The sequence below is a fragment of the Podarcis cretensis genome, assembly GCF_951804945.1.
Source record: "Podarcis cretensis genome assembly, chromosome: 3".
Lineage (NCBI taxonomy): Eukaryota > Metazoa > Chordata > Lepidosauria > Squamata > Lacertidae > Podarcis > Podarcis cretensis.
The window spans coordinates 50,398,250-50,469,806 of NC_137172.1; the positions used below are offsets into that span (position 1 = coordinate 50,398,250).

Sequence of the window (71,557 nt, forward strand, 5' to 3'; positions counted from 1 at the left end):
GCAACATTATTTGTATAAATATTTCGGTTTCCTGGATAAATATGAAAAACCAGCCACACTTCTGAAAACTAAGAGATGGGAAGATTTGTTTTGTGTTGATTGTTTGCTGTGACTTCCAGTTTCATTGTGGCATATATTAAAAATTCTTAATATAAAACTATCAAAATCATCATTTTAAGATGAGTGCAACCAGAAATAACCTCAGGATTTCACCAGCAGAACACCCACCTCCCGCACATAAATATACCTATAAATTTTACATTATGATTCTGTGTGGTGGGTTGTTTTTTGTTTTTTTTTTAAAAAGGCTTATGTATGGGAGAAGAGGTAAACAATAAATTGTAAATAAAATTATAAAACCCCAAACTCACAACTACAAGGAAACTACAGGGGAAAACACAACCACCCACCCCAGACCACATATTCCTTGATACTGAAGGTCAGGGGAATCACAATTCAAGTAGCACAGACATTTTAGAAATGATATAACTTATATGCTCAACACTTTTCTAATACCAAAACATCATTGAATGTCAAAGGAGGTTGCCATCTGGGCCAGCACTTCCCCTCCTCCTAAAAAAACCTGGAGTAAGCTAAGAAATGTTTGTAAAAAAGGATAGCTGAAATATTCACCCATAGCTTGCCCCTGATATGCTATAAAAGTATGTGGTGCCTTTCTCCCAATGATGCTTGAGAGATTTTCACAGGCGCTTCTCTCTCATGCTAATGAGACTTGGATCTCCATCCATCTTCTGCATGTCAGTAGGAGAACAGACCTAAGGCACTTTCACACAGTCTAGTAATGGGCCAATGTGGGGCCTCCTTGGGGTGAATTCATTAATCCCTTGAGGACTAACATAGTAAGACAGTCAACAGATATGGGCAGACACTCTGCAAGCCAGGAGTGACTGCCCATAACTGTGTCCACCACACTGTTCCTATCTTACTCTGCAGTTACCAAATGAACACCAAACAGAATCGACAGCACTGGGCTGATATTGACAACCTGAAAGGGGGCTTGTGAAGTGGTGGCTGTTTTAAGTGGAAATAAGTCTTCCTAAAATGAAAAAATATATTCCAAGGGCACAGAGAGGGACTAGGTAAAGCAGGTAAAATGCTCCGCCAGAATCACCAACCCATTTAAAGACAATACACCCGGAGGAGGAGGAGGAGGAGGAGGGTAGCAGAAGCTCCCCATTGTCAGAAAGGGTTATGTGGCATTGGAGAAGCAAGTCAACATGGGCAGGAAAGATGGGCACTTAAGCATTGCCAGAAAAGAGGATATGCATTGTCCAAAAAGATAAAAGACACAGGGCTGCATGCAAACTTCAGCTTGCGCAACAGGACTTCCCCCTCCCTCTCCCCATGTATCCTCCAGGCAAATTTAGAAATAATGCCTATCATTTGAACCGAAATATAATGCATCTTCTCAACACAGTGGGGGGAAGACTGTGACCAGGGGCCCCGGATGTTTTCTCAGTCTGCTGTCCTGGTGGTAACTGTGGATGGTCAACTTCAAGGTCCCTGCACTCACTGGTGGTTTGTTTTTTGTTTTTAAATCTGTAAATCACGTTTGAACTGGGCAAACAGAGGACTCCTTCAAATGCAGTTTAATCCTCGGACAGCCCTTCAAGCTGAGGACTGTTCTCTGTAAGGCTAGGGATGTGGATAAGAGGCGAGTGTGCTGTATTTCATAAGAAACGACAGGATAAATACAGGGTAGATATGGCTTGTGGCTAATGTCGGGGGGATGCTTCTTGCCAACATTATGTGCATACTGGAAACAGACTGGATGGGAGCGTGTACACAGCAATCGTTTCCAGAGATTTCCTAAAAATTCTGTGGAGCATTGAAATGCTATTAAAAATGACACTTCTCAGCTGGCTGGCTCATGGTCAGAAGAACTGTGAACACCCCAAACTGGAGAACAACTTCTTGGGGGAATGTTGCTTCATTTGTGATATAACTGAGCATTACCCACTGGATAAGTTTATATTCTGAACAATAAGGTAAAGGTAAAGGACCCCTGGGTGGTTAAGTCCAGTCAAAGGCGACTATGGGGTGTGGCGCTCATCTAGCTTTTAGGCCGAGGAAGCCGGCGTTTGTCCACAGACACCTTTTCAGGTCTTTATTGCTTTATTGATGCCTGGGGCAAAGTTGATGCCCTCATTTTGAACACAGAAGTCAACCCAACTAGCAGCTGATTCTTTATTGGCAACAACACAGCAACCCTCCACTGCACCTCAGCGAGGCACAGGGCAGGCCAAATAGTACACACATCTCAGTTCTCCAGCAGAGGGGAATGGCTGGGAGCACCACTGACCATATCTGCTGCCTGAGGAAGCCCACTTACCCAGCCTAATGATCGGGCCAACCATAAAACCCATCTTATTAGGATCATCCTAACTGCAACGCAGGTGGCGCTGTGGGTTAAAGCCTCAGCGCCTAGGGCTTGCTGATCGAAAGGTTGGCGGTTCGAATCCCCGCGGCGGGGTGCGCTCCCGCTGCTCGGTCCCAGCGCCTGCCAACCTAGCAGTTCGAAAGCACCCCCGGGTGCAAGTAGATAAATAGGGACCACTTACTGGTGGGAAGGTAAACGGCGTTTCCATGTGCTGTGCTGGCTCGCCAGATGCAGCTTTGTCACGCTGGCCACGTGACCCGGAAGTGTCTCCGGACAGCGCTGGCCCCCGGCCTCTTAAGTGAGATGGGCGCACAACCCCAGAGTCTGTCAAGACTGGCCCGTACGGGCAGGGGTACCTTTACCTTTACCTAACTGCAATCCTGCCCATAATTTCCTGACTGTCTGCTTCACTGAACTGTGGTGTTATTTTCTGACTGCATAGGTTCAACTGTGTAGGTAAAACACACTGAGCTTTAACAAGGGATCTTAAGGCAGCTCAAATTCAACCTCGAGTTTTAATCCAAAATGCAAATGAACGGGCAAATAATTGTTACTATTTAAACCCTATCAAAGAATAGGAAAGAAGTATCCAGCCGCTGCTTATTTTTGTCATTTTCTCTCTCTATGATAATCTGTCACAAACTTGAAAGGCTTATTTTTACTTCATTCACTTGCCAGAGCAAGGGGAATCCATTACCGTAATTACCCTGGCGTGTCAGGCTGATGTGGAGGTGCCATTTGGGATGCCCTTCCCTCATTGGTGGGAGTCCACATGGTTGCCATGGTCAATGGAGAGGTGGCTGGTGGCAAAGCTACATCCTGTGTGGGCTATTGTACTGTTGTTTGGTTCTCACCTTGGTGGCTGGGAGACCACAGGATCCCAACTAAGTAAGCCATGCTGACATTAAGCCACTGCAAGCTAGCCATTGCCATAGCAGGCAAATTATATTCCCCTATTTGTCGTTTAAGGGGACGCAGGTGGCGCTGTGGGTTAAAGCCTCAGCGCCTAGGACTTGCCGATCGAAAGGTCGGCGGTTCGAATCCCTGCGGCGGGGTGCGCTCCCGCTGCTCGGTCCCAGCGCCTGCCAACCTAGCAGTTTGAAAGCACCTCCAGGTGCAAGTAGATAAATAGGGACCGCTTACCAGCGGGAAGGTAAACGGCGTTTCCGTGTGTGACTCTGGCTCGCCAGAGCAGCGATGTCACGCTGGCCACGTGACCCGGAAGTGTCTCCGGACAGCGCTGGCCCCCGGCCTCTTAAGTGAGATGGGCGCACAACCCCAGAGTCTGTCAAGACTGGCCCGTACGGGCAGGGGTACCTTTACCTTTACCTTTATTTGTCGTTTGCAATGAATATATACAGTTATCCTGCTTTTCTGATCAAAAGCATTTAACAATCATATTTAAAGTACAAATAACACAATGCACATTGTACAAAGAGTATATTAAAATACAACCTGCCCTAGGCATAGTATTCTTAGGTATATATTTATTAAGATGCTATAACCACTTTGATGTGGTTCTGATTTATTTTTTGTTTCGTCTATGTACATGTATGTGTGCGCACGTATATTTGTGATTTGATCTCAATGCAAATATATTTTAATTATTTTGTTATCTGACTGTGCATTTCTGAATATATTTTCTCCTTTGTGATACAGCTCCCCATCCCTTTTATGTACCTGCCATATCAGCTGACATTGCTGTGATAACCTGTCTATTTTGATTGACTTCTTTTGAACAGTTTGCCCCAAAGGAAAGAATAACACTGAATGCCAGAAACTGTTTGTCTTCTACTAGACGAGGTCCAGGCATTTGTTTTTTTTTTGAGATACCACTGGAGAACTGCTGGTGTAAAACAGAGTACTTTACGTCTGGGCATTGTAAATAGCTGTTCTTAGATACTGCAAACATAACAGAACCAGCTCTGGCCTTGCAGTGCAAAGCGCACATTTTCATTTGCCTTGAAGCCTTTTATAAGCATTGCAGGTGCCTGGAAATAACAGGGGGAAACAGAGTCTCTCCACCCTCACTCCCCCTTTACTGTAGTTGTAGGGCTAAGAGACTGAATGCTTTGTAATGAAGGTATATTGTAACATTTCTCACCAGGTGGCACTTTGTTAGCAACAATTAGATCCTGATTGATCTTTGAAGGGCTAATTCTTACATGTTTTGCAAGGGTCCTAGAAGGAGCAAGTGTTGAGTGGGAGCACTTTAAGAGTATTAGTGGGGTGGGGGGGGGTGGGGAGAATAGAGCCTCAATACATTTGCAATACAATGACCGTGTCTCCTTTGCACCCCCTTAGCAAGCATTAGTTAGCACAGTAATTTGCTCTTACTCCTGTTATTATCCCCTCAGGAACTAATGGTCACTTTATTAATTAGTTGAAAATTGTATTCTAGGTCAAATGGCATCTTTGTTCCTCTATTGTTGCAAATTGCTACTGGTAGGCCCCGATAAGTGGAAGCCTTGCTGCAAAATGGGAATGATCCTTTGCTTTTCAAGATAAAGACCATGGGCCAGCTGCGCTTTCTAGGGCCACAGAAGGGGTTTCAAAATGTCTAAGCACAGTGTTTCCCAAGACTGGCTTTTAAGCAATCACAGTCCCTCTGTACGATTTCTAATCATGGTCTGATCGTGTTATTGTATGTGTTGATTTTTCACAAAGCAAGTGGTCTCCAAATGCATTGCTTCTCTCAGCTCCTAGGTAACTGGGCCTGTGTTTTGAACGACGACAAAAAAAAAATCACACGCTGCCCCAAGGCACTGACTTAAGTTCATGACTGGCGTTTTCACTTTTAAGTGTTCCTTCGTATCAACAATGAAACTAGCACACCTTATTTGACGTCCAAGCTTGTTCTTAATAAATCCCCAAGGTTGAGTAAACTGTGCTATCACAGCTGTTTGGCTTTGTTTGAAAGCGGGCACATAGCAGTCATGCTTTAAGTTGCCCTGTGCTGCTAAGGGAGGAAGGGTGAGGTAAAAATGAATAAATTCCACTTGCAAATGGTGGCGGAACCATAATATCAGTTAAAATATTTAGGCCCACAGTAATGCCCTCTCAAGTAAAGGTAGGTAAAGGACCCCTGGACGGTTAAGTCCAGTCAAAGGCGACTATGGGGTTGCGGTGCTCCTCTTGCTTTCAGGCCGAGGGAGCCAGCATTTGGCCACAGAAAGCTTTCTGGGTCATGTGGCCAGCATGACTAAACTGCTTCTGGCACAACAGAACACCATGGCGGAAACCAGAGCGCACGGAAACACTGTTTACCTTCCCGCCGGAGCGGTACCTATTTATCTACTTGCACTTTTACTTGCTTTTGAACTGCTAGGTTGGCAGGAGCTGGGACAGAGCAATGGGAGCTCACCCCGTCGCACGGATTCAAACCACCAACCTTCTGATCGGCAAGCCCAAGAGGCTCAGTTGTTTAGGCCACAGTGCCACCCGCATCCTCTCAAGTGCAGGTGAACCAGGACCACACTGTTGTTTTTTGTGAACCAGGGAGTTGAACATACAGATCTGAAAGGATTTTCCCAAGTCTTGGGGTACGCTCACATATAATTGGGGAAATCATATCACTATCAGTGCATTTGTATGCTGTTTTCCTGCAAGATTATGTCCAAAGCAATAAACAGAACATTTTTCTTCAAAAACAAAACAATGGCAAAGAGCCACAATGTCAATATGTAAAAACCTAAGTTTGAATTCACTTAATACACCTGATTAGTGGAAGGAAGGACTTCTGCTTGTGCAAGGGAGCTTTCCCTCTCCTTCCCCTGAAAATTGGATCTGTAGGGTCGGAAGAACAACAGAGGATTGTTCTATCTGCAAGCTGAAATGCTTGTGCAAGCTGTGTGGGATATTTAATTGCAGTCAAACCAACAATTTCCGTTTTGCCAGATAGGCACATGAAGGGACCGGGGCTCAAAGAGCTTTCCTGTAAACTCGTTAGAGAGAACTCTGTAAGACCCCTCCTCTCTGTGCCCAGATGGCAAGAAGGCATAGCCATTTATGCTCCTCCTTGCCAGGACACCCTCTCGCTCTGCTCATCTCCACCATGCCTACAATGTGAGATCATTGCAAGTCTGAGCTTCAGTTCAGGCTCCATTTTTAACCTAGACTTAAGTACGTCTTAATAACTCAATTACCATGTTAAGCCTGCCTGAATGAAGCATCTGTGTCTGTTACTCTTCAAGATGTATTCTGAGTAACTGTTATTTTTACCTTTTACAAGACTGTGTGTGATCACAGTGTATTGAATGAAGTTCTATGGTATCTTGGGAACCACTATGAAGTATATCACCCTATAATAATAATAATAAAAAAGTGATTTTGGAGGATAACATAAATTACAATTATGGAAAGAACAACAAGCCTTCAACAGTTATCATTTATTTGCACGCCACCTTTCCATAGTTATAACAGGCTCAAAGCAGCTTACAACATGAAATGAATTACAAAATGCCTCAAAAACTGGTAAACTCCGAGAGCGCATCGGCCAACAATTGACTAAGAGTAAATCACTGTAAAACAATTAAACTTCTCTCATGGAATATAACAGGGTGGATGAACAAGATCCAAGACAGTGATTTCTGTTCCTATCTACAAACACATGACATCATCTTTCTTCAAGAAACCTGAGCAAAAGAGGGCACTATGGTTGAATTACAGGGTTTTACAAGTTACACTCAACCAGCTCTTAAAACTGCAAAGTATGGAAGGCCTAGTGGGGGGCTGGTGGTGCTGGTGTCAACCTCTCTTAATGTATCAATTCAACAGTGTCCCTCGTTGACCACCCCTAATTTTTTAGTGTTGTCCCTTTCTGATAGTCTCCTGAGAAATACTTATTGCATCTGTGTGTATATACCTCCAGTAAAGTCTTGTGGGGAACTGAGATCATATTGGGATGAACTTGACCAACTACTCGAAAGTATAGACTCTCTGTCACCTAAGCCTCGGTTTGTCTTGGGAGGTGACTTCAATGCCCGGATCGGCCTTGTTTCCCCACAAAATACAATATTATCTGGTCTAAACTTGGAGGACGAACCTGAAATCTGTCAGAGGGCAGCAATGGACACCACCTCTAATCGCGCTGGGAAACATCTTTGTGAACTTATAATAAAGCATAACCTTTTGTTATGCAATGGGCACGGTCAAGGGGATCAAGAGGGTTATTTTACTTTTATCTCCCCCAGAGGATTTACTAGCACCATAGATTATATCCTAACATCTAATAATGTGCCAGTTAACCGAGATACCTTCAGGATAATTCCCAGAGCTGAAAGTGACCACTTTCCACTTGAGTTATCTCTGACATCATTCTTTTCTCCTGCCTTTCCTAAATTATTGGATGAAACAGAATATCTGATACTTGGAAATAGAAGGTTAAAATGGAATGCACAGGTCCCAAAAAAAAATGATTCAGATCCTGGATTCCCATGAATTTGCTTTATTAAAGGGGAAAATGTTGTTAGAAACAGGAAACGTAATTGGACTCTATGAGAAAATAATCAACCGAATTACAAAATTACAAAAAAACTAAAACTAAATTTAAGTCATAAACAATAAATGAAAATATCTTAATAAGGATACAATAAACCTGAAAAGTCCCCACATAATTCATAATACATTGTAAGAATAAAGATACAAAAACATAATACCAGCAAAAATTAAGCCTCTCCAAAATTAAACTCATGATCCCAACAAAAGCTTCCCACCTCCTGGTCCCTGGTCCCTCCTGAGCAGCAGGTCTTGTAAAATGGCCTCTGGCTCCTTCTGCAGTAGCAGCAGCTTTTGAAGCAAGAGTCAGTCTGGGCCCCACCCTCCCAAGCCAGGTGGAAATAGGCCAGCAAAGCAGGGAGAGGATATTGTGGGCCTCACAGCAAAGATGGCCCATACGTATATGATGATGTATGGATTCTTTTTTGGGGAAAGGGGGGATTCTCTTGTCCCACTGCAGCCTATCCCCTGCATCATATGCTTTTCTGAGGTTCCTAACTCTCAGCAGGAACCTGTAGAGGATGAAAGGATGGGAGGTGGGGAGTTCTATTTACAGAACAGAAATTAGGGTCCAAGCCACGGTACATTTTGTCAAAAGCAACCTTGAACCCAAAACTGAAAGAAAATTAAGAGGGAAAGAAACAAAAGCCTCAATGATCAACAAAGAAATAGTATATCGATCCTAAAAACTGTGAAGGTTACTTAAAAATAAGAAGAACCAGGAAGTCTAAGAATAATAAGATGCCATTGATACACACAGCAAATAACACAAATTAAACATCATGTACCTGGAAGGCATATACCATGGAAATGCAGGATTAATGCAAGAATGCCACAAATAATAAAACTATAGGTGAGACAGAGAGACGATAAGAAAGGGAATTAGTGAACAATAAAGCCGTAGGATAAGGTAATGGTGAATATCAAATGATATTCAAATCCTCATTTAAGTCCATCCTAGATGAGCAAAATTTTAAGATATAAATGAACATGAAATCTACTTAGAATATAAATACAGCCAGCAGCGACTCTAATCATAAACGTCTTGAGCAAAATGATTTTCTTATCAGATAAGCCAGTGTGCTCCATAATTACCTTGTTTTCAGTCTACAATTTGGTTCAACAGAAGTTTGATTTTTATGTGCACTTTTTTTTAAGAGCCTGCTTTTGCATGAAGGTTGTGTGACAGGGACCATATACAGTGGTACCTCAGGTTACATACGCTTCAGGTTACATACGCTTCAGGTTACAGAATCTGCTAACCCAGAAATAGTGCTTCAGGTTAAGAACTTTGCTTCAGGATGAGAACAGAAATCGTGCTCTGGCGGCGCGGCGGCAGCAGGAGGCCCCATTAGCTAAAGTGGTACTTCAGGTTAAGAACAGTTTCAGGTTAAGTACGGACCTCCGGAACGAATTAAGTACTTAACCCGAGGTACCACTGTATCAAGCTTAAATTCAGGAGAAAGGGTACAATCCACAAGGAAGCGCTACCTGAAGTGGAATTTTGCAAAAGTATAGCCATGATTATGCGAGAAGAAAACTAACAATAGTCACACACTGCATCATTTTGACCACGGGACATGCATTCAAGATGCTTTCTGTGTATGTGAAAGTATGTATATATTGTGTGCCTATTTATAAATGGCTGAGCTATTCCTGAAAGTCCTCGTGAAAAGAAATGGAGATATTACTACTAAAAGATCAATTGTGTATGACTGTTTGTTGGAAGGAAGCATTGATTAGGAAACAGAAGCAGAAGAAAATACCTATTTCAGTTCCCCCAGGGTATCAAAGGACTTATCTTGAACCTTTATATGAGTCACCAGGCACCATGCAAATTTTGGCGTGTCTTCTACAGTTGGGAAGATGAACCAGAGCTAAAAAATTATCTCGCTTTGTATGAACCTTTTATGAGAGCTATTTGAAACGCCACATTTTGAATATATATTTTTAAAAAGAGATCCCTAGTGATGTGATAAACTCTGTTTCATTCATACATTTTCTGCTGGCGAGATGTGCTCCTGTAATGTTAGCTATCACCTTTGTCCTACAAGAAGGGACGCAGGTGGCGCTGTGGGTTAAAGCCTCAGCGCCTAGGACTTGCCGATCGAAAGGTCGGCGGTTCGAATCCCTGCGGCGGGGTGCGCTCCCGCTGCTCGGTCCCAGCGCCTGCCAACCTAGCAGTTCGAAAGCACCTCCGGGTGCAAGTAGATAAATAGGGACCGCTTACCAGCGGGAAGGTAAACGGCGTTTCCGTGTGCGGCTCTGGCTCGCCAGAGCAGCGATGTCACGCTGGCCACATGACCCGGAAGTGTCTCCGGACAGCGCTGGCCCCCGGCCTCTTGAGTGAGATGGGCGCACAACCCCAGAGTCTGTCAAGACTGGCCCGTACGGGCAGGGGTACCTTTACCTTTACCTTTACCTTTGTCCTACAAGGGATTGAATTAGGCGCTCTGTGCTGAAAGAACTTCCTGGATACTCACTGCTGATCTCAGAGGTTTAAAAATGAGATGGCAATCTCTCTGCCTGCTGTAGCAGGGGAGCTGGCCAAAGAGAATGGATCCAAGCAATGAGCATCATCCAAAACTGGTTGGAGTTGAGGGGCCAGCCACTCTCTCACCTTGTTAGCCTGTTAGCTGAATAGTATTCTGTATTATTTTCTCTGCTTTTCACACCTACATATGTATAAGCACAAAACTATGATGATATGGCATTGGGTTAATTTTATTTGGGAAAGCTGCATTACACACCCATCACCACCCTTTTCTTTATTAAATGCAAACATAGTACACTCACCAAAATATAGCAAATATATAATCTTTATCTCTCCTAAAAAAGGTAAATGGACGCCTGACCATTAGGTCCAGTCGTGGCTGACTCTGGGGTTGCGGCGCTCATCTCGCTTTACTGGCTGAGGGAGCCGGCGTACAGCTTCTGGGTCATGTGGCCAGCATGACTAAGCCGCTTCTGGAAAACCAGAGCAACACACGGAAACACTGTTTACCTTCCCGCCGGAGCGGTACCTATTTATCTACTTGCACTTTGATGTGCTTTCGAACTGCTAGGTTGGCAGGAGCTGGGACCGAGCAATGGGAGCTCACCCCGTCACGGGGATTCGAACCACTGACCTTCTGATCAGCAAGTCCTAGGCTCTGTGGTTTAACCCACAGCGCCACCCGCGCCCCTTTATCTCTCCTAGTTTGTCCAGAATTAAATTTCTCCCATAATCAGATTTCAAGTGTGTTTATGTTAGAATATTAAAATACAATTCACTCTGATGCTTCAATTATGTCTTACGTATGCTATGAACTGCTTTGGGAACTCTGCTTGAAAAATAGGATGCAGTTCTTTCAAAGAGATATACCAATATACATTGTGGGTACCAAAAACTGACTGCTAATAAGATCATTATTTTTTATTGGCACAAAAGCACCCATATCAGTAAGAGCTGGAAACCACACCCCATTTTGAAGATTTTCCCTTTCACTATAATAAGTTTTGCTGTGTTTTAAGCATAGCTCTTCAGGTCAAGGCAAGCTACATTACACAGCTCATTTTTTAAAAGCTAGAATGTGCTTAATTGCTCTTCCAGCAATATAAAACAGTCAATTGGTTTTAATGGTTAATAATGATTAATTTTCCATACATTATCAGACCTCCTTTTCCTCTCTCACTCTTCCTCCCTCCAGTTCCACCCAGGAGGAGAATCATCTGGGGCCACCTAAAAACACAAGCAAACAGTCATGGAGCTAAAGTAAGCAACTACTCTATATATTCACAGAAAAAAAGAACATTTGCCATGTTTGTGTGGCAATACAAAATGAAATGAAACTTTTGTTTTAAACAACAGTTTGGAACTACATAAGTAAGCCCCTCCTGATCTTTATAACTCTCTAGCTGATAACAGACAAGTGTAGGTGAATGTTGATTTGCTGTGATAATTATTTTTAATTCTGTCTATGCAACAGTCAATTCTATACCTCAGACAAGGATCTCGGTCCATGCACTACAAGAAGAACAACAAATATGTATGTGCTTTGGTGCTCTCAGCTCTTTAAAATAGACTACACCATGTTACGCAGCAAAAACAACAACAACAACAACCCTAAAAACCTGAGGGGCATTCCCTGCTGGTTATGGACAAATGTTATAAAACTATGATGCTCATGCTGATAGCTTGGTATATAGACCATCTAGATGTAAAGTTGAACTGCCTCTGGGCTGCAATTCTGAAACCATTTATTAAGAGAATAGGAAGGCATTGGGAGGGGATAATGTGCTGTGTATGTATGTATGTTGTGATAACACAGTTTTACATTATTTTAACTTTATTTATTTAACTATTTATTTGGGGGAGGATCAGTGAATTCAGGAGAAACATTAATAAAGAAAACTACGGCAACTGTATCAAGACCTCACCCATTGCCTCCCATGTCAACATCCACACAAGAGAATTTGGTCCTCAAGTTTTGACAGCAGATGTCAATATTCAAGAGGAAGTTGCCTTAAAGATAGTATGGCCAGTACTTTCAAATGTAGGCTATATAGGCCTCATAAACCGAAGTACAAAGGCTCCCCCACTATCTCTTCCCTTGGAATGCCTGGCCTATCGTTGTTGCCACAGGGGACAGAAAGCCAGGTGGTGGAACCCTTGGGGAGTAGATACAGCTCTGGGGCTCAATATTACTTAGTCCTGCCTTTGTCTGACAGCTTTATTGAGGCAAAACTCTCAAACTTGTTTTATACTAGGTACAAATTCAAATGTTTAAAAAAAAGTAAATGGGGGCCAAAAAGAATTTTATTTTATTTTACAAATGCATCTAAAAATCTTTAAAAATAGCTTTTAAAACTTTTAATTAACTCACTTTCTATCTCTTTCCATTACTTACTATTGCAGCTACTTACCTAGAATCTTTGTCCCCTGGGAGGTTGGTGTCTTGGTCCATATCCTCGACCTGGTGGAGGGAAGAAGATTATTTTTAATGTTCAAAGAGCATCCCTGGTAACAGTTCAGAAATTATTTTATTCATTTTAGGATTTATTTGTTCAGTACACTTTTATTCCACCATTCAACTTGCAATCTACAGCTCAGTTGAAAGCTAAACCATCAGACAAACAAAGCAGATAAAAAAATCCCTAGATTCAACCTTAATGCCAAGCATAAAATATCCTTTTAAACTAGCACAACTCATAACAACCTAGCAATATAAACCAATAAGAAAACCCTGAGAAGGCCCAGGCAAATGGGGGAAATATCAACACAGTTGCCACCAGGAACATTTCCTGGAGAGGGCATTTCATGATGAGGGCACTGCTGCAGAGAACACCCTTTCTGTAGTACAGTGGAACCTCAGTTTTTGAACATAATCCATTCTAGAAGACCGTTCGACTTCCCAAACATTTGAAAACCAAAGCATGCATTTCCGGAAGAATTTACGCCTGGAAAACTCAATACGGAAGCAGCGTGGCACATCTGGTTTCCGAAAAGTGTTTGAAAACCGAAGCAGTTACTTCCGGGTTTTCGGCGTTCGAAAGCTGAAACGTTTGACTCCTGAGATGCTTGAAAACTGATGTTTCACTGTATTACCACCCAATATACCTCTTCTAATGGTAGGACTATGAAAAGGGATTCGTCCTCAGATTTAAGAGACCAGACAGGCTTAATTTATATCCCACCCAGGGTGACACAATGTTTTTGAACCTACGGTGGTGCCCCGCAAGACGAATGCCTCGCAAGACAAAAAACCCGCTAGACGAAAGGGTTTTCCATTTTGGAGGCGCTTCGCAAAGCGAATTTCCCTATGGGCTTGCTTCGCAAGACGAAATGCCTTGCGAGTTTTTCCGACTTTTTTCCCCTTCCCCCCCTTTTTCTAAGCCGCTAAGCCGCTTATCTGCTAAGCTGATAAACCGCTAAAAGCCGCTAAAAGCTGCTAAGCCGCTAATAGCGCTAATCCGCTAAGCTGTCAATGGGCTTGCTTCGCAAGACGAATAAACCGCTAGACAAAGAGAATCGCGGAACGGATTATTTTCGTCTTGCGAGGCACCACTGTATATTTCTTATGTTCACACATAATTCTAAGCCAAGATGAGTGGTTTGTGCACACATCTTAAGCATTCCCCTTTTTGCTCCTACTTTCATGCAGCTTGTGAACCACAAGCACCTTGACCCTGTATTCCACTCAGTGGTGTCATGTAGATTTGTAAAGTCACAGGGGACATGACTGAATGCTGCTGGACCACGTAGGATGCAGAATTCAGATTGATGGGGAGAAGAGGCAGAATAAAAAGCTGGAAGAACATGGCTCTTTATTTACGCCCTAATGGAGTTATGAATTATCTATCAACAATGCTGTTTCAGGTAACTTTATGAACATCTGAGACCAACTTGAATGGAAGGATGCTTCAATTCACAGTCCATACTTAGTTTATTGCATGAAACAGTTACTGCCAGCCACGGTATACTAACATAAATTTGAACTCCAATGTGCATTGCTTCAAAACTACCAGTGTATTCATGGAAAGCAGTCAGAGCTATGGAAACTGGATGTGTTCTCTTACTGAGTGTGAGATTAAACATTAGAAAATAGGCCCTGCTAAGGCAGCCCTTGAAGGTGTTTGGTTTGAATGGAGGAACTCACACTCCCCTCTCCTGGTGCCTGCCTTCTATGAAGAAAGAGGTACGGCTTCTACTTTCTCAGAGGATGAAGTCCTATCTCTTTTAATTGAATGCCATGAAGGATTCAAGTCAAGAGGGACAATTCACTGTCCTATTAGGAAATCCAAATCACGCGGGTTCCTTCCTTTCTGGCCAGTGGATGCTGTGAGAAGGGGCACAACCTCTGAATTCTCAACTTAGTTGTTTTTCTCTGTAATTTCTTCTGGGGGTGGGAGAAGAACGAAATACCCACCACAGAACCAGGTCATGGCTGGTGCCCATTGAGACTGCAGGGAGATCACCAGTAGCAGGAGCCAGAGCCAACGACAGACAAAGCCAACTAATTCTAGTTTTGTTCCCATCCTCCTCCCTGCTGAGGTTCTGCAAGAGCAACATTGACACTAGGGAGGAGGAAGCTGATGGGCCATGGATTGGTTGTAGGCTGGGTGATGTTGGTAGAACAGTGGCCATTTGCCCCAATGTACAGAACTCCAGAGAAAGTGCTCAGCCTCCTCTCTGCTCAGGCAAGCTCAGATGATGCAAGAGGATTGGCTATGCAGGCCTTTTTCACCCCAAGCTTTGAGAAGGTTTGGCCTGGTTCCATACTCTGTGCTGTCATAATCCTTCCAAATTACCCCCAAATCAGTCACATACAGAGATATAAGACTTTGTTAGAGAGGCAGTTGTTTAAAGTGGCAAATTAAACTTGCATTGTTTCAGCTGATAAATTAACAGGTGCTCTAAGCTTGATGTTTACAAGAGGACTAATATAGGGCTGCCAAATTGTGGTGGTGAGATGGAGGAAAATTACAGACAATTAAGTGTGATATTTTAATCACACTGAATACATCTCAGGCTTGAAAGAGGAAAACCCTTTATTGCAATTGTAAGCTCACTTTCAAGTATGTCCAAGACCCATTAAATAGAGATTCTGCACAAAAGCTCAATCATACTGAATTGGGTAACAAATTAGAATCTGAAACTGCAAGCGATTGACACAACACACCACTGAAATTCCTTAAGAAACTGGAATAAAACAAACGACATAAAGCTTCTGCTTGAACAGGAAAATTTTGCGTGCATATGTGGGGCAGATTTAGAATAGATGGAGGGAGATGCTTAATTTTGTTGTGATTATTGATGCAATAATCTATTTGTGACCTTATTATAAAATGACACTGATGCATACTTAAGATGAGCTGGTTCCTCACCTATTCCTACATTTCACTGTATAAAGTCAGCTAACAGCTTGTCAGTGGTTAAGTTAAAGTCTTTTAATACAAGCTTTTATATATCAAAATATTGATGCAGTGAAAGATTTTGCAAGTATGTAGTTGAATGCTAATCTATAAGCTGGGTTCTTTTTACCTGGAGGCTGGGATTCAGATGAATGGCCAGGGGGCTGACGGTCTCTCCACCACAGAGAGTCACTGCCCTGATCACGATAAGGACGAGATGGAATTCTGTTTGGATTCCGAAAGTGAGTACCTCTTCCCCTTCCTGGTCTCTCTGGAAAGGAATTTATGACACTTGAAACTGCTAGCGCACTAACAAAATAAAATCCAGAGTTCTCACGTTGAAAGCTAACTAACTGAAAGTTATAGCATATAAATTAATTTAAAGTTTCAGCTGATATAATTATTGATATTCTGCTTTAAGCAAAACTTGAAAATTACTAACTACTGCAATTTGAAAGCACAGAAGCAATGAACATGGTCCTTATTGTGGGCATGCGTAGGACAGCTTCATATTTGGTGAGTTTTCTGTACAGATATGTATAGGAAACCATGCACACCTTGTAGGTATATTGCCATATATGTTTCTTTTCCCACACGAACTGTCCGTTAATGCAAACACACACACCTCAAAGTGGTTTGCAAAAAGAACTCACATGGCACCTACCTGTCACAAAGCTGTCCAGTTGCTGTCTGCTCTGAATTATCCTGCCTCTTGCTGAGCAAGTTTTGCAAATAAGGGACATCAGATCCTGAAACTTGGCAAGCCAAGATTCCTGCAGACAAGGAAATAATGAAAGCAATGGCAAACTCTCCCTCTCGTTTTCAGAGAAGTCACACTGAAATCCCCAGAACATTTATCTAGGCTATACTTTAGGGACGCGGGTGGTGCTGTGGGTTAAACCACAGGGCCTAGGACTTGCTGATCAGAAGGTTGGCGGTTTGAATCCCCGCGACGGGGTGAGCGCCTGTTGCTCGGTTCCTGCTCCTGCCAACCAAGCAGTTTGAAGGCACGTCAAAGTGCAAGTAGATAAATAGGTACCGCTCCGGCGGGAAGGTAAACGGCGTTTCCATGTGCTGTTCTGGTTCGCCAGAAGTGGCTTAGTCATGCCGGCTCCCTTGGCCAATAAAGCAAGATGAGCGCCACAACCCCAGAGTTGGGTCCCTTTACCTTTATTTTATACTTTAGGGACTCAGTGCCAATACATCCTTTCACTTCTAGCTCAGCACTGTGTGCTTCCAGTCAGGTCAGTTATGTTGCAGAGCTGCTAGAGAGACTTGTGCAGTGTGATTTCAGTGAGCTCCTCTAGGTTCACCAAATGTATGACTTAAGGGCCTAATGGATGGGGAATTTCCTCCGGTCTCTGGATAATTGTCATCTGTCTGCAGAAGGATAGGTTTCTCTTTCTCTCCAACCAGCGTAGAAATGCCGTGAACTGCTGGCACAGGGCCCTGATCTGGATTAGAATCCTGACACTGGCTGTAAGGGACTTTGCTCTACTCTTCAGATGAAGAGCAGTATACAAATTTAATGAAATAATAATAATTAACATTACCCACCCTGCCTGGGAATGTGGCTCTCAGAATGGAAAAAGGCAAAGGAACTAGAAACAAGTAAGCTTTAGATTTTCAGCTCAAGACCAAAATAAAAAATGAAGAAGATGGTTGCATTTATATTTTTATTCATTACATCAGCAACAGGAACAATTAGCAAGTGGGATCTCTTTTCAATTTGGCAAGGTGGATTTCCACTGCTGGAAAAGCACAAAAGTTTGCAAAGGTGAAGTACTACCACTGAAAACCTTCTTTTATTTCCCAAAGAAATCAGGGTTAGCTTTCCTAAAATAAAAATTATCCCCAAACTAAGCTTGCTTTTCTTTTAAATAAAACAACCCCACCCCAAGCTTATGTACTTACATTGCCTTCCAAAAGATCATGTAAAGAGCATCCTCTGTGGGCTTGCAGGTATTTCGTGTGAAAGAGTTTTCCATCAAATACACTCCACGCCATTATGTCATCCGCTTTAAAGGGGAGGCCACAGGTATTATTGGCTTTAATCATCAGAGCTAGGCCTCGTATGAAGAGAGAGCCAAGCTGGACACCTCTTGAATCAACCTGAGCAAGCTGTTAAAGCATTTAAAAGGGAAGAGAGAGGAGTTGTTGCCTGTGCTTACCATGATTCCGTTACAATAATATATCAATTAGCTATTGGGCTATGCTCAAGGTGCTTGTTTTGGTGTAGCCCTACACAACTTACACCAGGCATAGGCAAATTCAGCCCTCCAGATGTCTTGGGACTACAACTCCCATCATCCCTAGCTAACAGGACCAGTGGTCAGGGATGATGGGAACTTAGTCCCAAAACAGCTGGAAGGCCGAGTTTGCCTATGCCTGACTTATACCATCTTATCAGGAGGTCTGTTCCATGCAATGTAGGAATTGGGCCTTTAGTGTCATGGCGCATACCCTTTGGAATATCTTCCCTTTAGACAGGTGCCATCCCTTACAGTCTTTTCTATGCCTACTGAAGGCCTCCCTCTTCCAAACAGCCTTTTAAGCCTCGTCTCCATCTTTATTAGAATTGTTTTTAAAATGTTTTAAATAAATATTTTTGCTTTTTTGCTTCCTATTTGCTACCCTTGTCTCCTTTAGGAGGAAGGGCATTACATACATACATACATACATACATACATACAACAGAAGTACATTCCAGAATTTTCCATCCCATGCTTTGCTTGTACCAGGGCCATATTTGTGATGCAAAGGGGGACAAATAAACCAGGAAGCTGCAATTACACTTGACTTCCCACGGCATCTGAACCCAGGATCGTTGTTTGCTTCTCCCCAACAAGGTAGAATTCAGAAGCCAACAACAGACCATAGTTTAGGAGTGTCTTGCAATTCTGATATGTTAGGGGGAAACAAACCATGATCCCAGGTTCAGATGACATGAGAAACCAAGCTTTCCTGGTTTCTTCCAGGGGAGAAATGAAGCATGCCGCTCATTCCCAATGAAAGATGAAAAGCCCCCAGCCTTGGCTTATTGTGACATGCAAACATGGCCGGTATCTCTAATTTTGACAGCAATGTTTAGTGGATAGGGATAAATGAAGTACTGACTGCATATGCCTCAACAGGAGCTGGAAGGAAGAATGGCTCCGAATTGTAGTCATGTGTCTTATTGCCTTCCTCCACCATACAGATGCTGTGGCTACAACCACCCCCCAATACAGGGAAAAATAAGAGACAAACCTATCTAATTCTTAGAAAAGTGAGGGAAAGTATTGTTGGAGTGCATCACACAAAGTTAGAAGGCCGCTGGACACCCCCCCAAAAAAGTGACTGGATTTGAAGTTGCAACAAGTAGTCAGACCTGCTTATAGCTGGATATATTGTAGCTAGACATTTTGTGCTGGATATATTGGAGGGCACAGAGAGGATAAGCAAAACATTCGAATAACAAAATGGCAGATATAACCCTTTTGATATTTTAAACACAGGCAACTGGTTAAATCCACTTACTAGTTATTAATTTTAATGTCCAACTGCTTCCGCACCAAGAACCCAGGAAGAGAAGGAGCCCATTTACTTCTTACTGAGCAACTGGGTGGAATAACGCCTGGGTATTTTCTTTATCTCTCCACAAGCAAAGGCTAGGGGGGTGGGAAGCCTAGAATATCATGGGGGACTCACAGCTGCCTCCACCCCCATGGCTACGGGCCTGCTGTTGGTTTACCATCCCAGCAGTACCAAACATGTGCAACCCTGAGAATGCGCTCAGTGTGGGGCTGCCTGAATGGCAAGGAGGCTGTGCCAGCTGCAGCAGCGTCCCAGGAACGCATAATGAGAAATCAAAGGACTGGGGGGAAGGATGGTGGGGACGGTGGCGCAGGAGGGATCCTACTGCTACCTATACACAAGCTGCTTTTGCCTGAATGCTTTCCAGCAATGCCTAGCTGAGTCAAAACTCTCCTCCTCGCGCCCATGGCACGAGGAGAGCCCGGACACAGCCCCACCTGGCAGCTCTTGCTGTGAGGTGTGTGCATTTTGTCTTTGATGGATGACTTAATTACTGGTGATAGGCAGTCCCATTCATTTTAGGTGCCACTCCAGCAGTGTAGATCCTACCAAAGAGACATTTGTGGTCCCCTTTCTTTTTACAATTGAGAGAACCCAACTGGGGAACTTGCTCCCGCCTCATACTCATAGCTTATTTGAGCTTACCATATGGTACTATCCATGCCTAGGCAAGCTTTCCATCATCGGTTTTTAAAAAAATGTAATAGCATCTTTTTTTCTTCATACACATATACTTGCATAGACCAATGTGGTAACAGAATCCTAGCTTTAAATGCAAACAATCAACCTCTGGGCAAAGACACCAGCTTCTGTTTCTACTATACTTGTGGTGCCCTTCACAGCCACATGGGATTTTCCCACCCAGGGGAAAACATGTTATGGGCCCCATCATTGTCATGCAGCCCCAAGTGCATGGAATGGCTTCACAGCTCCCATGCAGAAGTGGCTGAAGGATGCTTTCCTTGGAAGAGTAAAAAAGATCCATTAACTCCATGGCCCTGGGAAAAGGAAAACAACGGAGGAGGAGGAAGAGGAGGAGGAAGAGAAGAAGAGGAGGAGGAGCACTCATCTTTTCAAACATAGTTGCGTGTCTACAGAGCAGTTTGGTGGAAAATGTAGAAGGTGTTTAAGACTGTTATGCATGAGCTATGTGTAGATTAGGTTATTTTCAATGACTTTAAATGGTAATCTTAAACCTGTTCAACATGTCTTTAAAAGAAAGTGCAGTAGATGCTTTAATTAAATGACTGATAGCTACAGCCAGATGGTTGTATGGATGTTAGTGTTTGTTAAGTAAAAAATTGAAGGGCAACTTGGCTTATTCCCAAATCAAGTATGAACCTCGTTGGTGTGAACAGTGGCACATATCCACCTACCTCTGCCTGCAATGCAGGAAATGTTGACAAGGATTATGCCAATAAAGGCTGAATGAATGCTGACAAGGATAAATGTAAGAGTCAGTAAATATAAGATGTCAGTCAGATAAATCAATCCATGCAAATGAGCAGATCACATGATGGTAGAATGAACATTATAGAAGTGACCCTCCAGATTGAATATCTAAGATTTCAGAACTGTGAGCATTACTAATGTCAGGCTGGTATGGTTGACAGGGTGACTTGGGCTAGTTCACCGTCTCTCAGCTTAACCTATTTTGTACGATTCTCGGGGGGGGGGGGGGGCACATGCCATCTTGTGCACCTTGGAACAAGGATAGGATATACCCAAAAGACTAAAGCTTAAGTTAAGTCCTTCCTGCTTAGTCAAGGCAGCAGCAAACACAATGCAGTTGAAAAGGAGGGTCTTACCAACTAAGATATCTGTTGAAAGGACAAAACAAGAATAACCAGTTCTTAAATGTCCCTGATGCTTCACACAGTAAATATTTAATAGTAAACAGAACAGCAGTTTGGGGTTTATATATGCTCGGAAAAGTTTGTTTACTGTGCTTCATTGGCTGATTTGTGTAAAGTGATACTTTGGTTGAACAAAACTGATATTTACTGTAAGCCAAGGCTCTGGAGTAAAGCTAAACAAAGATTTCAATATCGCTTTACATTTTTGTGTCCCATGAAAAGACCCTGAAAATCAAAAACACAGCAAAAGACTCACAACAAACAGAGCCTTGTTTATTAATCAAAACCCAAATCAGTTAAATTCACTTCTAAAGCTCAAAGGGATTCATTTTGGGGCACCCCCCACAGAGCGGTTTCCTGCACTCCTGTTTTAACACTGAGTAGTAAGTGCACTGCAGAGAACTGCAAGGAAAAAGGATGGATGGATTGTGCCACCTGCCGTGTGGACCAGCTGATGACCAGCACAAGCGGAAAACATCCTTCTCACGTACACTGTGAGAATTAGATATGCAAAACCACAATGGCTATGCTCAGCTGCAGCAGATGGAGGGAGCAATGCTTCCAAATACCAGTTTCTGGAAACTATAGGAGGGGAGAGTGCTCTTCTGCTCATTATCTGCTCCCTGGTTTCCCACAAACATCTGGTTGGCCGTTGTGAAAGCAGGATGCTGGAGTAGATGGGCGACTGGCCTGATCTAGCAGGCTCTTTTCATGCTGTTATGGGCCATTCCCTTATATACACATACCCCACAGGCTAAGAGAGGTTGAGGCTAAGAGGCTGGGCTGTGTGGACAAGAACTCCCCGGTTGAAATCTCACCTCTGCTATGAGCTTTTACTAAGTGGCCTCAAGAAAGCCGCACACCCCTATCTGAAATACGGGACTGAAAATGCTGACCTGGCTTTTTGCAGCGCATACTGAAACGAAATGCTCTGAAAATGTCTAGAGTGCTAGACAGCTGCTATTATTGCTGTTGCAAAGGGTGAAATCCTGCAAAGTCTGATTTTTGTAACTCAAAAACAGCCATCTATTACCAAATTCCACTTCTGAGAAGACACACCTCTCCTACCAAACATGCATGCTGTTTACACTGATTGGATATGTACATAATTTGCATTTGAGTATGCACACTCAAGTACAAACAGGTAGCATGAAAAGTGGTTTTCAGACTATGTGGCCTACATACCTATATCTAACATTACAGTTTTCATACTGTCACAATGAATATACATTGTAAAGTGGTTTTATTATAAACTGAAGGAGGAAGGCAGGTGTTTGCTGGTACAGAGTATGATTGGTTAAAGTTAACGTATTAGTTACAAAATGAACAAAATGATCACCCTGCAAAGAAAAGTACAAGCAGAATCTTTTCCATGTAAAACTTCTCTGGGTCTAAAATGAAAGAGAACACCTATCCACATCACTTTAGATATCTATAAAACACTAATGCAAACTCTCAAAAATACCTTGAGCAAGTTGACCATCTGCTCAGGTGCAACACACCTAGAAGGGTTACCCAATAAAGGAAATAATATTTTACACTTAACAATACCTTGCTCTTGATGGATGTGTACTGAGTTTCCTGACAAACAAAGCATTAAAAAGAACAGGCATATATAATGCAGCATAAATCAAATTAAACAAGATAAGAACTAAGGCTAACAAGAAAGCAAATAATTGCAGTGTTGCAGATCTTGTTCCTAATACACCTTGAACTTTAGCTTTATTTTAGTGGCAGTACCTCTGCAAGGCCCTTTACTTCATACATGTGATTAGTTCCTAATAGCTATCACAATAAAGCTCTTCAGAGTGTCACAGTTTTCTTTTACTTTGTATAGAGTCTATGAATGTACTACAGATGCTTTCTGTGTAAATGTTTTCAAATCAGGCTAGAAGGTATGGGCTATGCAGGAAGTCCTTATACAGTGGTCTCGGCATTAAACCATTCACATGCAGCCATTCATGCAATATGCTTATGGATAGATTTAGGGCCAGTCGACCACCTGGGATATTGGGTGACAGGAAGGCCAGGCGCAGTCTATCTACTCAACAAGTCATTCAGCAGCTGAAACAACTAATACAGAAAATTTATATGGCATGAACAAATACAGTTTTACAGGTTCTAGCTTGCATTTTCATTGACTTATACGATGTAGATAGTGGATCCGAGTTGTGAAATGGGCTAGAAACACAATAAGAAATAAGGTATTTAAATGGAGGGGGAAATCTGGGTGTGCTCCTTGCCTGGGGCACAATTTGTTTTGAGACCAGTCTTGTCCATAGCACCTTAATTGAATGTCTGTTTGGGCCTGCTTTATGTTGTTGGCAAGTTTGTGCGGCGCGATAGCAACCTGAACCATAACTTTCAAAGTGTCCACACGGGTCTCTCCTTCACTTTTGTTAATTTCACAAAGCTAAAATTAGAACTAAAAAGATACAATCTGCAAGTATGTGAGAAGGGGGAGTTTGTGAGCAATATCTTATCTTCACTGCAATATACTCTGCATTGGTGACCCTTTAAGTCACCGCACTCTAGTAAGTGAATCATGCTGTACTGGGGGACACTAAAATGTATTGCCATTTGCTGGGGGTTGAGAAGCCACAGTTAAATAATTTTCTCAAATTAATTGTAGCAGACAGAGAGACAGAAACAAGCCACAAAATATGTGAGCTCCCACTGCTCTGCTCTTCAGCACTAAAAATAAGAGCTTCTGCTGGTAATATACAGTCAAGGCAGATGAGTGGAGGTTAAAGTCACCAGGTTAAAGTCACCACAGAGATTCCTAAAGCCAAAGCTTGACTTACTGGGACCACATGACTGTGTGGACTTCCAGGGAAGAGCTTTTGGCAGCTTTACTCCTCTCTGGTCCTTTTTGCTGCCAGGCTGAGCCAGGCCAAGGTGACTGTCCAAAATGGGGACTTGTGGCTATGCTCCCTTGTCCCTAATCATGAGCTTGCACAGTCTCCCTAAGCAAAGGTTTGGCTTAACGTGTCATGCAAAGCAGGCCTGTGTGACATTTTTGTAGGGCTGCAAGCTTTAATTGGTTTAACCAATAGATCAATGAACTAAATCTGGAACTGAACAAAATTAATCAGTGAAGGGAAATTTTAATCGCTTGTGGTGGGAGTTAAGTGCGCACTAGTTTACTTTTGTGAAACAGTTTGGTTCTGGGATATTACAGCAACAGGGAATAAAGGTTAATATTTTAAAGATGGGATTTATTTTTAAAAGGGGACTAGATTTTGTTTATGAAACTGTAATATGTTATTTTAAAAGCAGAAAGAACTCAAAATTCTTGAATCAGTTCTCAACACTGCTTTTTCTTCTTTTTGGCACAGGGACTAGCTATCTGAATTCTCTGACACATCACAGACAAGTGTCTAGCTCAAGCTAAGCATGTCCTGGAAAAAGTATGATGCACCTCTGCAGTGCATCTCAGATCACTACAACTTGGTGGGTTCTTCATGTTAGTCAATATCTCAGCAAGTCACTGGGAGCATGAAATTTAGCTTTCATATGAAGAAGAAGAGTTTGGATTTGATATCCCGCTTTATCACTACCCTATGGAGTCTCAAAGCGGCTAACATTCTCCTTTCCTTTCCTCCCCCACAACAAACACTCTGTGAGGTGAGTGAGGATGAGAGACTTCAGAGAAGTGTGACTAGCCCAAGGTCACCCAGCAGCTGCATGTGGAGGAGCGGGGAAGCGAACCCGGTTCACCAGATTATGAGACTACTGCTCTTAACCACTACACCACACTGGTTTTCATAGTCCTCTAATGGAATTGGGACATGGGTGGCGCTGTGGTCTAAACCACAGAGCCTAGGGCTTGCTGATCAGAAGGTCGGCGGTTCGAATCCCCGCGACGGGGTGAGTTCCCGTTGCTTGGTCCCTGCTCCTGCCAACCTAGCAGTTTGAAAGCAAGTCAAAGTGCAAGTAGATAAATAGGTACTGCTCTGGCAGGAAGGTAAACGGCAGTTCTGTTCGCTGCTCTGGTTTGCCAGAAGCGGCTTAGTCATGCTAGCCACATGACCTGGAAGCTGTACACCAGCTTCCTCGGCCAGTAAAGCAAGATGAGCGCTGCAACCCCAGAGTCGTCCATGACTAGACCTATTCATAATGGAAAGGCTTATTGTCCCCACTCATATATGTCTCATCCTAGAATAGTGCTGAAGATCCAGCTTGCATCCTTGAACTACTTGCACACAACAAAAAGTAAGTATGGAACTTCATAGATCAATTCCATTTTTGTCCCCAAACACAGAAATAGAGTCTACAGTGCCCCCTTTGTCAAAGTTAGGCAGAATGCTTTGAAAACACAATCACCAAAGGGCTATGGGATAGCTTTACAGCTTTCAGTACCATCAGGGATTATCTCACTATACACTTCAGTATGGAAACTGTAGCACACATAGCACAAATGCTGACTTGCTAGTATGGATGCGGTGCACAAATAATTTCTACACTGCTTTCTTGTAAATAATATTTGAGTGAGCATGCTCTGTGTTCGTAGTGTGGTCCTTAGTACTAGCAAAGTGACCTTTCTACAGATCAGCCATGAGCTTCAAATTCAGCTCTTTCCACAAAACATAACAGCCTCTTCAAGCCTTCAGCACCTTTGCCTCACCCTCAGATGCCTGCCTGTCCAATGAGATCATCATCTAAGGCCCTCTTCCAGGTATCATCAGAAGCAAGGTGGATGACAACTGAGGAGTGGGCCTTCCCATTGATGGCACCCCATTTATAAAATCCTCTCCCCAGGAAGGGTCCTATGCCATCCACTTGACTGCCTTTACCGTGCCAGCCAAAAGCCTTTTTATTTTCCCAGACCTTTGTCTGGGAAAATGATTCTATTGTGTTTTTCAATTTCCTTCTTTTATTTGTTGGGTTCTACTGTGAAAGCCACCCAAAGAGTATGTACACTCAGTGCTGGAGGAGAAAAAAAAATTAAATGGATTGTGCCCCATATATTGTTCATTCTTTTTCAAGTTTACTACTGGCCTTCCACCTGAACCCCTAGGCAGATGAACATGCATTCCATCAGTAACAAAGTATGGACAAGCAGGTGCAGACAGGAGTGGGGGAGCGACCAGAGCAGTTGAGAAGCAGGTGCCAGTGCCATAGCATCCTTACTGCAGGCTCCTTTCCCCCACCCCACCCCCACCTGCTGCCATCCTACACCCAAGCCTAGGCAGCACCTGCCACTTAAGAGTGCAGGTCACCTCTTAAACAGGACATGGCTTAGCTCTGTTAACCAGGTAAACACATCTTCCCTCTTCATATGATCTTTTTAAGATTAACCTGAAGAAAGAATGCTTTTCAGAATTTCTTCAACCTAGCCATTACATACCAATCACACCAGAAGTTAGGATAATATTTAACAGGGAATGTTAACTCTCCTGCAGTTGCTTGTTTCCTCCATCGGGTCTTTGTAGGGCAGCCTTCTGAAGCTCTCATTCCCCCTATTTTCACCACTGGATTTGGCAAGGAGTAAACCTGAAACGGGCTCCACTCATTTGAATCACTGTGCAATCCAACAGGTAATTGTTCCAAGTCCCACTGAGCCAAATGGGACTCATTCTCGGAGTTTACACTCACTCATCTGGAAGTGAGCTATGCTGAACTCAATGGGACTTGTTTATCAATGGAAGTGCAGAGGACTGCACAGTAAATTGCCTACAGTTACACACCCAACTTACCTTCCTAATCATAATGACTACAGTTGTAATTTGCTAATAATTTGTTCAGAATGATCCCTCCTCCTTTTTAAGGCAAAACAAATAAAACATAGGCTAGAACCTGAAAGGGATTCTTTCAGTGTGCTTATGTTTAATACATATAGTCTGGTTTATTTAAAACAGCAATTCTTGCGTCACACCTGCTTCTGAAGCTTCTCTGGATTTTGAAAGTGTTTTGTTATACAGCAAGCAAGGAATTGGAAGGGAGGGTGCTGTTTGAAAAAAACTGCTAGTGTGCTCTTTCCTATGGTGGCTAACCAGATGCTATGGGAAGCCCATAAACAGACAAGAAGGCAAGTGCCATCTTTCACAGTTGTTCCCAGTGACAGGTGAGGTTGTCTCTGATTCTGGATGTAGCATTCAAGCTACATCCATGACTAGTAGCCACTGATAACCTTATCCTCTATGAATTTGTCTAATTTCCTTTTGAAGCCACCTAAGTTGGTGATGATTATTTTATGGAAGCAAATGTCAGTTAGCTAATCACTGTGTGAAGAACTGCTTCTTTTTGTCTATCCTGAATCTCCCACCGTTCAGTTTCATTCTCTGGTTTCAGAATCGTGAGGAAGAAAATATTACCTCCATGCACTTGTTACACCACTCTTTAGATCAAGAGCATGATATTTAAAAATACTGCTGCTGTATTTGATTCTGTATTCACAGGGTTATTTTTGACAACTAGGACTATTCTGAATAGTGCCTTATTAAAGCACGCCTAAACCTTAGTAAAATCAAGAAGGAATTGTGCACAGAGAACTGCTTCAGTCTCATAAATTTCCAAGGGATTTAAGAGTGTCAACTATTTTTTATGGTTTAGGTTCACACTGCAAAACTTATTTAAAACCCCGAAGAGTTCCATTTGAAGCTAGTGATCATTTTATGAGATACATTTATGAGTTTACTGCTTTGCTTTTCCTGAACCCATTTCGACTTCCTTTTTTTATTTTTATTTTTACAAACGTGATAAAGCTTGCGTGTATTTTCATGGGGAGAACAAGCATTTTGACATTTACTATCAATAACGCAGCAGATTCAACAGCTTGGAATTGCTCAAATCAAAGGCACCACATTGACCAAGGTTGATGGGTGTCATTTGATTCATTTGCAGCAACAATTCTGTACATGCCTGTTTAGTAAAGGAACAATTGATTAGATTTATGTGTTCCGTGGCAGGTTTGTGGCATGACATAGGGAGACATTTCTTCTTGGGGATATTTATGCCCCCTTTTTAATGTTTGCACTTACCATCATAACAATAGACAGTGATTTTTTCCAGGGGTACTCAAGCGCACGCAGTACTGGCACCTCTTATTGTTTAAAAGTGAGACACTTACTATAACAACTTCATGGTGAGTACTGGGGCCTATTTTTCGGTGGGTGGGGGGAAAGCACTGACAACAGATTATATCCATCAAAACCCATTGTAAAGTTACAAACCGCATTAAGGCTGATTCATGAATGACTCTGTACAATCCAGTAGCACATGAGGAAGATATTGCCAATTTTCCGAGTGAGATGGTGACCATTTTGAAATAGCCCACCATCACCAACCCACAGCTTTTGTGGGTGTGACAACATGTCGATTCTGAACCACAGGAGAAACATCTTGCAAGAATAACCATACCCCAACACTGTACCACAAATTTCTCACCAAAAAATGCTCCCCTACTATCAGAAGTAAGTCCTGTTGATTGCAACCTAAGACAGAACAAAAGATTAACTGAGTTCTGGTACATCTAGACCTGGCTATTCTCTTTCTTTCTTTTTCTAGCTTACTAGCAAGACAAAAGCAGAGCTAAAATAAATCCTATGGTCTGCAATACATTCTGACTTTTCTTTTTATTTGTAATAAAAACTTGAAAAGAGAGAAGGGGAGAACAAATAAATTTATCATAAACAGAAAAAGATTGTGAATACTTTTATGTTATTTTAATACAAGTTAGTAATTTATATGGAATTTATTGAGCTACTTGCTACATAAATATTCATTTCTCTTCTATTATTATTTATTAAATTTGAATACTTATCCATAAATACATTATGCAATAAAAATAGACAATATCTTGTTTAGTTCCTTGCATTGAAAAAATAAAATTTTTAAATCGTATTTCCAGCAGGGATATGATAAGCCTTGCACATGGACATCTTTGGGGGCCATCAGAACATTGAGACAAACGTACAAGAATATCCTAAAATTGGTATTTTTTTGGCCTAGAAGTTCCCACAGAAACATGTGTGTGCACACACACAAACAAACAAAATAGTAAGCACCAAAGTGAGATTGTTCACATAATATTCTGCTCTAAGTGAGACAAGACATCAAACACTCATACAGCTAGAGAAAGTCATTCAGATAAACGTTGCTTCAGATCCGTCCACAAATCTATTTAAAAGTGCTCATAAACACATCTATAAAATATGTCAGCATTTCATGTTCGTGGTCCATTTGCTTTATGTCTTTTATGACATAAGGCTATGAAGCCAGGCCCTTCAAGATTCTGAAACAGAAAATCCTGTGCTCGTGTGTGATATTTTTCCACAAAGAGAAATATTTTCCCTTAGCTAGCAACTATGCTGGTTTAATTATAGTGTTTGCTTTCTCTCCTACATTATGCAGATGTAATGCAAATTCTGCAGGGCATAAAAATAGTTTGATGAATGCAGAAGACGTAAATGCCAAAAAAACCAAAATTCTGTTTCTTTAGCTGGAGGGAACAAGGCAGGTACCAACAAGACACAGAAGGCAGGCGGAGCATGCATGGAATTCCAGTGTAAATACACCAGCCAACAATGGGAAATGGCACAGACACACGACCTGCATGTGGCTCATTTACCTTTTTATCAAGAGAGGGAGTATTTAAAATAGCCCTGTGTGTCTCTTCAAAGCAAACTTAAATTCCACAAGTTGAGGCTGTTTGGTAAAGAACCCCACCCATGTTTAAAACTTCCTTCCCCTGTATGCAGCATATGCCTGCAGCTGCTAGAGAGGCAGGGATAAAAACCACAGCTTGTTTACCATAAAACAAAGCCACGTGCCCTGGGTAAAATTTTAAATAACTATGGCACAGACTGCTTGAATGACAAGCAACATCATATTCTATGCACATTCCTTGCAGATAAGTTGTTTCGTCGTTTTAACAGGAAGCTGATTTTCCATTTAAGTTTATACAACCAATATATTAAGTATCGCAATGCTGATTCAGGAGTAGTCTATGGTCACTTGACTAGAAGTCTCTTGCTGCTTCCTTTATACACCAAGCTGCTTACTGAAAAAAGGAAGGTCCTGTCATTATTTCCAGAGAGGGGAGTGGCAGGGGGCTTTCCACCTGATTAGTGGAACAGAGAGCAATGTGTAACACTCTGTAGTTGGAAGCAGAATTTCTATTCCTAAACTAAGGAGGGCGAGGGAAGAGCTTGTGACTCTTTTTCAAACTATGTCAATTCACTGAGAACTATAGAGATACATTCCAAAATCCATATTATCTATAACTTTTATTGGGCTAATCAAAACATCACAAAATAGCATGCAAGCTCCTGGAATCTTTCTTACGGGTCAACATGGGTAACTTTTCTTTTTATGGAGATACAGGCTTCGTGGCTAAATTAAGAACTGAGTGTTCAAATCCAAGCCTGTACTCTCTCTACAGGGTTGTCCTTCTTTTCCTCCTTTGAACACTAAAGGCAAAGGCTTCAACGTAATTTCATTATTTATTCTTAATATTTTTATACCCGCTTTCTGTAAAGACCAGGGCAGTGTGCAACAGGTCAAAAACAATAAAAATAGCCTAAGAACATGGAACCAACAATAAAGCTGCCTTTAAAACATTACAAGTAGTTACACTATTAAAAATTAAATTAAAAAGTTGTGCCATTTCAAATTGCAGAGCAGGGAAAGATTCTTGCTCCGAGGGGAATGGAGCCTGAAAAACAATCAGGAACCACTAACCAGTGCTGAACTTTCAGTATCAGAGTACTATGTTCCTGATACTGTGCAGCCTAACCATCTGAAGCTTCTGAACGATCTCCAAGGGCAGCCCTGTATAGAACACACTAAAGTAGTCTAAATGTGATAGGTCTAAGGGATGAATGTAACTGTGCAAATACAACCCAGGAATCCAGGGATAGCACAGGATAAAGAAGCACCCCTGAGCTAGGAAGCTGATCTTTCAGGGCGAGTGCAATCGTTCCCAGAACAAGTTGAATCCCAATTCCAAAGTCAGACTTTCTACTGACCAACGGTATACCCAGCTTGTCTGGATTAAATCTCAGCTTGTTCATTCTCTTCCAGCTCACCAAGAGATCTACGCAGGGCTCAAGGATACCAGCTACTTCTTTGGCCATAGATGGCAAGGAGCTTTGTACTGTTTTATTGTTGTTAGCCGCCCTGAGCCCAGCTTCAGCTGGGGAGGGCGGGATATAAATAAAATTTTTTATTATTATTATTATTATTATTATTATTATTATTATTAAAGTGGAATATCATCAGCGTATTGATGACAAGTTAATCCAAAACTCCCAAGTGGTTTTGTATAGGTATTAAATAACACTGGAAGCGAGGCAGAACCCTGAGAGAAACTGCATGCCAAGGCCTGCAGTCCCATAACAGAACTATTTTATTACAGGTCCCAAGGCCCAATCCAGCTAGGAGATCCAGAAATTTACCATGGTGGATGGCATCAAAAGCCACCAAGAGGTCCAGGACAACTAAGAGGGATGCACTCCCTCCCATCCAATTCCCATTTTAGGTTATCAGCCAAGGTGACCAAAGCAGTCTCAATCCCATGTTCCAGTGATATGGTCTAGATAATCAGCATCATTTAGATCACTATACCATCGTTAAGAGGCTTATGAGGAGCTAGGCAAGCCAGGAAAATGAAGGGATCTGAATATTCCATGGCATCTCTAATTTGACTGCAAGCAGAAGGAGGCAGCGTCAAGCTGATGGGGGGGGGGGAAGCGCTTGAATGAGATCAAGGCTGAGCAGACGAAAGGCAATTATTTTGGGGTGGCAATAAAGAGAAAAACTGAAGGTTTAAATGTGGCAGGTCACATCGAATCTTTGGAATAGGGGCTTGGGCTTGAATCCTTGTCTATGTAACGAAAGAGTGCAAATAAACTAAGATAACTGAATGGCACCCTGCCCCTTAAATCTAATCTAGTCCATACCATTGAGTGAGAGTAAAGGTCAAAGAGAAAGCAATGTGCTGCTCATCTAGGGGTTACCACTGGTATTGCATTAGTAAATGAGTCATGTCTGTACCTGCAAGTTTGCAAGCTGAGCAGCCGACTTCCCCTCGAGGCAGAGAGTTTGAGCTAGAAATGTGTTCAAGTCTTCCAAGGAGAGGCTGTCAACCTAGGGGGAAAATCTTAGCTCAGAGCTATGTAAAAAGTACATACTTTCCCCCATTACCTAAATTCCTTGCTACAGGAATGCCAGTCTTGCACCATGGCCTTATTCAGCTGTAGTTCTTTGAATCACCATTTGCAATTTGCTTTCGCAACTTCAGCTCCTCTGCCCTACTTCCAGCAACTTCACCACCATGTGCTCAAGGATCAGTTTAAAGGTTCCCTCTCTCCCATCTTCTTTGATGATTTTATAATGAACCACAGAGACATTCACACTTCCCATTGGCCTTCCGTAATGCTGAGCCTTTTCTCCTATTCCTACATTTGAGAAAAGACAGGATTTGCACTTACGTTGGGAAAACTTCCTTGGGTGCAATTAACAAACCACTTGCTGTGTCTTTACCAATGATAAAGCATGGAATCATAGAAGCATTGAACTGTAGAGTTGGAAAGGGTCCATAGGGTCATCTAGTCCAACCCCCTGCAAAGCAGGAATCACAGCTAAATCACCTCTTACAGGCTTTAAGGGGGTTTCTGAGTTGGATTTGAAGCTTTTTTTGTGGCTTCTGGGAATTCGCAGACAGATGGCATGCTTATGCTATAATAATTTGCTTCAAGCATTTTAGGTGCAATCCATCAAATATTACTTTTGAACAACTGTACAACTACTATACAAAGGACTGCTTCTTTGCTCTGTTAATCAGTACAGTTATTTCATGCAATGCCGCACTGAAGCTTGAGGGGAAAGGGGTTTACCTTTTTCTTAATAACTTCCTTAATGTTTTGATTAAATTAATAGAAACATGGATAGAAAGCCGATGAAATTTAAGCAATCGGATCTGAATGAGAGGGACAAAGGAAGGAACAAAAGCTCATGTGACAGCAATTTCCTTTAGTTGCCTCTTCGCTGCAGGCTACGGGGATTTATACCGTTGGGAAACTGCTTTGATGGATATCTGTGTCTATTTTAAAGTTAGTTTTGAATTATTACTATAAAAACGACTTCTAAAGGCGAGTCAGGCCTTGTATGTAAGGACCCACCCTGAAAGATGGGAAGAATCAAGTGCCTCTGAGCATGTAAAGGGTACATTCTTTCCCCATTGAGTTATTACACACAGAGAGCCATCAGTGATTAAAGAAAAGGATTTCCAGATAACAAAGTGTGCCTCCATTCGGAGAGCTCCTCGCATCTCTTTTCCTAGGAATTAAGTAGTGTTGTGCTGGACTTTCCCAGGAAAAATGGCCGAGAGCTTAAAAGCTCTTTTCGCACCATGTCCACTTGGGGTTTCAAGCTTCATCCCACCTCTGAGCTTTCCCCTCCCCAGCCCGCATTCAACCACATATGGTTGAAATTGCGTAGGTTAAATGTCCATCACGAGGATACCGTGTTGGCTACCCCTTCACTAATCTGTATAGATCTACTGCAAGGAAAGTCACAAAAGTAGGATTTTCTTTACTTGTAAGAAGAGGTACAGTAACAAGCAGCAGACAACAGCAACAGAAGCTTCCAGAGCCTGGATCTCCTCTGCTATTTCTTGCAGTTGAAAGCATGCCAGAAATGTCCAATGGCGTAGCTTTTCAGTCTCGGGTCCACTGCTCAGCCACAGGGATCTCAAACTAGGAGTGCCACCTAGAAAAGAAAGCCACTATTTTAAACACTGTAGAAGAAAGCTGTAACTAAGTTTTAACAGGAATTACTCACCTTCTCGAGATTATTAATATAATTAGTTAAATGCCTTTATCCAAAGAGTATAGCCTGGTTTACAATATAAAAACACAAAAATACGCACCATAAATAACAAACAAAAACAATGCCCCCCTCAGCTATAATGCAAATATTAATGACTTATACCTAGAATCAAGATTTACAACAAAGATAAAAGATATTGCCACTCTGACCCCGACAGCTGCCCTGGATCTCTATAAGATTTCATAGAGGGGGAAATTGCATCTTACAGTTGTACAGGATGACAGGGCTGAAAAATCTGTGCTATTTATACAATGGATTTGTTTGCACACATGAAAAACTTCGCTCAGCTGCAAGTTTAACAAAGATGTATGTTTAGCAATGATGATATGATCCTTTCACTTCCCTTTTCTTGAAAATGTTAGGCTCCTACAACCCAAGAACCAAACAGTGCGCAAGCACTCCCAAAAGGACCCATTTAAATGTCTCCCCTCCCAGCATGTCACCTCTGTGTTTGGTGTGCTGCTGTAATTCCGACCATGCTGCAACCTGGAAGGCCTGTCTCTTGAAATGAAAACTCGTTGTGCCTCATGTTAACAGTGAAGGACAGCAGGGTTTATTATTTTATTCCCTGGCAAGAATGAAAGCATGCAAAGTCATAATGCATCCATGAACATATGCATTGCTTCTAGATTCCTTTTTACGCCACTTGTCTTATATCTTATTGCCAGTGACCAAAAACTTGATTGCTATTGCATTACTTTTCCTCAACTATCAAAGTGAGTTATATAAAGTATGAAATACAAATACATTGTTTAGAAAGCTGTATTTAGATAAATTCCTGCCATAAAACTATTTGCCCGGCCTTTCAGATAGACAAAGATGTCAGTTTTAAGATGAGTTAAGATGGTAACACATCTGCTTTTCCTTTTTATTTACAAACAGGAGTTGCATTCCTTTGGGTGAACCACTTGGCCACTATAAATGACTATAGTGTTGAGGTGTCAAACAGGGCGTGAAATAAATGTTTGTTTATATCACCAACAAAACTCTCTAACCAAATGGTGCTTTTGCCCAGGGAGACAAAACAGAAAATAAATATTTTGTCCATCACCCTCATGTTGGTTTTCTTTCATATATTCTCAGTGTGAAATTTCTGAAGAATGGCTTCTCAAATTTGGAGAAAATTGGTGCTTGGACAATAGCACTGAATGCAATTTTCTAGAAGCGTTTCAATTGCCCACAAATTGAGTAGTATGCTAGTTCAATGTCCCACTTTATTTATATATATATATATATATATACACACACACACACTGCCATATTTTCAGGATACCCCAAAAATTGATGAGCTTTTTTTATGAAACCCCCAAGATTGTTGAGCTTTATTAGGAAATCCTGTAAGCTGTTGACCTTATTTTAGACACACACACCCTTAGACTTGTATGAGAAAAATAATGAAAGTTCAATGAGTTCAATGGGTGTATTCTGCATAGCTTATCTGGATATTACTCAGACCAGGGAAAAACTGAAAAGAGCGCCATAAAGACTCAGTGTGATAAACTTCCACTGAAATGAGTAAAGCCGGCAATCATTTAATGTTTTATAATACAATCCTAAGCATGTTTACTCCAAACTCTTAATAAGCTCGGTGGAGCTTACTTCCTAGTGAATATGGTAAGAACTTACTTCCAAGAAAACATGCAAAGGATTGCCCTAAATATAAACAAAAGTTGATGTAAATATGCCTGTTCCCAGTAAAGCCCTAATACATCGTTTACAGTTCTGCAACAGTGATGTTCTCTAAACCTGCAATCTGTTTCTCTTTATATGTGTGCAGAGAGCAGAATTCTTATGGGAGTCAAACACAGCTCTTCCCCTTCAGCCCACTGTGCCTGAAGCGTGACTACCATGGTTTGGAGCTCTAGATGAGTGGACTTCCGGTCCTCTATTGTGAAGATCTACAAATGGTTCTTTACCAAGGAGAATGAATTGCAAGATATCTCAGAGCACACACATAATGTGCTTTCCCAACATGGCAACAGCACGAAGGGAGACGGTGCTCCAAAACATGTGTTTTATTCTCATGCGCAGGCAATGAGAAAGAGGTGGGGTGGGGACAGCCTATAGACCACCACCCTGTCAACACAACTAATCCGTTTGAAGGTAGTCTAAGCACTCCTGCATCTCTCAAAAATACTATTCTTCAATCGTTCTTGACTAGGTTTTAACCTTCAAGTATAAGTTACCAACACCTACACAGATCCAAATGAAAACATACTTGAAACTTTTTGGAGAAAATTCACACATTTATAAAAGAAAGATCTGAAAAGGTAAACAGAGTAAAAACTGTGACACTATTGAATTATTCATTTCAATCATGCAAGATTTCATACCTATCTTTATTTTCCTTAAAAAAGAAATGTAGATGAAATACATAGGTGCACATTTATATGTGTTCCAAAGATACTCTTTAAACAAGTAAACAGAATGTGACATTTGGTTTTACTAGCCTGACTTTGCATTTCAGTCAATAACCTCCTACCAAAGCATTTTTAGATTTGAAAGTGACACACTGCCAACCTCCTTATTTGGTGAGCTACAGATTGATGCTGCAGATAAAACTGTCATGAAAGAATTTAAGGCATACAAATACGGACAGCTGATTTTTTTTAGAAAAAATATTTGTTTTGGAACAGACCACTGAAAATAAACTTTGTAAGTTCTCCTTCCTTACTAGTCTGCACTGAAATAAAACAGCTTTTCATTACTGAATTGCTAGCAAATATGGTGCTATTTCAAAGCCTTGCTTCCAGGACATTTTTGGCTGAAATTTCTCATACTTAAGCTCAGCCCAAATAATCCTTTTTACAAGCGAGTTTAGAGAGATGGATTGATGTCACTGCCTCTGCCCAAGATGGAAACTCCTCCATCTTATGAGATGCAAAATTCTGTCTCCCAACTCTACGTCTGTACTGTTGGCAAGCGAGAAAAATGAGATGGAACCACTCTACACTTTCACCACGCCTGACCCCACTCAAAATTCAGTAGAGATACTTGATGACTGCACAGCTAACAGTACACAACTGCAGATCAGATGACACACAGGTTCTTCAGCATTTGTACCTATCTAACATGTAACTAACCCAACAACATACTAGTACAGTGCAGAAACAGGCACAGTTCTTCTGTCTCAGCCACATTATTCAGCTAGAGCAGAATTTGGCACTGGAGTGCATTCACATCCTGAGTATATTATTTTCCTAGTGGTTATTTTGCTTCTTTCTCATCTGCACAATGTAATCGCTCCTCATATTTCCCTTCCCACCACTTTGCAGGAATGCAATCAATGAATGAAGTATGAAGCTCACTCACTCTTGTTAAGAAAGTGCCTATGCTGTCTTTTTCTATATTCCTTAACATAACATAGGAGGCTGTCTTATACCAAATCAATCATTCATTCGTTTTATTTGTATGCTGCTTTTCCACACACAAAAATCATGCTCAAAATGGGATGCAGCAAAGGAAAAATGATGCATTTCAACCATACACCACAAAAGCAATAGCATATATAATAACATACTCCAAAACCACATTCCAATACTATAAATTTAATAATTTAAGAAGGCAACTTAACAACCTGCAGCATCCAACAGCAAAACTAACCATTGATCCATCTAGCTCAGTATTATCAATGCTGGCCGGTACTAGTTTTCCAGGGCCTTTCCCAGCCTGGAGATGTCAGGGATTGAACTTCCTGCAGACAAAGCATCTGCTCTACATTACAGTCCTTTCCCAATAACTTGGGGTGGTATTAAACAAAGTGTTACTCACAGTGGATTCTGTCTGGGTCTTTTTTCACATTTTCTCTGGAAATTGTGTTGGCTGCCACTTTTTAATTTTATTGCAGTGCTGTATTTCTGTATTTTAACCCGCTGAATTTTCATGGTTGATGTTTGTTGTTTTTAGATGTCGAAAGCCTCCCTGAGGACCTATCAAACCATTCTGGCAAGCTACTTGTTTCTGAAATAAATGCATTTACGTAGGGTGGCTTTATCAAAGCTGTCTGGCTCTCTGAAACAAAATCCTCTTAAATATCATTTAAATCCACACTGCATATACAGTGGTACCTTGGGTTAAGTACTTAATTCGTTCCGGAGGTCCGTTCTTAACCTGAAACTGTTCTTAACCTGAAGCACCACTTTAGCTAATGGGGCCTCCTGCTGCCGCTGCTGTGCGATTTCTGTTCTCATCCTGAAGCAAAGTTCTTAACCCAAGGTACTATTTCTGGGTTAGCAGAGTCTGTAACCTGAAGCATCTGTAACCTGAAGTGTATGTAACCCGGGGTACCACTTTATTTGAAAGCAAAGTACCGTATTTTTCACCCTATAGGACGCACTTTTTCCCCTCCAAAAATGAATGGGAAATGTGTGTGTGTCCTATGGGGCGAATGCAGGCTTTCACTGAAGCCTGGAGAGCGAGAGGGGTCAGTGCGCACTGACCCCTCTCGCTCTCCAGGCTTCAGGAAGCTATCCACAAGCCTTGCGAGCCCGGCAGGAGTTGCCGCCGGGCTCGCAAGGCTTGCGGGTGGCAGCCTGCAGCCCGAAGCACGGGGCAGGCTCCAGAGCACACCCCGGGGTTCGGGCAGATATCGGGCAGCCCCACAAGCTCAGGGGACAGTGGGGAGGTGAAGCGCCGCCATCTCGCTATACCACGACCTGGTTTGGAGGCTGGCAGTGGGGAGAAGCAAGCTTCTCCCCACCGCCAGCCGCACAAGCTTGGGGGACAACGGGGCAAGCCGCTGCCCCATGGAGGCTAGGGAGGCTGTCCCTGAAGGCAGAAGAGGGAGACGGAGCACTCTTCTAGCTTGGGGATGGCTACGCGGGGGGGGGGGGGGAATAAAATTTTTTCCCTTGTTTTCCCCCCAAAAAAACTAGGTGCGCCCTATGGGCCAGTGCGCCCTATGGGGCAAAAAATACGGTATTGTGTATTTAGTTATCAATTTTCAATACAAAATGAAATTTCATTTTACCTGGGAGTTCCTTGGGTTGTACCAAGTCTGGTTGTTTCAGAGAATTCCCAGCGTACACAAACCACTCCTTTACTACGGGGTAGGTCCCATTGACATCTAAGGAAAAGAGAATTGGATCAATGAACCAATAAGAGAACTGACATTTTCCAATTGGAAGCATTTACTCTTTAAAGACACAAAAATACAGTGGTACCTTGTGTTAAGTACTTACCGTATTTTTCGCTCTATAGGACGCACTTTTTCCCCTTCAAAAATGAAGGGGAAATGTGTGTGCGTCCTATGGAGCGAAGACGCCATAGCCCCGCGACCCTCTCCCGGCTGCAGAGGTGACGCGCGGCTATGGCTGGAGCCTCTTTAGCTGCGCGTCACCTCTCCAGCCGGAAGAGCTCGCGCGGGACTAAAGAAGCACCCTTCAACCCTCTCCTGGCTGGAGAGGTGACGCGCGGCTATGGCAGGAGCCTCTATAGTCGCGCGTCACCTCTCCAGCTGGGAGAGCGCGCGCGGGGCTAAAGCAGCGCCCCCCCCCCCGCGACCCTCTCCTGGCTATGGCAGGAGCCTCTTTAGCCGCGCGCCACCTCTCTAGCCGGGAGAGCCGCATGGGGCTAAAGAAGCCCCACTTACTCTCTCCCAGCTGGAGAAGTGACGTGCAACTATGGCAGCAGCCTCTCCGCTGCGCCTTTCCGCTGCTCCCTGACCTGCTCTTTGGGGCTGGTGGTGGGCTTCCCCCGTCAGCCCCAAAGAGCAGATCGAAAGGAACCTGAAGCCTGGAGAGTGAGAGGGGTCGTTGCGCACCGACCCCTCTCGCTCTCCAGGCTTCCAAGGTAGCCGCCTGAACGCACCTTAAACGGCACCTTTTAGAGCGGGAAAACAAGAGGGGGAAAATTCTCCCCCTCTCTGCGCAGCACCTCCTGCCGCTTCGCTGAAGGGGCGCTGGGCAGAGAGGGGGAGATTTTTTTTCTTGTTCTCCCTCCTCTAAAACAAGGTGCATCCTATTGTCCGGTGCGTCCTATGGTGCGAAAAATACGGTAATTCGTTCCGGAGGTCCGTTCTTAACCTGAAACTGTTCTTAACCTGAGAGTACCACTTTAGCTAATGGGGCCTCCCGCTGCCGCCGTGCGATTTCTGTTCTCATCCTGAAGCAAAGTTCTTAACCCAAGGTACTATTTCTGGGTTAGCGGAGCCTGTAACCTGAAGCATATGTAACCTGAAGCGTATGTAACCCGAGGTACCACTGTATACATAAAGGCTGCAATCCCATATCCAAGGAACCACTGTATTTAATACCGTAATTCTATACGTCCCATAGATGTGATACGACAAGACAGACAGCAGTAGGCACTGACTCACCTACCTCGGCAAGCCATGTAAGCTATCGTGACAGTGTTAAATAGAAGTAGCAATCCCATGCTAGTTTACAACCATGTTTTGGATGTGGATGTTTGAACCAAGTTTCATAGTAGCTTTGAAGCCTTTAGGTTAGCATATCGTTAAATTGCCCCAGTTCTGCTTTCCCTGCTTGCTCCCATATTTTGCATATTTTGTCAATTTGTCCGCAAACAAATGAAGTCTTCAAGACTCTCATATTTCTGCAGCAGACAATTCCTTGAAGGAAGTCCTTCTAATACAGCAAGGGTGGAGAACCTCGGGCCCACAGACCAAATGTGGCCCTCCAGGGCTCTCTATTTGGCCCGCAAGCTCGTTTTCAGGAAGCCACAACCACCTGCCCCACACCCGGCATCGTTATGTCAAGTGATTGACAGGTGGGTGGCCCTGCTCACCTGCCAACTTTGGCTTGGAAGGGGTGGAGAAGATAAAGATCTGGCTCTCTGGCAAGGAAAGGTTCCTCACCCTGAGATACAGAACAACTGTCTAGCCTAGCGGGATCAGGCCAACCACAGTGGTCAGGCAGATACAACAATATACTGTAGAGTCTGTATCTGTACTAGAACTATCCTTCCCTGTTTTTATATTTGGAATTACAGTGGTACCTCGGGTTAAGTACTTAATTCATTCCGGAGGTCTGTTCTTAACCTGAAACTGTTCTTAACCTGAAGCACCACATTAGCTAATGGGGCCTCCTGCTGCTGCCGTAGCACAATTTCTGTTCTCTTCCTGAAGCAAAGTTCTTAACCTGAGGTACTATTTCTGGGTTAGCGGAGTCTGTAACCTGAAGCGTATGTAACCCGAGGTACCACTGTATTTTCAAATGTTTACATTGTTTTACATATGGAATTGTTTAAGCTGATATATATATATATATATATATATATATATATATATTGCAAGTTTTAAGTAAAAATAAATGGTTTGAATATTCTAAATTCTGTTTCTGTGTTGACTGGCCAATGACCTTACAGTTCAGCCTAAATAATTGGTTTTTATTTTTTTTTAAAGGAGGTAACACTTTGGGATCAATCCTCCAACCTAACTCACAATAGTTATTTCAACCCCTGAAGAAAACATCACATTTTTTTCCAAACAACACAAACTTTCTGTGGTGTTTTTTTAAAGAACCTACAAAGCTAGTCTAAACATAACCGTTTTGCTCTGCTTTCTGATCATTAATAGCTTTCATGACTGTTTTATTACCACACTAGTGGGGGGAACTAATCACCTTAAAAGGTTCAAAAATGCACCAACATGTAAGTACACCCTGTTCTTATTCTTATTATTTCTAATGGCCTTCTCCTTACTAATTGCATGTAGAATGCCTACAGCATCAAGGCCTAAATTTCATACAGATGTGAGCCTCTCAAAAATGGATGTGGAGATTTCACATTTCAACAAAATATTTTGAGAAGCCTGTGAATAAAAATGTGACCCAGCTCACAATCTGGTGCCCTTCATATGTTTTGGACCAGAACGCCTTTCAGCCCTATCCAGTAGGACCAGTTACGTTGCACTGAAATTCCAGCACAGCGTTTACCTTTTGCAGACTCCAGCAGAAGAGAATAGATATGCTGACGGGCAGGGAGAAAGATAAGTGCCTGTCCAGGAAGCTCTGTATCATCTTCATCTTCCAAAGTGTTGCTGCATTCATCCTCTCCACTGCACATGAAAGCGTACGCACGACTTTCAGCTCTCACAAATTTTTCTTTGGCTATCTGTTCACAAGAGACCCAGATATATTATTTGCTTTCACTGCTGTCACTTGGTATTTGTGATTCTTTTCTGTTTTACAGCAGTAGGATGCCACAAAAGATTTAGCACAAGAGAAGGGCAAATGAGCTCCTCTCCAAAAAACAAGTGTCTTGAGGTAATAAAGCAAATGATAATAATACAATATGCATGTATCACACACGTGTGCATAAGTCCAAGGTACAACAGGGCATTCATAACTATACAAAAAGAAACTTCAAGAGCTTAATTACCTGCAGGATCTCCTGATCTAAACACAGGGGCACTTCTTGTTTGATTGATGCCACTGAGCAATGTGAGAAGTCACAAGGAAGCCATGGAGACTGCTGCCCAGGCAGGAGATAAGACTCTATCCCACTGCAAAGTAGGGATTTGTCTGATTCCAAAGGCAACGTTTCTGCTAAAGCTATCAAACTACCATATGAACGCGAAATAGATGAAATATAGTTTGCCACAGCTAGAATCATGCTACTCCTTTGATTAGAGCCCTGGCTTTTTGCACAGTATGAAGCAACACATTGATTCCGAAAACGTCCCATAACCTTTTCTGGTACTATGTCTGTGCCAAGGATGCAGGCAAGAAGGGGGAGATCTGTTGGATGGAGGCCCAACCTGCTGCAGAGATTCTGCCTTGAGAACATCACTGTATCTAGCCTGTGCAAGTGGAGCTCTTTGACGGAAAAATAGGGAGCAGTGTCAAAAATCAGATAGTCTGTGTCCTCTGCAAGAATCCCCATGCAGTTGTTATGCAGTGCATAAAACGCCACTTCATAGTCTGCCTCTCGCAGTGAACATATTGTCTCTTGACCAAGGGTCCTCAAGGCGGAGCGTGTAAAAGTAGCCAACCCAGATGGAATAAAGAACATTTCTCTCCCGGGCTGCTGCTTATAGGTCTTGATGAACCGAAAGATTTTGGCTATTTCTTTGCCATTATCCAATCTCCGCCTAACCCATTCACTTCGCTTTTTCGGCTCCACCAAACCATCAAAGTAAAACACAAGTTTGATACCAGCTGCTTTAAAGGTGTTTATGAAATGATCCAATGCAGAAAGATATTCACGCCACTGGCCACCACAAACCCACGATTCTGCTGTGTACCACTTTCGAATACAACACATGGCATCTACCACAAGGACAGGAGTAGACCCAGGATACTTGCTGCGGTGCTCTTCTGCCACTACTTTCAGGTTTACCGCTGTACATGCACCCGGACAGTCATTGGTTACAAATGAATGCAAGCCTTTAACGCCCATATTGCAGCGATACGTAAAATTCAGTTTCTTCAAGAACCTAAAGAAACGAAACACATAAACAGTAAGACAAATCATTCTGGGGACAATTTCAATAAGGAAAGCTACCGTAAGAGGGGTGCAAGAAACGCCACACAAATCCACAGAACTGTAAAAGAGATCCATCGGCAAAAGGGCTGCTCTTCCATGGCACGCAGTGGATGCAACGCATCTAGATTCCTGAGAGAAGGGACTGAAACAAACTTTCATCAATAACAGTTGGGGTCCAAAGAACCATCCAACTTTTTCCACATATCCAAAGAAGGTTAAGACTAGTGTTTCCCAAATGGCATCCTTAACTTTTGAAAGTGGAAGCTTTTGAAACTGGTCAGACTTTTGAAAGCAATTTGGTGATTTGGCATGGAGGATTTGCATGCCAAAAGTAGCACTCTGGATCTTGGCCCATGTCTTTATCGTATCTCTGTCTCGGTTTCTTTCTCCCCATTGTACCCTTGCCACCAGCTGAAGGTAGAAAACCATCCTTCAGCTATAAGACCTAGCTTCCCACCCCACCTTTTAACGTTTGACATGTAAGCTAAATCTGGTGCACACACAGCCTTTTTCGTCGGTGCAGCCAGGATTTATGTTGGGGGCATGCTTTATCATAGGGTGACAGAACCTTTGTTAGTTACATTCTTTTGGTTTACTTGATTTGGCGGGGGGGGGGGTAGCTGCCCATGGTCTTTTTGGGTTGCACCCCATGATGGCATTAAGCAAGCAGTGCTTCCACTCACAAAAAACTGGACAACTAATTTTCACTGACACTTCCTACATACTGCACCTTTGAAATAGTCAGATAGATGCTTAAATAAATTAAATTACATGATTAAATTCATGGGCTCACAATGAGATGATATACGGTAAGTACTGTACTGTAATTGTATAAATACCAGAGGTACAGTCTCCTATCATTCAGGAGGAAAGAACTGTTTCCAAAATGCAAATGGGAAATCAGAAAAGTGAAATTTGAACTAGCCATGATATAAAAAGAACCTCCCGTAAAAAATGAACTTTTATCTGCAATCCTACCCACACTAAGTAATAAGCCTAATTGAGCTCAATGAGACTTACCTCTAAGATGTGCTTTTCTTCTAAAAAAATGTTTAGGGGTACTCTCATTTTCCTACTCATATTGAAATACTGCCCCTCAATGAGGCCAAACTTAGATTCACAAATGTTTAGGGGTATGCGTACCCCTGCGTACCCCCAGAAAAAAAGCACTGCCTCTGAGTAGTATGTGCAGGATTACACAGTTAATAATGCAAGACTTTAGCTTCCTTTTTTACATTACTGAAAAGAAATCTCCCTTATTTCTAACACAAACAGTGAAGAAATACACTGCAAGTTTTAATTAGGCTGGTGTCTATCTTTCGCACGACTGATTTCTCACATTTTCAATTACAAAGCACCTACGAAGTGTTATATTCAGTACATGCTACTAAAATAAGGTGATTGTGGATTGCTAGTTTTCCATTTTAAAAGCTGATAGTGGGTTTACTTTCTAACTTCATAGTTCAAAAATCCCAGCCCTTCATGTGCAATTTACAAGTTCCTTTTCATTGTAACACCAGAATATATTACTAAAACAGTGCAATGTCTACTCAGAATTAAGTCCCACTGAGTTCAATGGGACTTTCTCCCAGGCAAGAAGGTATAGGATTGCAGCCCAACACAATCTAAAACTAACATGAAATTACTTTTTCAGAGATGCTACTGAATGCCCTTCCTTGGGTGCACAGATTTATCTAACAGCCGCTGTAGCTTCTTTCCCAGTTAAATGAACACTCCCTGACAATTCTAAGATTTGCTATAACAAGCTTAACTGAGGCCTGAAACCTTGTGCATAAAAGGAAATTAAATACGGGCATATTTAAACTCTTCACAGAGCTGTGTCCAATGTTTCAGCTCATCATCACTAAAATGTCTCAAATACCTACAGAAACTACTATCATATAACTCCCGGTGACCTGAAACGGTGAAGGTGTGAGTGTCCTCCTCACCTGCCTCCCTTCCCTCAACCCAAATTTTCTCACACCCTCTCCTTTTTGGAGGATCCCTGGTAGGAAAAAAAATGCAGATTGAGGGAGAAGGCAGTGAGAATGTCCTATGGACAATGGAGAATTAATGGAGGCAACAGGACGCTTACTATCCACACCAGTGCCGGATTTATGTATAAGCTAAACAAGCTATAGCTTAGGGTCCCCTCTCTTGGGGGCCCCCAAAAAATTTAATGAAAAAAAACCTGGATGTAAATTTCCAAAATATAAGATAAAAAAGAAATAGAATAAAACCTACATACAGCAACAGTGTTTTGTGTTGTGTAGGCTCCTATGTAGTAGGCCCCGCCTGCTAGCCTGCTCCCTAAAATAAGGTTACCAGACATCCCTGTTTCCTGGGGACAGTCCCCAGATTTACAAATAAGTCCCCTGACAAAATCCATCTACACTGGTACCTCTAGTTGCAAACACAATCCGTTCCAGGGTGCCATTCGCACCCCAAAAAGTCCGCAACTAGAGTGGCGCTTCTGAGCAAGCGTGGAGCGCGATAGAGCACTTCTGCGCATGTGCGAAGCGCGCAGAACGCTTCTGCACACACACGTGGCGAAACCTGGAAGTATACACTTCCGGGTTTGCCGCATTCGCAAGCCGAAAAGACGCAACATGAACCTAACGCAACACGAGGTATGACTGTATTTAGTAGGAAGTTGAAAAGGGTCCCTGGATTCATTGAAAAACATTTGGTACCCTTACCCTAAAATATCACTGGTTTGCTCATTTCTATATATAGGGTGCCTACATTCTGCATGTGCAAATGGCTTTAGATACCTTTTAGGTCCATAAATTACCATATATTCAACACACAAAAACAGTGACAATTTGTTGTTGACAAAGGACAACCCTAAATCCGGCCCTGATCCACATTAAGCAGTTACGGATGAGCTCTTGATGCTGCTACCTGTGAAAGCAGCCTATATTATGACAAAGTGGCAGATAAGAAGGACTGGCACTGCCAAAGACCCCACTATGAATATCCAGTCCCCTAAATGGAGGTGGCACAACCTCTCAACAGAATTCCTTGTCTGAGAGGCTCACCAGGCCACCTGACTGTGCCCTTTTCTGGGCGCGTACAGGCAACGACCTGCGTTGTGCCTTAAGGAGAGAAGCCACCCGCCCTCGCCCTCGCCCTCGCCCTCGCGCTGACAACGCCACTAACCCGCCTACGCGGCCGCCTCGGCTTCCTTTCGTACACCGACGCCAAGGGGCTACGGGCTGCACGCGTCTCTCGCGAAACTTCCGGTTCCCGGTGGCCTTTCTCAGAAGCCATATGCGGGGAAGAAAGACGTCGGAAATTTACGCAAAGCCTCACAAGGGGTGAGGCTCTCGGTGCTTTAAAATAACTGGACCCTTTACGAGATGGAGGTATAATATACGCTGTGAAATAAAAGGGCGCTGGCGTTTTATTTCAGCCTCGGCGTGAGCGCTCCCCTCTTCTACGCCTCACAGAAATCCCGGAGAGAGAAGTTAATTGTGAGAAAGGTTTTGCCTCCAGGATTTCAAAGTAATGTAACCTATACGCTCCCCTCTGGTTCCAGTGCAGGTCATACCCCGCCCCAAAAACAGAGAAACCAACAACAAGCGATCCAGGGTTAAAATGATATGGGGTGGGACAGGAACCCCATGTTGGCATTCAGAAATGCGGGACAACCACAACAGGTACACGCCCATTCCGCCCCCAGCCATGCAAATTTAGGGGTGGGATAGTATTTCTGCATCTTGTGCAGCCTTGGGAAGGCACACTTTGGACTATTGAATGGGTAGACAAACTAAGGCTCAGGGGTCGGATCAGGCCCAATCGCCTTCTCAATCCGGCCCGCGAACAGTCTGGGAATCAGCATGTTTTTACATGTGTAGAATGTGTGCTTTTATCTAAAATGCATCTCTGGGTTATTTGTGGGGCATAGGAATTTGTTCATTATTATTTCTTTTCAAAATATAGTCCGGCCCCCTCCACAAGGTATGCGGAATAGCAGACTGGCCCCTTGCTGAAAAAGTTTGCTGACCCCTGGACTATTGCAATGCCCTCTACGTGGGGTCACATTTGAAGTGACTCAGAAACTACAACTAATCCAGAATGCGGCAAATTGGGAGCGGACGCCAGGACCATACACCAGCCCTAAATGATCTACACTGGCTCCCAGTATGTTTCCAAGCACAATTCAAAGTGTGGATGCTGACCTGTAACAGCCTAAATAGCTTTGGCCCACCAAAACTGTTGAGCTTTTTTTGGGAACAAACCCAAATTGTTGAGCTTCTTGGGGGAAACGTCCACTGCTTTGCGATACAACTGGGTTTGGGTTTTTCCTGGCATTTTGCCCCCCTAATGCCCTTTTTACACCCGAAAACTGGAACATGTCAGGAATTTTCCTGATGTGTGGCAAGCCTAAGCAGACACTGAGGTCCAGCGCCGAGGGCCTTCTGGCGGTCCCCTCACTGCGAGATGTGAGGTTACAGGGAACCAGGCAGAGGGCCATCTCAGTAGTGGCGTCCACCCATCAGATATCTGACTTTTAGAAGACATCTGAAGGCAGTCCTGTCTAGGGAAGTTTTTAAATGTTTGATGTTTTATTGTGGTTTTAATACTCTGTTGAGATCCGCCCAGAGTGGCTGGGGCATCCTAGTCAGATGGGCAGCATATAAATATTATTATTATTATTATTACAAACCTTTCCCTGGTTCAAGCCCAACTCTGGATCTGTAATGCCAACACATTAGGCCAACACATTTCTGGCGATCCCTTTGAACCCGCTGACAGGGCACAGCATCAAACACCCCACTCATGTGTAGTCCAAAGTAAGCACCACAGGGCTTGACAGGGCTGGGCTTACTCCCAGGTAAGCGTGCGGAGGATTACAGCCACACAGCCCAATTCTATGCATATATTTACATGCAAGGAACATCCGTCAAGTTTAATTGAGCTTGTTCCCTGGAAAAGCATGTTTAACAGTCCATGTGAGCCAATTTGGTGTAGCGGTTAGACTGTTAATTAGGCATAGGACCTGGGAGAGCAGCATTCAAATCCCACCTCAGTCATGAAGCATAGCAAGTGACTTTGGACCAGCCACTGCCTCTCGACCTGAACTACCTTGCAAGGATGCTGTGCGGATGAAATGGGGGAGGGGAGAGAGAAGAAGGGAAGGGAAATACAAAATCACGTTTCCCCCCTCCCCCTTCCTTCCCGAGTAGAGTATAATTCCGCCAAAGCACTGGAACGGAAAAGCACCTCTCTCTCTCTCTGCCCCAAAGTTTTACTACAATCCCCGTGTGTTTCCTTTGCTCGGAATACAACGGCGTCTAATGGCAGCCTGAGGTGAGCGCTGCGTGGAGCGCTTTCACTAATGAGCTATCTCTTTGCGAAAACGCCGGCGCCGCTTGGGAAAAGCGTGGTGAGAGAGCTAGAGAGCGCCGCATACACTATCCCCGCTCGCGATTTCTGCCGCGTCCTTTTTTCTTATCTCTATGGTTCTTCCCGGACCGAGAAAGTGCGGGAGTCGTCCACGTGACCTCCCGCGGCCGGAGTCTCTTCCTCGAAGTCGGCGCCGCCCTCGCCGTGAAATAGAGGCGGAGCCGAGGGAGCCGAGGAAGCCTCGAAGCGTAGAATGAATGGCAGAGCTGGAAGGGAGGGGTCCCGTGGGGTCATCTAGTCCAACCCCTTGCAATGCAGGAATCTCAGCTAGATCATAGGATCGTAGATGCAGAAGAGGAGGAGAATGGCAAAGAGAACTTGCGCAGGACAGGATGGTAATACACACAACTTGCGCAAATTTGAAGCCTCCTCCTTTTGCAGGGCCGCTTATTTATCATTTGCTGCCGCAGTAAGAGCACAAGGCCATCTCACGTGAGGCTTTCCGCGTGCGTATTGTTGGTTTCTCGTTTATTTCATGCAATTGACACTGAGGGGTCCTTGCATATGCTCTGCTACAACTTATACCGCCCTATAAATCTTTTTCATCTTCTATATGTTTCATACCCCTCTTAATTTCTCCCTGTGGGTTTTCTCTCCAGTTGAAATGAAAGAGAAATGTTTATATTTCTTCCATCCTTGATTAATCCTTGATTAAAAGCAGTATTGTCTACTGTTGTCATTCCTTAATACCAAGTGTACCCTATAGTTAATGTTCGCAAATAATCACGCTTCATGCTAATTTGCTTCTTTTTCTGTCGAAAGGCAAACTTTTTTATGTCTTCTTTCTGTTTGCTAATTGCTAAGGCAGGGGACGTGGGGCAATACTATTAAAACTATAGGTGTCTCCTTAAATGTTCACTGAAATTGTTTTTAAAGATTTGTTTAAATGTCCCTCCCCCTTTCATCATCATCATCAACAACAATACTACCCTATTTTTGCTTCTGCGGCTTCTTTTTTTATTGGGAATCTTTTCTCTGTGTCTCTTTCTTGGAGTTGGGCTTTAAAAAGATGGTTTCCTAGCAGCAGAATGTAGAAGGCCCATTCATATTACAATGGGCAGAGAGGAAAGAAAGAGGCTGGTTTGTTTAAACTGCTTCTGTCTTCATTCACAGCCTGATATCCATGGGCATTGTGCCGGCTACAATAGAACTAAAGGACGTATTGTGGCCGAAAACAAATCAAAACAGAAGAAGCAATGATCAGAGAAAAGAGTCATGCAACAAAATTGTCCCCAAAAACGAAGTCTTACATCTGAGATTTATGTTACCTTTTTGCTGCTTGGCCTATTGACCAGTGTTTCGAATAACCACTAGAGTTTAATAAACAAAGCCTCACATGGGAACTTTCATGATCATTTGCAAAAGGCAGAAAAGATGCAGCCAGGGTAGTGGGGTTTTTTTTTGTTCCTTTACCATTGTCCTCCTGGCCTTGCAAGAGTTTTGCATGGAAGAAGGGCACCGGTGGCTTTCCTTTACCAGTGAGTCACATATGCTAAGTTTACCAAAAAAAATATTAACTGGTTTGGGGCCTAAAAGATGCCCTCTTTCTCTCTCACGGACACTTATATATGCACCATAAGTCTGGATGATGAGCTCCTCTCTGAAGTTCTCTGGCGATCACATGACCTACTTCAATCCGATAGGCAACAGGTGGAAGCTTGAATAACTTCACATATTTTTTTTCCGGGGGGAGGGGGGAGGGAAGGGGGCTCGATGGGGAGCCAATTGGAGGATTAGATCAGATGTTATTGCCAGTGGAAAAAATTAAACAGAGCAGTGCTCTGGGGAACACAGATTAATATATTTAGTGACTTTGCGTACACAAAGGCTTACCATTGTAACCACGTCTGAATGCCTGTGAATAGGATGGAACATATGCAGCCTGCCACCGCAGGTGCCCACATCTGTTATTCCCCAGGCAGATGCTCACAGGGGGAAAAGGGGGAGCCCAGTTCAAAAGTAGGAGATATGCCTCATCCCCAAACTCTTCTTTCACAACCACTTTCTGGAAAATACTTGCTTTAAGTAAACTGCGTGGGGGGTGGGGAGAGATAAGAAGGAAGCGCTTAATAGGAAATAATATATTTGAAACAGAATAGAGCTGCACAAGAGACAGAAGGAAAAGAGACACGGCAGATAACAAGCAGCAAATACGTGGCTTTTTCTAATACTGCATTCGCTTATTTTGCAAACAGTTCCACTGGGCTCTGCAGGACTTGCTTTCAAGCAAATCTATTTAGGATTGAGGTGTTTTGAACTGCCGATTAAATCCAAGGCCTTAAAAGAGCTGATACAAAATTTGAATGGTGGTTAACCATAGTAATACAGTAAACATACCGTATTTTTCCATGTATAAGACCAGGGGGTTTTTTACCAAAAAATTAGGTTGAAAATTGGGGCTCGTCTTATACACAGGTAGTGCTGAGGGTTGTTTTCTTAATTTGGAGTCCCCCAAAATAGGGGGTGTCTTATACATGGGGGCATCTTATACACTAAAAAATACGGCACTTTGGAATGCAATTGATAATTGCCGTTTCAAGGCAGATGTCTAGCTGGAAATGAGACAGAGACATTTTATTACTTAATAAAATATTCCTAGACATTTTATTTACTAAAAGATTTATGTACTGCTTTTGACATATGTACCAAAGTAGTGTACATAAACTACATTGAAGTGTTTTTTGTCAGCGACAAATGTTAATATTAAATCTTTAGATGGAATTATATGGCAAACAGAGCATGTAACCCCTGTCTCATTCATCCTTATTAGGGTGTCTGGGGTGTATTACTTTATGGTGTCAGGATTCAAGCCCCAACCTGCAACCTCTTACACAGATACAGGGGTAATAGGGGCAGTTACTTTTGAAAGAGAGGAACTCTGCACATGCTTGGAGGAATATTGCAGTGTTCTACGTACCAACAACAGGTCCCAGAGCCAAATTAAGGGACTTGTGCCCACATTATTTTAAAGTAAGCGTCACTGAATTCAAGTGAGGTTCACTTCCAGGTAATCAAGGATAGGAGCCAACTGCATTGTTTGTTTAGTTATTTATTTGAAATATTTAAACCTACCTAGTGACTGAAGTTCTCAAGGCTGTTTACAATGCATTCAAGATACACTGAAACAGGCAGTCAGCATATTAAGAGTTCTGGGCACTGGACTGGCTCGTGCCTTGTTTGCTTTCAGGGAAAAGGCACACGCTGGGCAAAAATATTGCTGCTTAATAGCCTGGTTCTTTCCTTGAAAGTCCTGTTGGACAAATGGCCACTTCTGAGTCAACATGCATAGAGGATGTGGCTGAAGCACATAGTTGAAATGATGGAATTGGCTACTGCAAGTTGTAGTAATGACCTGCGGGGAAAGCACTGTTCCACTCCTTTTTCCCCTCTCCTCCCTCCCAGGCATTGGGCTGGCCACTATGAGAACAGAGTGCTGGACACTTGAACTGCTCCAGCAGGGCTCTTTTGATGTTCTTCTGTTCCACTGGTTATAATGGGACTTGCTTCTAAGCCAGTGGTTAAAATAACAGTCTTCCTTGCAGAGCATCAATTGCATCCCCCACCCCACTGTTCTGAGCCATGAAGGCCGCTGCAAAGAAACCATCTCTGTCCACCCATTAAGAGTCCTAAGCACGCAGCAGGCACTGTGTTCTCATTCCAGCCACCATGTACTGTACTGCTTTTCTGCATGGGTGTAAGGATCAGGCCCAACCTCACGTCACCACTTAACACAGCCCATGACATCACTCCATTCTCTCTAGGCAATGAATGGCTGGTCCTTTTGTTGTTCTAATCCTGTTCTCTTTGCCTTATGCAAAACTGGTTAGTTTTGTTTTGCATCCAGGGTGGAAAAGGGCAGTTCCAATATTGCCTTGCTCTACAGCCACAATAGCCAGCTTCACACCGTTTAAATGTGGCACCAAAGAGGAACGTTTAGTGGGAAACAGAAATATGTCATGACAGCAAAAGGATTTAAGTGTTTGGAAACTTGTGCAGATGCGTTTCAGAGTAAACAAGACTAAAATTATTTGTTTCTGTTGGAGGGAGTTTTGCAAAATGGTTTTTTACTTTTACTTAGACTGATCCTAAGCATCTTGGAAGAGAATTGATCCTTGTTTCAACCACTTACTTTTGGGATTGGGCCTTGTTGTGGGTACATTTTTACATGCCCATACTTAGAATATAATTTGTAATGCATATTCAGTAAGGTGTCTTGAATAGTCTGCCTTGACTGCATCACTGCCTTTTAAAAAAAGGTAACACAAATGTAAAACCAACATGGTCTAGAATGTCTGTTCGTTGACAAACTTTTTTTCTGCCTTTTATCTCACTTTAACAATATTCACATGTGCCTGAGAGTAGCTTCAGGTGGGCTCAAAGGCGCTTTGGTGTCAAGTGTGAAAATTCCTTTGGTATTTTTGCTTGAACAGACTAAAGGCATTTTCACACATGACACCCTAAAAATTGCTCTTGGGATCCTCTCACTATTTGTGCGCATATTGTTAATGCAGGACAGAAAGCAAAAGATGGACCATTTAAATTATATGTTGCCTTGTTGAAAAAACAATCAAAAATATATCTATATATATTTATATAATATGTGTTTGTGTGTGCCTATTTGCGTGTATATCATGTAGCCACTGTTGGTTTAACATTCACATTGCAAAGATGGGAAATGCAAAAAAACCCAAAAAACTTTTGTCCTTTTGTATGACTTGCATGAAAGTTCATGATTGCTTTCCAGGAATTAAACTCAGGATTGAATTTAGTAACATTTCTTAAAAATGGCTTATAAATTTCTTCCTATGTCCTTTGTTTATGTGTATTTCAAAGGGGTGGTAATCAAGACAATTGGCTGTGGATTACTTATCCTTTAATAACAGCCTCTTGTGGTTTTTCCCTTCCGTAAGATGACAAGTATGTGAAAGGGGCCAAGGCTGAATATTTGACCATCCTGATCATGAGTAGGAGAGGAGGTTAAGACAAGATGAACTGGAAGGTAACCAGTCCGCATTCAGTGACATTGAATATGCATCTTGGTTGCTGCATGATAAGAAATCCAGAGTAAACGATACAGTGATACAACACCTGCCTCAAAGCCCCACCTTTTCATTGTGACAGGTCAGAGGAAGGATTATTTATGACTACTTGGTGGTGAACAAAATGCACTCTACACACACTAGGATTACAGTGGTACCTCAGGTTAAGTACTTAATTCGTTCCGGAGGTCCATACTTAACCTGAAACTGTTCTTAACCTGAAGCACCACTTTAGCTAATGGGGCCTCCTGCTGCTGCTGCGCCGCCGGAGCACAATTTCTGTTCTCATTCTGAAGCAAAGTTCATAACCTGAAGCACTATTTCTGGGTTAGCGGAGTCTGTAACCTGAAGCATATGTAACCTGAAGCGTATGTAACCCGAGGTACCACTGTACTTCCTCTCATATCAGAATACTGAGGCCTAACTTGAAGGACGGGTTCCACTAGCTAGAATCCAGGCTTGTGTTCACACATGCTTATTTCTCACTGAAACGTCAGGCCACGATTTGCACGTGGGAAACTCGCACTGCAGAAGTGGTGGACTTGAGAGGACAGATGTTGTGTCTTGTCCCATGTCTTGTCCCAGAGCTGATCGCCTGCTTTTTGTTCTTTTAAAAATACTCCACAAACCCCCTCCACTAACTAAACTCAACCCTCCTTTCTGATGCGATAGCTTACTCAGGAGATACTTTAAGCTCAGGCGAATCCCGAAATAATAATAAAAGAAGCCGGCCCCGCCATCAGTCTGAAATGGTACAGCTCAGAATTCTATCGCTGCCTAACGCGTGGGAGGGCGCCCATCCTGCCCTCCCGGCGCAGTTCTTCGTGAGCCAATGGGCTCAGTTCACGCTTTCCCGGAGCGAAGGTTTCCTCTCCCCGCCCACGCGGGGGAGGGAGAAGGGATGCGCGCGCATCCCGCGGGGATCAGCTCTGAACCTTTGGTCGTGTGGATGCTGTAATTCAAGGACGTCGTCCTAGACACGTGTCTCTCAATTTCTTTTGGCGACCCTGCGGGGAAATCTTACGTTGGGGAGCTATGGGCTCCCTCGTTCTCTCTCTAATCTCCTCGGCCCATCGCGGCTGCCTTTATTTGCACTAAGGCCCCGGCAGATGTTCCCTGGGCAGACATCGGCACGCGACTGACCTCAGCCCCTCGCAAGAATATTCAACCAATAATCCTTTCCAGTTCGAGGAGGGAGGCTAGGGAGAAGGGAGGCAGGGGAGAGGCAGCAAGAGGAGAGCACTGTCCCCTTGTCCCAGCAGATCTCTAGCAGCCAAAACGTCCAAGATACCAAAGGGCGAGGGGGGTTGGCTGGGGGGGGGGGGGAGAGAGAGGCAAAGAAAGAAATAACTCGGGTATAACCAAGCGGTAGAAACTGCCCCCCTTCCCCTCGAGTGAGCGTCCCGGTCGGTCTTGGAGGCCTTTCTCTCCCCCCCCCCACCTCATTTTCAATCAAGTCCAACCCCACATGTTGGGGCCACGATCAGATTTGCCCAGGGAAGGGGCTGGGAAGAGCAGCTGGCTGCAGCAATCTGATCGGAGAGACAAAGGAATGCCCCGTCGGTTCTGGGATCCCAGGTAAACACACACGCTTTGTGATGAAAATGAGAGGCGAGGAGAGGGCCGGAGCAGATGATTTGCGATTTGAAAAAGGAGGGGGGGGGGAGAAGAGCGGAGGGGGAGGGGAGCCCCCGAGCTGCTGCTTATCTATCATCTGGCTTCTCTGTGTGCCAGCTGAGCCACGCGACTGGCCCTTTCTTATTCTAATCAGCACATGCCTTTGCAACTTTCGACAGACCTGCGGGAGAAACTTCTGAAGAATTAAGACTCCTCTCTTTTTAAAAAAGGAGGAGGAAAGGCTGCCTAACGCGTATGTATGTATGTTTGAGCAAAAGTTCGGCTGGAACTGCCAGACTCCTCTTTGGACACCCCCCCCAAGCCCCAAACAAGCCGTCTCTGCTTTCCACCCACTTCATTTTTGTGTTGTGGTGTGTGAAAGGCTGGGGTTGCAATGGCACAAGTCTCAGGAGAGCAGGAGAGGAATCCTTTCCCACATTAATTCTCCGTGGCCTGCTCATGCTAAGCAGAAGGGGGAGAGGTGGGGGGAGCAGGGAGGGGGCACTGGAGCGATGAGTAAAAACTGTTCCACGTTAGAAAAGGAAAAGAGTTTGTCTGGGCGCAAGAAATGACATTATAATGATATAAGAGTGATGTAGCTGCGCAGCTCGATCCAATGGAAGGCCCGCACTGAATGTAATGCCCCCTCCCCGTCAAAATACGTGTAGGATCGCAGCCTGAACTCTGAGCGAGATTCGCTTCCCAGTAGGAATAAGGTCAGGCTGCGCCGCCGCGCGTTTTCTTCGCTTCCAAATGGTGCGCCCTCCATTTTACCAACTGGGGCAGGTGTTTGCACACACACACAAAAACAACCCACAGCGAGAGCCGTACGAGCTTCCGGAGGGGTCGAGTCTCTTCTTCCAAATCACACCCCTGGTCCTACACAGCATTCCTGAAGTTCATTTGCTCCCGGATCAAGCAGGTGAAAAGACGCCAGAGCTGATGGTGTCCAGAATCCGTTTTAGTGACACGTCACTTTAGGTTGATCAAGAGTTCCCCTTTGTCCTGCAAACCTTCATTCAATCCGGATTATTTGGGCTACAATCCTATACACACCCCTGAATTCAAGGGGACTGACTTAACAGGGCCTCTAGGGAAGCCACTGCCACCCTATGATGCAGTTATGTAATGATATGCGCTGGATCTATAGGTTTTCACCTTAAAGAATGTCTATTGCTTTGCTTTTTTCAGAATAGGTAAATTAACCCTGATGAGGGCTGGGGTTCTTCCTGTCCATTGTGCTGTGCCGAGTGATTTCTGTTCCCAGAAATCTGCCTTGACTGCATCACTGAGGTGACCATTCGTTCACCACGGAGAAGTGGGCAGGGGGTTATTCCGCATTTGTGGAGTCGGAATAGGCTCGTGTGATATTTCAGGCGGCTAAAGGTTCTTCCGTGAACTTCTAAGCCAAACTTAAAAGCGCCCGATTTTTAACCAGGTGGAGGGGAAGCCCACCTCTGCGAACATGGGGCATTGTGTGGGACTCTCGGTGGCTCTCGGTGGCTTTTTCTTACCACAAAGCACGAGGCTGCCCCTCTGAATTGGCATCCTAGGCGTCTCCTCACCCCACCTGTGAGACAGGTGAGGTGGGGCGACGTCCCGGGGGCTGACCTAGAGCTTCCTCCACCGCCAGATCGGGTACCCACCATCAGGCACGTCCCGCCCCTCCCAGCCACACCCGAACCCAAGTGCAAAGGCGTGGCAAGACCTCGCCTGCCCATCTAAGGCGCGACTGTGATGCATCTGGTGGCAGCAGCCTGGCATTTCCATCATTCACTCTGCGCACCACTTATATTATTAGCATAGCCTATGGGTTGGTAGGAGGGAAGCAAATGCAGGCATGCAAAGCAAATGCATGCAAAGCAAATAACAGAATCGTAGAGCTGAAAGGGACTCTGAGGATCATCTAGTCCAACCCCCTGCAATGCACGAATCATATACTCAGCTACTGAGCTAAGACCCTTCCCAATAATAGTAATCATAATAATTTTTTTTTTGTACCCCGCCCATCTGGCTGGGCCTCCCCAGCCACTCTGGGCAGCCTCCAACAAAGATTTTAAATACATTAAAATGTCACACATTAAAAACTTCCCAATACGTGCTCTCTCTCTCTCTGGTAAGTTGTTTTGATTTCAGTGAGGTTTTCTTGTCCCCCGCACCACAATTTGAAGATACCAAACAAGGGGAGGGGCTATTTATTAATTGCATTAAATCCTACCATTCCTCCTGTTAGCTTCAACACATATCTTCCGCACCTCAGTCTCATCCTTACAGCAACTTTGTGGGGGATGTCAGGCTGAGAGAGAACAACTAGCTCAGGGTCGCCCAATTAGTTTCACGGAGCAATAGGGATTTGAACCCGCATCTCCCTTGTGCTCACCTGACTAGGCCACCTGACTGTCGCTGCTGCTGCTGCAGAGAATCGACTAGCGTTATAATGAACCCCGATGCTGAGAGGGGAACGGGCAAGGATCCCCCTCACTCAGGTGACGTCGGCCTTTACCCTGAGTTTGCAACCCTGAGATCTGGACCTGTTCTGGTTCCACAAGGTATCCTTTCGGTCTGCATCCCTTCTCCCCCGTCAGGAGGGGGGGCGGGATCCAGAACGGCTCGTTTCGTGCCTTTTTTACTCAAGCGGGACCGAGGGGAGCCTGGCAGGTGACACTGAGCCACGACAGACATCACATCGCGCAGACAAACGTCTCGCTTGACGCGCGTTCCGGTGGAGCCAGACAGTGCAGGCATTCGGCAACCAAATTGCGCACATGTACGAACTGGCCCCCTGACTATCGGATCTCTGGCCGGAGCCAGCCAGCTCGAGGGATTCACTGCCACAAGATGCGAAGGTGGTGGTCTCTAGCACCGACGTCCTGGAAACGGGGCGAGGCATTTGTGGGGGAGGGAAGGGCGCGACGGGGACCCTTGGTCTGCTCCAGCAGCCAGCAGGCCTGGGCTTCCATCGGAAGCCTTTTCTTCCCACCGGAGTCCCCCAAGCAGCTTAGGGTCCTGCCCTGGCGGAAGTTGCAAGGACCCACGGCGCTCTGCCCTCGGATCGCAATCTCTTTCGAGATCCTCCCGAGCCAAAACGAAAGTTTCCCTAAGAAAAGGAAAAGCAGAGAAGCTTCTTGGAGGACAGAGAGCCGCAGCTTCCCACCCACGCATCCCACCCCCCTCCCACACACTTTATAATCCCTTTTTTTTTTTTTTTTTTTTGCAGGGACAAATTCTCCTTGTCTCCCGCTAATGTCTCCTCCGCTGGCTAATGAGCTCGGCGTTGTACAGTAAATTTGCTGAGGAATCAAAAAGTATTTAAAAAGGGGTTGCGGCGCGGCCTTAATGAGGAAGGTAAGGATTTATGGCCTTTTCTGCTGCCGTCTTCCCAAGCGCCGCAAAAAACAACGACGGGGTGGGTGGGTGGGGGGGAATGAAGGATAAAGTCCATTCAACATACTTCTAACTTAAGCTGCCTTTGCTGGGTGGGGGGTGGGAGAGAGAGAAAAATCCTCCTCCGGGACTGGAAGTGTGAGAGAGGGGAGTATAGAGACACGCAGGAACTGGGAGTGAAAAAACGCCATTTGGTTCGGAGCAGATGGCTGGCTAGGGGGTTGATCGCGTCTAAAGGCGTGTCATCCTCCTTCAGCTCGAATCCCTGAGGGCTCCCCTTGTCTTCAAAATCAATGAAAATTAAAGCGCAGAGAAAGGATGAATGGTTAGACCTCGAGTCCCTCCTTTGTTCGGCCCAGCTACTGGTGGGCAGGAGTTAAACTACAACAGCCTCCTATAGAAACACTTAAGTTAAACAGTCTCCCCGTTAGCACAGCAGCATCTGAAAGAGAAGGGGGGGGGGAGAGGACACACAAGCAAGGAATCGGGGCGGGGGGGGGGGGGAGAGAGAGAGAGAAGGAGGAGGAGGAGGAGGGGAGAGTCAAGAAAAGGAACTTTCTGCTTGATTTCCCCGATACAGAATCGCGTGGCATAAATTAAGTTGGAAGAGAATAAGCGCTTTGGGCAGGATTCTGACGGATTTTACGACGCCTTTCAGTTCCGCTTTGCGGGCCTAATCGAGAAATCTGCGCCGCGTCAGTTTAACAAATCCTTGAGAGCGAAGGGAGGGTGGTTAAAAAGATTCGGAGAGACTTTGGGGGTTCTTTGGGGAAGGGTGGGGGAATCCAGGGGAAAGGGAAGGGTTTCAGCCCCTGCGCGTGTTTAACTTTTGATTCCCACTCCTTCCAAAACAGGAATGTAAATGAGCGAAATCCCCCCCTCCCCACTCGCCTTTCCAAGCTGAATCTACAGTGGATCCTAAATCTGCAAATCCAGCAAAGGGAGAATTCCATCACCCGCTCCTTCTCTCCCTCCACCCTCCCTCACAATGTTGGCAAATGCCTTAGAAAAAACTATGGGGAGCTTCTCTTGCGCAAGACATGAATGGGAATGAGGCTTGAGAAGTCTTTTAAAAAAATAGATTGCACTCCAGCCTGACTGATAGTTGGCAAGAGAATGCATTGGTTACACAGCTCAAGCTGGTGGGGTTATATACACATACACATTGTACTTCATCTCATTTGTGGTTCCCAAAGAAAGTGCAGTAGAGAGGAATGGGGGAAGGCAGGGCATTATGGAACAGCATCGTACTGTCCTCTTGTCCACACCTGTCCATTCCTCTTGGTTGCTGTCCCAAGAGATAGCTGCTGCAATGACTTCTGGAAATCTATAAGCTTCCTGGAAGCAAAAAGCTACAGCATCATTACTGCAATTTTCTTCCAGTTTGTGGGACTGGGCCGAAGGAGAGAGGAGCTCTCGCATGTGCAAACCAACCAGATCCAGAATAAACAGTATAAAACCATAATGTGTGTGATGAATATACATCTGGAGAAAGATGCATCTAAACGTCACTCTGGATTTAGATGGGAGCATGCAGGTTTTTCAACCAATTGTTTCAAAATGATATGTCGTCATCATCTCCCTCCTCCCCTTAAACTGCCCAGGTGTGCCAGTTCTAAACAGGTCATGGTGAAACAAAATCCACTGCAGTCAGTGAGATTGTTTCCACTAGTGTATTTAAGAATACATACACTGCAAAAAGAAAAGAAAAGGCCTTGTGTGTCTCCGTAGCTGAGGATTTGCTGCCTGTGTCTGTGAAAACTCGCACACACCTTGTGTGACTCGTTCAATTATTTACTGCATTCAGGTTTCGTGCTCCAGCAGCTGTGCTTATGCTTCACACTAGTATTCCCTTTCATGTTAGCTCTCCGTTGGTTAGCTTGTCTTGTCTTGCGGGATACCTCAGCACCACCAGGTTCAAATTCCTGCTGAAATATAAAGATGGCCAAATAGCCTTGAGTCTGTTATGAGCTCAGTCTAACAAAGCGAGATGAGCGCCGCAACCCCAGAGTCTGACGGTCCCTTTACCTTTAACCTACCTCTCAAGGTTGTTGGGAAGGGGAAAGGAATCCCACCTAGGTCCCCCTTAAGTCCCTTGAGGAAAGAGTGGGATAGAAATGTATCTGCTCACCAACCTCTCAGTCAACTTAAATCTCCAACAAAACACATAATCTCCTTCTTGCCTGCCTTTGTGTCAGTATCCAATGTCAGCTTTGGATTGCTCTTCTTTTCCTGAAGCATATGAGGCAACCAGAATCCCGAGAGAAAGATGGAGAAAATACACTTAAAGTATCTTTGCAAGGGGGACAATTATCCACTCACAGCTAGAACAATAATCAATGGCTTAAAATTCCAAGGAGATCAGCTGAATTGAACCTTAGGAAAAACCTGCCTAGGAAGAAGGAAGGAATAATCTCTTGGAAGGGTATGAAAGGTGAAATCTCTGAGTTATCTCCCTCAATGACTTCTTGTGAATTTCCAGAAGGCATCTCTTGGAATGCTGCACTGGATGGCTGTTGTCTGATCTAGCAAGACAACATTGGCTGTAGCTCAGCTTCTGCTCTGCATACAGAAGGTCCCAGGCTCACTCGCTAGTATCTCCAGGTAGGATCTGGGAGGTCCCCTTTCGGAAACTTGCTGCCAGTCGGTGTAGAAAAGTTCTCCAGCAGGAATTCCTGACATGGCTGACTAAGCATTTTGAGGGCTTAAATAAAGGCAAAGTCAGCTTAGAGTAAGAGGACTCTGCAAAGTTGACACATACCAAGTCTGGTCTGGTACCATCTTCTGGCAGGGCTGACAATGACCCTCAAGCAGGCCCATGCCAGCCCAGACACCTGAGACCTTCTGCTTGCAAATGATGTGCTCTGCCACTGAGCCAGGCTGCCTCTCTAATGTGTGAATCAATGCAAGAAAGGACCAAATCTGTTGCTACTTTGCAGGGAAGGACTGTGTGTTTAGGGGCCAATGTCTGTTGCAGAATCAATACTGGCCTACTATATTCCGTTGGAAGTCTCCAGGTTTAATGGCAACGTCAACGGCTTGGAATGACAGACTCATCTTCTTCAATGCACATTCAAATAGTGATTTTCTTTTAATTGACCTTCACCAGCAACTTGAAGAAGTGTTTTAGATTGTGTGTTTCCCACCTCCTTTCGTGCCTCCTCCCCCCACTTCCCTCCATGGTAAAATAATTTCTGATCAAGACATCTGCTTCAATGAAAGTCACATTTCCTCCTGCAAAAACACGCTTCCAAAGTGGCCGTAAAGAAGAATGAGCAAGCCATACCTACAGGGCACTCATTGTGGCCCAATACTCTCCCTTGCCCACCAGCTTAAGCAGCCCCCTGAAAAGCTCTGTTGCAATTCAAATGACATTTACACAGACAGTTACACCTTGCATCCCAATGAAGCACACCAGGCTAGCCTTTGCTGTTTGCTTGTTTACAGAGGTGTTTTGTAACAAGGCCCAAACCAAGGAAGGCGGGCAGAGTGGAGGGGGGGGGGAGTCGCCTTCTCTGTCTTCTCGGGCCCCCTCCCTTTCCTCATCAAGTCGAAATTAGTCACCTTCAAACTTTGTGTGTTCAAATCCTACGCTTCTACCATCAGGAAGCAAGGGAGACTAAGAAGACTTGCTCTATCAGCGGCAGCAGCAGCATCCCCCGTGTGTGTGTGTTAACCAACACAAAAGCTCCAGTGTCTGATGGATGTGTAAAAAATAATAATAAGGTGACGGTTGGCATAAAGTTGTTTTTTTTTTTTTAGGTAGGGAGGGGAAGGAAGGCTGGAAGGGATTTCTTTAAAAATGTGTGCACATTGTTGTAGAGGCAGTAGCGTGCGCCGAGGGGAGCTCTTTCTCTCGTTTGTATTGTGCAAGGAGCAGGTGCTGCCTACATTACCATACAGCTGAGAGCACAAAGGGCCAACTGATGCAGGCCTCACATAATAACAAACTGCCTTAATGACAGCCACGCGAACGACACACACCAAACTCACTTTTTTTTCCCTTCAAAAAATGAAAAACTAAGCTTCAAGGAGGAAAAAGGCAGAGAGACAGAGTGAAAGAGGAATGGCGATCATCTTCATCATCATCATCATCATCCTAGGGGAAGTGGAGCCGTTCCATGCAGTTCACCAAGAATCCAGGGGAAGGGAGGAGGGGTGTGTGTTTCTTTTTGGGTCTTTAAAAAGCAGGACTGTTTACCCAGCCAAGCTCCCCCCCCCCCCGCGCATCTCCCCCGCCTGGAACTTAACACATGGGTCTTTCCCGGATTGTTTGAGCATGAGAGTCTCGGGGGTGTGTGCCGCATAATGATCAGCAAAGGGAGCGCGCAGATTCCGAAGTGCTCTCGATACTTTGGGGAACTTAAACCCACCCAGGAGGTCCTGCCGCGTCCTCGAAATTTATTTCCCGCCGCCCCCGCCCCCCGGTTTGCTCCCCCAAGAACACCTCTCACATAGGTAGCCACGTTGAAGGGAACTTTAAAAGAACACACCCCACAACTACAACTTTGCTCGCCGCGATTGTCTCGCTCGCTCTCCTCCCTCCTCCAGATGGGGGCATTTATAAACCCTCAAAAATATCACAGTGGCCCCACGTGCCAGGTTCAAGGTATTCGGTTTCAGCCGGGCGTAACGCTGATCTGGTTCCTTCCCTCGGTTGAAGGATATCCTTAGCGGCGGGTAGATGTCATTGCCAAGAATGTACTTTAAAAAACAAAACAAAAACGTGCGTGTTACATTTACACCTTTTAAGACGTTCTGAGTCTCGGCTTGTTTTCCTGCGGGAGCCTGAGTTTCTCCTGCGCTTATAACGTTCAGACGTGAGTGGTCGGTCGTGTGTGTCTGGGTGTGACCGTCCCCTGAAAGCAGAAGGGAAAAGGGTGGGGGGGGGGGAGAAGGTTGATTCTTGCAGCTTCCAAATTTGCAGGAATGTAAATGAACCCCCCCCCTCACTTTTTTTGTGAGAGCCGCAGGGGAGGGGAAGAGGCGGAGGGTTGCCCATTTTACAGCTCACTGACCATTTGGCGATCCATTGAGAGGAGGGCTTGGAAAAGTGGTTCCTTTGTGGCCGCTCTCGCCAGATTGGGGGGCTGCTCATTTGCATCTCATTAGCTATGCAGGCGGCCGGCGAGATATAAGGCAGGCAGGCGCCCGACCGCAGGCAGATCCGTAGCGCTACAGAGCAAGCGAGCGAGCAAAAAAAAAGGGGGGGACAAGAGAGGGGGGGAAAGCCGACAGCCTGCCAGATCCAAGGCGAAAGCAAAGATCACCCACACCTAGAACCACAGAGGGAAGCTCGCACACTCTCACGCGGGCGCCGCCAGTCAGCTGCTCTCGAGTAGCTGCTGAAACGAGACAAGCCTGTTTTGCCTTCCTTTTGTCCGGGGGCTTGGATTCCTTCAAGAAAACGAAACAGACTGATCGCAGGTCTCTGCCAGAAAGTGGCGACCAGCAACCCGGGGGATTTGAAGGCGGCTGCTTGACAACCCACTGCAAAGCTTAAACACACGCCCGTCCAAACCACCGCCGCCGCCCCTTTAAAAAAAGAGAGGAAAAAACCCCCTAGACCACCAGCCCAAAGCAAAACCCCTCTTGCCCTCTTCGCCTGAAGCCACCGGGAATTATCTCCTTCTCGTCCCCGGAGGGATTTCCAGATCGTTGATTATTTTAATCTGCTTTGGGGAGCCTTTTCTCCGCCTCTGGGAATTAAGTGGCTCTTCTTTGGTGGGAGAAGAGGAGCGAAGCGCAACGAAGCCGCCCAGAACTGTCGCCGGGAAGAGGAAAAGCCGAGAGGAGGGTAAAAGTTGCGCCTCGAGCCTAATTCATCTTTAAAAACAATCGCCTCCCAAAGAGCTGTCAGTCATCCAAAGGGCGTATCGAAATCCGCATCGACGGGAAAAGAGCTAGAGACTTGAAACTCGCACATCTCCCTTCTAATTCCCCTCCGGCCGGGCTAGGGAGCGAGAGGTTTCTCGGGACCCATCTTCTTGTCAAGACACCCCTGTTTTTTTACGGTTGCCTTTTCCCCAAGGGACGGCAAGGAAAGAAGCCCCAATATCTCCCCTCGGGCAACTCACTCCCTCTCAGAATGGGAGGCCAGTCCACGCTGACTCTAGTGGTCTTTTGCGTGCTTCAGTTTCCCTGCCAGGTAAGCACCGGCTGTATATAATGCATGTTTGCGCGCGTGCGGTCGTGTGGACAAACCTCTTGAAACCCGCAAGGCATCGTAGATAGGAAAAGTTGGCGCGTTGCACCTCTCCGGGAAACTTGAAGGGCTACCGAGGGCGGAGGGTGGTGGCGATCTGTAACGAAGCGTTGCCCTTCTCTCCCCCACCCCATGGGTTCCTGTCGCCCCCCCTCCCTCGCTTTAGTGGAGAACCGTCTGCACGCACGCGCTCGCTCGCTCGCGTTCACACATACACGCGCGCGGCACAGAGAGAACGAGAGTTCACCTCGGTGGCTCTTTGCTGGCGCCCCAGTATTAGCGGAACTCCGGTACTCGGGGCACGCGAACTCCGCTGCGCCGGTGCCCCCTGTCGGAGCGCCGCGAGGTGCCATCAATGGGGAGCTTTGCCATTGACAATTCGGCGGCTGCGTTCGACGCGGCGGGGGGCCTGGCCATTGTGCTCGGCGGGAGGCGCGTTGCGCGAACGCAGCCGCTGCCCCCCCCCCGGGCCCGCGCGCCGCCTTGCCTGGAATCAGCGCAGAACTTCCATTGATAAATTTGCTCCGCCCCCCTCTGGGCGCTCGCCTCCCAATCGCCAATTTGCGGCTCCATTTCCGAGGGCCAAGAGCTCCCCCCGCGTCCCCCCCCCCTAAGTTGCTAATGGTGGCTCCCGCTCCCGCTTCCTCCTGCAGGTCTGGAGCTCGGGCGTGTTCGAGTTGAAGCTGCAGGAGTTCGTCAACAAGAAGGGGCTTCTGGGCAACCGCAACTGCTGCCGGGAGGGTTTCGGCGGCGCCGTGCCCAGGGGCGGCGCGGCGCCTGGGCTGCAGCAGTGCGACTGCAAGACCTTCTTCCGCGTCTGCCTCAAGCACTACCAAGCCAGCGTGTCCCCGGAGCCGCCTTGCACCTACGGCAGCTCCATCACCCCGGTGCTGGGGGCGAACTCTTTCAGCGTGCCCGACAACGCCGCCAGCAGCGACCCCTCCTTCAGCAACCCCATCCGCTTCCCCTTCGGCTTCACCTGGCCGGTAAGTTCACCCGGGTAAAGAACAGGGAGGCTGCGCGGGGTGGGGGGGGGGGAGCAGTGCAAGCTAAGGAAAGGAGCCATCGATTACCTCTTTGGTCTCCTTGTTTACAAAACACTTTTAACTACGCCCCCCTAGTATTGTTTGAACAAATACAGATTAGAATTGCCGCTCCCTGTGTGTAAGTGCACTTTTAGGATTCCAGATTAGGGAGCGCATGCTCATGGTCAGATAAGGCTGCTGCAGAAGACGCGGGGGGGGGGGGGGACGACGACGACTTGCTTTTTAACTAGGCGTTTTAACCTTTCCAGTGCTTGTCAAGACTAGGATGGGGTTAGGGAACTGGGGTGGGACTGTGGATTCAGAAGCAGGGATGGAATCGGGAAGAGAGCTTTGTGTGTGTGTGTTTATTTGTAGCCTTTGATGCAAGAGCGCAGCTCAAAAGAGTGTCTGCTTCACAAATCCAGGCTTCTCCCCAACTCCCCACGATGTGCCCTTGCTCCTTGAGATCTTTGCTTATGCTCCTGCCAAGCTAATGGCTGATTGCTGCTGCCAAGGTTGCTAGATGCTTTTTAATGCAAAGCGACCTCCTGACTTCAAGGCTGCATCCTTTTGGTCCAGAATCGGCACATTAGTGTCATAATGTATCTGCAACTCCCTGCTTTGCGAGAAGTGAAGCCAGATTAGTGCTCCAGAGAGAGCAGTTCTGACCTCGCAATACTGTTGGCAGGGCCAGCTTGTGTCTCATTAGCGGCCTCAGCCAGTCATCTGGAGGGAGGGTGATAATAGGGGTGGCTGCAAATACTTTATTGCGGCTCCATTCCCCCTGCCTTTCCATTATGGAAATGGCTGTGTCATTGTCATTTCTGCCCGGAATTCCCAAAGGCTTCATCTACCCCACTATCTTCTCCTCTAGCCCATTACCTCTCAGGCAGTGTGCAGAGAAAAAGTGTGAAGGCTGACAGTGATGCCCCTTCTCCCGCTGCCCCCCCCCCCCACTTTCCCCTCCCTGCTCCTTTTTAACACCACATCCTGTGCGGAGCAGGCTGAAAAAACAGGCCAGGAAGCAACTTTTCAAAAAGCTCTGCCATTTCCTTGAGGAAAGTGAAAACAGGCTGGAGTCAGGGGATCAGAGAGTCACGCTGGCTGGGCACACATATTCCTGCCCCTCCTGTGACCATATTATTTCTGCTGACTGTAGACGTTTGCTCTCATTGTTTTCTCTGTGTTCTTTAAAAATCTTATTTTCCAGGGCACTTTCTCTCTCATCATTGAAGCGCTGCACACAGACTCCCCTGATGATCTCAACACAGGTAAATGTCTTTTTCCAAGTTCCACTCAGGACTGTTGCTTTATGGGTCCATGATATGCCTGCTTTTCCAGTTAGTGAACTTTTCCAGTCCCAATAGCAGCCACTTATTTCTAAGGAAGTCCCATTGGAGTCAGTGGGACAATTCTACCTGGGTTCAGGATCAGTGGCAACCTATAGCTTTTCCATACCTGCTTAAAAAATTCTCACTCCTCCCTGAATTTCCAGTGTAATCTTAAGTTTTCAATTTATTTAACTGCATTCCTGTTCTCTCTCTCTCTCTCTCTCTGCTCCCCCACCCCCTGCCTTCTGTTTTGCAGAGAATCCAGAACGCCTCATTAGCCGCCTGGCTACGCAGAGACATTTGACTGTTGGAGAAGAATGGTCCCAGGACCTGCACAGCAGTGGCCGCACTGACCTCAAGTATTCCTACCGTTTTGTGTGTGATGAGCACTACTACGGAGAGGGCTGTTCTGTCTTCTGCCGCCCCAGGGATGATGCCTTTGGCCACTTCACTTGTGGAGAGCGTGGGGAGAAGGTCTGCAATCCTGGCTGGAAGGGGCAGTACTGCACTGACCGTGAGTGTCCTCAAGGAAATCCTCATTTGTCTTTCTAAAGTTCTTTGGTGCCACCAATTCTCTCTCTTTCTTCCTCACTCATGCATTGGTGCAAAACATGTCCCATTCAGAAACGAGTGTGCTTGCTAGGGAGAATTTAAAAAAGCCACATACCAACAATGATATAATGAAATCCTGAATCTGTAGTCCTTAAGGAATAAGGATAAATTATAATATATTAGAATTACAAAAAAAGATGAGCTCCTAGAGAAAGAAGAAGGTGCAAGGCATTAGGAGACTTCCTGTCAGCAAAGTTATGGACATGATGCAGCCAACACTTTGGATTTGCATGACTTTTATTGGGAGAGTAAAACAGGTGCTTGGCTGTCCCACTGAAATCAGTGGAATTTGAAAGTGCTTGACACTGGCTGGATCCTTAGAAATCGCCAACGAAAATCCAAAGGTGCAGAATTCAGGAACCTGACCTAAAGTAAACATCACCTTCAGGGCAAATCAGCAAAATAATTATGGGAGCCACATAGAAGGTTTGGACAAATATTTAGAGCATTTTATTCCCAACCCCAGGCCTAGCAGATACAGAATTCCTAACGCCACCTTAATGGTAGGTGAACAGTAGCAACCAATGTGTCTGACTAACATAGTATTATGTTACCAATTGGGCTAATAGCATTATAGTACACATTAAAACATACACATTTCTACAAAATTCCTGCAGCCTGTCTTATCTATTGACTGTGAGCATCAAAACAACTGCATGTATCTGAATTGGCAATTTTGCAGCAAGGGCTTTTCTGAACAAATACACCAATAAATGTGACATGCTGCTTTTTCCTACTGTAGGGTATTAGACTTACTATTAATTTACAGAATTTATGGCAGTGCCTGCAACACATTCTCGACTTTTAGTTCTTTTTCTTTCTTTAAACATTTTCCAAATTCCAAAAAAATTAAGAGCATCCACTAACGTAAACAGTAAACACATTCTATACATACAGTAGATTAGGCTGCAGTCCCAAACACATTTGCCAGAGAGTAAAGGACAATTGAACACAGAGACACTTACTTCTGAGTAAATATGCATAGAATTGCTTGTAATGCACATTAAAATGCATACAGCTTCACCAAGTTCTTGCCCTGTGTGACATAACATGATTGTTAATCAATAGTGTCAAGTCTAATATAGCTAATCCCCTCTTAGTTATTTAGCATGCACATTGCATAGCAAACCTATGAACCGAATGTAGTCAAATAGTTTAATTGCTATTTAACAGCCCAATCAGTTTTCCCCCCTTTTTTCAGCCACAACTTCTTGTTTTATTAGCAGAGGGAGGACTTTCCCTATTATTGCATAAGAGATAAGGCTCATGGTGGCATTAAGTGCTAGAGTCAGTATGCTAAATTTGCATTGACATTTCCTACTCAGAATGCCAACATTCTCTAAAAGGGGTGGGGAACCTCTGCCTCTCCCCACCCCAGCTTCAAACCAGAGGTCCTCAAACACCTGGAGGGTCCAAGGTTAGTACACAAAACAAAGATGAAAATCAAGGACACACATTGAAACATTCCTAAAAGTCATTCTGCTGATTGACAGCTGCATTTCTGTACTTGGCACTTTAAAGTTGTTAAAGACTATCCCCCTCTTCCAAAGATCAGGCCAGCATAATTGTGGGAGGAGTAAAGAACAAACACACTGCACACACACACACACACACACACACACACACACACACAGAGAGAAATTCAAGGGAAGTGTTGAAGTTGGTTGACTCGAAGGTGCCAGAAAATGCAACCCCCACACTAAAATGCAAACCCCCACATTCTTTCCTTGACTTCAGTGACATCTGAATTGCATCCCATATGGTTGTTTATTTAAGGTCTTATTTAGTTTTTGAGTTCTTAGTTTCAGTTCTGGTAATGTCATTGATAGCAGCAATGATAGTGGAGGAAACATGGGTGTCCATAGGAATGGTGTATTTTCCTGGGGTGGAGCACTAAAAGGCAGTGGGCAGGCCGGGTGCTCATCAAAAATGAGAAGTGTCTGCACATATTGTCTCCTTTCTTGGGATCTACAAATGTTATAATCTTTTTCTAATTTTTTTTTAAAAGTGGGAATTTCGGGATTATAGTTCATTGGTGGTAGGAGGACTGTTCTCCCCTCGCCCTTCCATGGATCCCCATGGGAGTTTGGAGGCATGCGGCTACATTTTATAGCCTGGCAAGAAAAAAATTGAATGTCCTTGTCCAAACCTAGTGAGCCAGGGTTGGCAATAACACCAACAAATGGTCTGGAGCTGTACCAAAACATCAACAAACCAGGATCTGAAAGTTGAACCCACAAGCTCCACATGTTCCAATGGGTTTGGCACTCCACCATGCCACCTGAGGGAACTTCCAAAAGCAGAGTGTGATATGGTATGGCTGTGTGCTATTCCAAAGAAAACAAAAGCTTACAAAGGCCACTGGGCATGCCCCAAGCCCTTGGGTGTGTCTAAAGTAGTACGTTGGATCCTTGCCATTGTGATAAGATGTGTCCAATGTAATTGCCACTGTTTGTATGTGTGTGCTTTTTTTAAAAAAAGAAAACACTGTTGAATGGATTGACACTGCCCAGGCTCAGTATCTGTGCAGAGAGGGTGGGCAGAATTCTGAGCCAATGCAGCAAACAGAGGGCTTGTGTTTCCCACCATAACACTTAGTCTTCTTGCCTCCTCCTTTCTCATTAGACGTGGAGGAGCGCAGAATAAAATGGCTTTAGGAAAATATTCCCTTTGACTCCTTAGTTGATGTTGCCTTCTGAAGCCCCTTTGTATTACTGGTGTAGACTGACTGTGTCTCCGTCCTTCTTTTTCTTTTTAATAAGCTGAGTTTGAGGAGCGAGTTAGAATACATGCCACCTTTTTTTTTTGACCAATGGGGGTGATGTCACCCTAGAAGCAGAGGAAATAAATAAACAAACTGCAGGCTTTCCTCATAGGCCTGCTTGCCCTCCCCACCCCCACTCCCGCTGCCCATTCAGTTCACTTTTTTTGAGACAATCTGATTATCGGCCCAGCTTTTCCTCGTCTTCTGTTTCTCCTTCTCTGGGGCTTGTCATTGTCTCTGGCTTGCTTTGTTGAATTAAAACTTGCAGTGCCTGCTTAATGAGTTCCATAACCAGGCAAAGTAATGAGCAGAAGCCTTCCCTCCTGCTGGCCTGCTTACTTCTTTGCCATTGCTGTGTGTGTGTGTGCTCCCTAGGCCTCTTCACTCCCGCCTCCCTTTCTGGGTGTGTGAAAGAACTTTGGACTTATTTATTTGAATAAGAAGAAAAATCACTGCGCGTGCCATAGATTAGATCTGGGCAGGGATAGGCTGTTTGGGAAGCACATCTTGGCCCTGATTGGCCGCAGGAGGTTGGGGGTATTGTTGCAGTGGGGCAGCTGCTGGGAGAGAATAGACAATAGAGCAGCTGTCCTGGCTGGCACCCTGCACACCAGCTGTCCACCCTTATCTGCTCTCTCTCTCACACACACACATACACACACACA

General features: G+C 44.5%; 2 protein-coding genes and 1 long non-coding RNA gene across 5 annotated transcripts in view; 2 read left to right on the forward strand and 1 right to left on the reverse strand.

Moving 5' to 3' along the window:
* The first annotated feature begins 6,214 nt into the window (after positions 1 to 6,214).
* On the forward strand, positions 6,215 to 9,762 carry LOC307213466. Its single transcript, XR_013837511.1, has 2 exons — positions 6,215 to 9,101; positions 9,346 to 9,762. It is a non-coding gene; the product is annotated as an uncharacterized lncRNA (long non-coding RNA).
* A 1,204-nt stretch (positions 9,763 to 10,966) lies between these two features.
* Positions 10,967 to 46,719, reverse strand: FAM120B (family with sequence similarity 120 member B). 3 transcript variants are annotated; one of them, XM_079971346.1, is made up of 11 exons: positions 46,666 to 46,719; positions 42,397 to 43,453; positions 41,952 to 42,129; positions 39,026 to 39,121; positions 33,764 to 33,936; positions 32,221 to 32,313; positions 17,705 to 17,911; positions 16,455 to 16,563; positions 15,921 to 16,061; positions 12,763 to 12,852; positions 10,967 to 11,618 (listed from the first exon to the last, which is right to left on the reverse strand). In XM_079971346.1, the coding sequence occupies exons 2-10, from the start codon at positions 43,414 to 43,416 to the stop codon at positions 12,803 to 12,805; spliced, it is 2,067 nt and encodes a 688-aa protein (XP_079827472.1). In that variant the 5' UTR covers positions 43,417 to 43,453; positions 46,666 to 46,719; the 3' UTR covers positions 10,967 to 11,618; positions 12,763 to 12,802. The 3 variants fall into 3 exon arrangements, with proteins under 3 accessions (XP_079827472.1, XP_079827470.1, XP_079827471.1); XM_079971344.1 differs by having other exon boundaries at positions 10,969 to 11,618; positions 12,803 to 12,852; XM_079971345.1 differs by lacking the exon at positions 46,666 to 46,719 and adding an exon at positions 46,475 to 46,625 and having other exon boundaries at positions 10,969 to 11,618; positions 12,803 to 12,852.
* A 17,466-nt stretch (positions 46,720 to 64,185) lies between these two features.
* DLL1 (delta like canonical Notch ligand 1) overlaps positions 64,186 to 71,557 on the forward strand; it is a 14,792-nt gene continuing 7,420 nt past the window's right edge. The window contains exons 1-4 of the mRNA XM_079971342.1: positions 64,186 to 65,103; positions 65,814 to 66,146; positions 67,396 to 67,456; positions 67,773 to 68,030. Coding sequence (XP_079827468.1) covers positions 65,044 to 65,103; positions 65,814 to 66,146; positions 67,396 to 67,456; positions 67,773 to 68,030 — 712 coding nt within the window. The 5' untranslated portion in view covers positions 64,186 to 65,043. The remainder of the gene's footprint in view (positions 65,104 to 65,813; positions 66,147 to 67,395; positions 67,457 to 67,772; positions 68,031 to 71,557) is intronic.

Bases quoted from the DNA above. Each gene is read 5' to 3' on its own strand.
- FAM120B (XM_079971346.1), bottom strand. From the start codon at position 43,416: ATGGGCGTTAAAGGCTTGCATTCATTTGTAACCAATGACTGTCCGGGT. The intron at 42,130-42,396 runs GTAATTAAGCTC...TCTTGTGAACAG, and splicing joins TAGATCAGGAGATCCTGCAG to ATAGCCAAAGAAAAATTTGT. The intron at 33,937-39,025 runs GTAAAATGAAAT...TTTCTTTTCTAG, and splicing joins ACAACCCAAGGAACTCCCAG to GTGGCACTCCTAGTTTGAGA.